This window comes from Cavia porcellus, unplaced genomic scaffold (genome assembly GCF_034190915.1).
Source record: "Cavia porcellus strain 051 isolate PalLab524CR breed Dunkin Hartley unplaced genomic scaffold, mCavPor4.1 scaffold_3, whole genome shotgun sequence".
Classification (NCBI taxonomy): Eukaryota; Metazoa; Chordata; class Mammalia; order Rodentia; family Caviidae; genus Cavia; species Cavia porcellus.
Genome location: NW_026947486.1, coordinates 14,805,350 through 14,877,438, shown reverse-complemented (window position 1 = coordinate 14,877,438; position 72,089 = coordinate 14,805,350). Strand labels below are relative to the sequence as shown.

General features: G+C 38.9%; 1 protein-coding gene across 2 annotated transcripts; it reads left to right on the top strand.

Annotated features, from left to right (window-relative positions):
* The first annotated feature begins 43,962 nt into the window (after positions 1 to 43,962).
* Ndp (norrin cystine knot growth factor NDP) lies at positions 43,963 to 69,938 on the top strand. Of its 2 annotated transcripts, none has more exons than XM_003469362.5 (3): positions 43,963 to 44,556; positions 59,360 to 59,553; positions 68,697 to 69,938. In XM_003469362.5, exons 2-3 carry the CDS (start codon positions 59,380 to 59,382, stop codon positions 68,922 to 68,924), a joined length of 402 nt encoding a protein of 133 aa, XP_003469410.1. In that variant the 5' UTR covers positions 43,963 to 44,556; positions 59,360 to 59,379; the 3' UTR covers positions 68,925 to 69,938. The 2 variants fall into 2 exon arrangements, with proteins under 2 accessions (XP_003469410.1, XP_005003516.1); XM_005003459.4 differs by having other exon boundaries at positions 43,969 to 44,556; positions 59,174 to 59,553.
* The last annotated feature ends 2,151 nt before the right edge of the window (positions 69,939 to 72,089 follow it).

Sequence of the window (72,089 nt, the reverse complement as noted above, 5' to 3'; positions counted from 1 at the left end):
TTTTGGTTATTTGGAGTCTTTTGTGGTTTTGTTTAACTGTACAGATATCTTTCTGTCTCTGAGAAAAGTGATACTGGAATTTTGATAGGTATTGCATTGAATCTACCCATCATTTTAGATGGTATGGACATTTTGACAATATTCATTCCTTCTGTGCATTAATATGGGATATATTTCTATTTTATTTTCATCAATTCCCTCATTAGTGTTTTAATTTTAAGTTTATAGGTCTTTCACTTCCTTGATTAAATTTACACCTAAATAATTCATTTGTCTATTTTTGATTGCCATAGAAATAGGGCTGAGGATTTAGCTCAGTGGCATAAGTGCCTGCCTGGCAGATGTGAAGTCATGAGTTCGATCCCTGGTACCAACCCGCCTCCCCAAAAAAAAGAAAGAAAAAAAAACTCTATATAAATAGGCTTATTTTCTTAATTTCCTGTTTAGTTTGTTACTTCAGTATAAAAACAGTACTGATTTTTCCTGTGTTGAGTGTATGTCCTACAACTTTACAGAATTTGTAAATTTTCAGTTCTAGTAGCATTTTGGCATAGTCTTTATAGTTATCTTTCTATAAAATCATGTCCTTAACAGAGACATTTTGAATCAACAAATAGTTATACTATATATATTACTCCTCTATTTTATAATTTTGTGCATTTGAAGAAGGTCTATAAAATTTATTGGATGCCTATAGTCCCTGCCACTCAGGTGGCTGAGATGGGCGGATCATTTGAGCTTGTGAGCTCAGGGACAGCTTTATTTTAAAGAGGGTAAAATTAAACAGAACAAAACAGATCATAAGAAAACAATTTAAGAAACACAGATTTCAAAGCAAGAACACCAGAGATCTTCACTGTCTATCATATTGTCTCTTGTTTTCTTCCAAATAGTTGTCCATATCTTTACACATAGTGAATTCATACCAAACAAAATAGTACTAAACTAATCAGAACAGGATGATGAAGGCATTTTAGGTCTTCAAGACCAGACAATAGGAAAGTCAAATGGCTGCCATAATGTCTCTTGTTCTCTTCGAAACACCTGTCCATATCTTTTTGTATGTTGAAGTTAAACAAAAGAAAACAGACTAATATCACTGTGGACAAAGAATAATAGTATTGCTAGATTTTATATCATGACACTATGGAATTAGCACTGGGTATCTTAGTGTCTCTTTTTCTTCAGAGTATCTGTTCATTGCATCATGCATTATATAATCTAGTCTCGTAAACTGTTTAGAAGTTCTACACATGCATGAATCTCTACATGTATACTTATCTTTTCTGTATTAGAGAGAAAAACAAATCAAAACAAGACAACAAAACAAATTCCTAGAAAAACATGAAATGAAAAAGACATATAAAACCACAATACTAGGTGATCTACAGTAGTTACTATGATGTCTCTTATTATTTTCAATAGAATTGTCTATATCATCAGGCATACTATAATTGAACATAGCACTACATAGTAATATTAATAAAAATAAAACATTGGAGACATTATAGGTCTTCAAAATCAGTTAATAATCAAACTGGAATGGGTATCCTACTGCATCTTGTCATCTTCAGAGTAATTGCCTCTATTCTTAGACTTGATACTATCAAGCACACCAGATTTGAATAAAATCAGTCAAGATAAAACAGCGATCTAACATACCAGATTCAAGTAGGATCAGTCACAGTAAGACAGTGTAAGTAATACAGAGCTTCAGTTTAAGTTAATAGGAAATTAAGGATAGTTACTGTAGTATATCCTGCTATTTTTGGGATAGCTGTGCTCTCAAATCTAGTATGAATACACAGACTGGAACAGAATAAAATCAAACTAAACAGAGCAATAAGACTAATGTGGCTTTTAAATCCTGACACACTATCAACAATGTCCTCTGCTTTCCTTTTCTAGACAATTCCTTCCCTTTTCCTTTCTCAAGGTGCTTTGTACATTTTGGGTCGCACTAACTCCTTTAGTTTTTAGATTAGGGCGCAACCCACTGTCTTCCTAAGTGATGCTGAACCTTTTTACCCCTGAGCTTGATCTTGAGCTGTATTCCTTTACCTACTAAAGCCTCAAAGTTTTCCTTCCTTCTAGCTGAGTAGTTCTCCACTGCACAAAATTGTGTCTTTCCAACCTATCTGCAGCTGCTGGACAAGCTGTTCCTGTTTCTCTCTGGTTCCCTGTCACATAGAACATTGTTTTCTCATCTTTGACTTTCGGTTCATCAACCCTCTTTCAGGTAGATTATATTTCTTATTCAGAGCATCTTGCTGGACCCTCTCTCCTGATCTGCTCTGCCTGTATTTCTTTTTGTTGGTGTATTAAGGCCATCTGTGTTAGAGATTATAGCCAGTCTTCTCTGCCTCATCTCTGCTATGCTATTTTTCTGCTGTTGGTTGTCTACTTTTCTCCTTCATTCCACTGTCTGCCCTATTCATTGAGCCCTCTCTACCACTGTTGCTGGAATCCTGGTGATTTTTTTCTCTCTCTAGAATATACTTCAGTATTTTTTGTAGGGTTGGATTGGTGGTCACAAACTCCTCCAGTTCCTCTTTGTCATGGAAACATCTTGTTTCTCCATTAAGTTTGAGAGACAGTTTATCAATCTGGGTTGGAGGTTATTTTCTTTCAGGTCTTGGAATACTTCGCTCCAAGTTCATCTTAATTGATAGTTTGTGTCAAGAAGTCTGTTGTGATTTTGATAGGTTTTCCTTTATAGATGATCTGTTTATTTTCTCTGATTGTTTTTAATGTTCTGTTCTTGTGATGAATTTCTGAGATCTTGATTATTATATGTCTAGGTATAGATCTGTTTTGGTTATTAGCTGGCTGGAGTTCTGTATGCCTTATATATTTGAATATCATTTCCTTTTCCTATGCTTGGGTAGTTTTCTTTAGTTGTTTCTGTGAATAACCTTTGTATTTCATTTGTATTTACTCCTGCTTCTTTGCTCACTTTTTTTATTCTTAAGTTATAGATCCTCTGGTCATCTTCTAGCCTTTATATTGTTACTTCCTGGTTCCTTGCTATTTTTAAGAGATCTTTCCTTTCACAAACACACATTGCAAATCTATCTTCAAGTTTTGAAAATCTAACTTTAGTTTCTGTCAAGGAATTTTGCCAGCTTTCAATGGAGTTTTTAATTTCCTGGTAATCTCTTTGGATCTGTTTCATGTATTCTAGATTTTGTTTATATTCTTCATCAAAGGTTTGTCTCCTTTTTCTGGGTTCCTCCATTCTTCCATCTGTGTCTTCTTGAGAAATGCTTAGCATTTCTTTTATTAATCTTTTTTATATCTTGCTTCACTTGAATTTGAATTTCAGTTTTAAGTTTGTCTGTGAGGTCACGAAGTTATTTCTTCATGTCCACTAATGCTATGTCCAATATTGCATGTTTGCTGCCCTCAATCTCTTCTGTATTTATTTTCCCAGGGTCAGCAGCTGGAGGCTTTTTCTTGTTTCTTTCTCTTGTCACGTTTCTGGTTTCTTTCAGACAGATGTATGGTGGAGGTCTCAGACCCTTTCCATATTGCTTATGGTTTTCTGAAGCATGCTGGCTAGGGGATTGCTGCCCTCTCCATTTTACTGTTGATCTGTGAGGTGCATGCAAGGACAATGTGGGCTGGCCCCTCTCCTCTGAGCCAGTCAACCAGTGAATGCCTTCACCATGTTAGTCTGTGCCATGCGGACATAACCCAGCCCAAGCAGATCCCATCAGTCCTCTTTGGGCCAAGGGCAGCTGACTGACACCACTGCAGTTCCGGGTTCAGGCCTGTCTTGCCCAACTCCAATATGTCATCCAGCCAGTCATCCCCTCCACCAGACCAAATTCCTAGCACTCACCATGGGTTAGTGCAGTTTTCCACATTGGTTCCACTCCCCATTGCACCGCGTCCTCCTGCCAAGAACCTTGGTCTCACCAACCCCCAATTTTGGCGCTACCGCAACTTCAGTGTGACCATAAGTCATCTGACTCCAAGGCCCAGCATAGCATGGGACTGGCTCCAGTGAGAGTGTATCTGGTTCCAGCCTTTTGTCCACATTTTTCCTTCTTTTCTTTTTCCTCAGTTTCTTCCTGGGTGGTGAGAATTCCTCTCTTTTCATCTGGTCTTCTCCATGGTGTTAAATTCTAGTGTCTGAGTTGTTTTTCTCAGAGAGGCTCTCTACCCTGCTACCTATCAATCTGCTGTCTTCCCAGGATCCCCCTAAATTTGTGATAATTTGTTACAGCAGGATTAGAAAATTAATACAACTTACTAATCCCAGTGCAGCTATAGCTAAATGTAATTGACCATACACAGAACAGAAAACTACTCAGTTAATCCACACAGTCTTGAGATTAATAAGTTGTTGTTATCCTGGGGAACCACTTTGATGAAAAATAAATATATTTATATCTAAATTATAGAACTTTTGATTACAAGTAGCAAAACTACACAAGATATTTTAGATTGAAATTAACAATATTTGGGGACTATTATAACAATCTAGAGGTATCTCAGACCCCCCAAAATGAAGATAGACTATAAGAAGGCCTAGAACCAGGTCCCAAAAAGCCATCAGAAGAATATCAGGGGCTGGGTGTAACTCAGTGGTAGAGCACTTTCTAAAGCTTTAGGTTCTGTACTCAATACCAGGCAAAACAAACAAATAAACACACAAAAATAGAAAGCATAGCAGGGATTTTTCTGCCCATCTAGGACCATGTGTTGACTTGAATCTACCGTATATTTGTCTCCCCTCCCCCTAGGATAACTTTCTCTGCTTCTTCAGGTTTTCATGATTTTGTGATCAAACAAGATAAATCCAGTCATACCTCAACCTTTCCTGTTTGTGATCTATGCATGCAGCACACTAAGCCAATATACCTGAGTCTCTATTCTAAATTCCTTGAAGGCAGAAAGTGTTCCAGTCAAGCTTCGGTGGCACCTGCCTGCAATCCCAGCTACATAGGAGCCTGAGGCAGGAAAATCATGAGTTTGAGCCAACCTGGACAATTTAGAGCAAAAAAGAAAGCAAGTTAATTATGCAGCCTTACTTCAAACATCAGAAGTCAGGAAGGCAGATCAACTAGTACAAATATGACCAGCAGAATCTATGTACTTGAGCATATGCGTGCAAGTACAGGTGTTTTGAGGTAGGCAGACAAGCTAGTGACTTTCTTACAGTCCAGCTTTTGTAGTAATACTAATCTTAGTCATGGTGTTACTTTAAAGAAGATCAGAAGAGCGGGATAGGTGGTCCCAGGCATCAAACCAAGGAATCCTGGGAGCCCAGAACCAGACATTCCTCCAGAGCCCGCCTGAGTAAGAGCATGGGCTCCTGGCACTTTCACAGCCTGCTCACTTAGGCCAGGAAAATCTAAACTATTGGGATAAATGAGGCATGGGCTTTTGAGAAACTGAGTGTGTGGTGTGGGTGGTGAAGAAATAGACATATCATTGAGTTTATCTATCCCAAGCTTTTCTGACACATGCTTCCATTTTCTACCCAGTACTCAAGACTGAACCCAGGGCCTTTGCACAGAGCATATCCCCAGCCCTTATTTACATTGAGACAGTCAATAAACTGTCCAGGTTGAGCTTGAATTTTCAATCCTCCTGGGTGAGCCTCCCAGAGTGCTGGGATTACAGAAATGTACTACTATGCCCATGCATACTTCCATTTGAGGAACTGAAAATTCTATACCTGCTCAATTGTAATTACATCTTCAAAGTGAGTTAATCATTGTGACTATAAGTACATCTATAATTAAAATATTGATAGTTTGTTTTTTAAAAAACATGTCTCCAGGAAATCTCTCTGGGAAAAACACATACTATTGCCTATGCTCTGTACCTATTTTATTCCACCTCTGATTAAGAATTACTGATTTTATAAAACACCATTAGCATACCTCAGAGAACTAAAGAAAACATTCCTTAAATTCATTTAGGACCAGAAGAGGCCTAGAATAGCAAAAGCAATTCTGGGCAACAAAGGCAAGGCAAGAGACATCACGATCCCTGACCTGACCTTATAGTACAAAGTTACTGTGATAAGATCAACATGTATTGTCAAAAAAACTGACCTGAGGATCAGTGGAACAGAATAGAAAATGCAGCTATAACTTCAAACACATTAAAGTACCTTATCTTCAACAAAGGAGCCAAAAATGCTCACTGGAAGAAAGATAGTCTGTTTAATAAATAGGGCTGGAAAGACTTACTTTCCACTTGCCAGAGAATAAAACTAGACCCATGTTTTATTATTTATTTATATATAGTTTTATTATTTATTTATTAATAAATAAGGCTGGAAAGACTTACTTTCCACTTGCCAGAGAATAAAACTAGACCCATGTCTATCATCATACACTAAACTAAAGTCAAAAAAGACCAAAAATAAAAATATTAAAAGAGATACACTAAATATACCGGAAGAGAAAGAAAACTTGAAGACACAGATGTAGGTGTAAACTTCATGAACAAAACCCAGACTACATGAGAAATATTACAAAGAATCAAAAAATGGGATCTCACCTCATTAAAAAGTTTCTGCACAACAAAAGAAATCATCCACAAAGTGAAACGACAACCCATAGAGTTGAAAAAATTATAGCCAGTTGTTCCTCAGATAAAGAACTTGGTTACTTTTCATGCTGAGACAAAATATCCAACCCCCAAAGTTAAAGGAGGAAAGGTTTACTTTGCTTTACAATTTGTAGTGCTTTCAGTCTATAGTTGGCTGGCTCCAAGGCAGGGTGGCATAGCAGAAGGGCAGCACCAAAAAGAAATAGCCCATGACAAAGCAGACAGGAGGCAGCAAGCAGCAAGCAGGAAGCCACAAGTCTGCCCTCCTTCTGTCCCTTTATGGTCCACCCAGGCTGCAAGCCTATTGATTGGTGCCACTCATACCCAGGACAGGGTTTCCATTATCCACACCCTTAATCCCAGCATCATACTCTTAATCCACAGTTACATGCCCTAATCCAGCCACCACCTGCAAGGCCCACCTGTGAGTGTCTGAGGCTTTGGGAAGACATATAGATTCAAGCCACAACAAATAGCATAACCTAAAATGTGTTCTGTGTGATGTCGTCAGGTACGAAAGAGGGCAGGTGATGAGGGTCCTTGCTCTACTGTATGACGTCTGTATCAGTCAGAGTTCTCTAGAGAAACAGAAGAAATATACATGTATGTATATCTGTTGCCACAAGGTGGATCCAGCTGATGGACTCCAGGCTCTTGTGTATGATGAGTACAGAATTGTGAAGCAAAAAGCAAGTACATTTATTGAAGACCACAGGAAGATGTGCTCAGGCCAAGTCCGTGCTGACAAAAACGTGGCATGAACAGAAAAGTAATACTGGGATGACAGGAAAGTAAAAAAGCACTGCACATAAATAAATCATGCTTTCCGAATTTAAAGGCTATGTACTCCAGGCTGGGTGCCTCCCACTGAGTCTCTTGGTGTGGCTGACAAGAATGACTGACAGGTTGCTGAATCATCTCAGGGACTTTCAACATACATGTTTGTCCCCAAATTCACTCTGATCTTAATTAGATGTATGAGATGTAATACATATTTATGAACACTTAGTAAGGTTCCAACGGAGTAAAGTTGACCAAAGGTCAGGCCAGGAGATTCAATACCCACATGCTCTCACTTAGGCTTCCAAGATTCCCTGGGAGTTTATTATTTTCTGCCTTTCTTAGGACAATGGAAGGAAGACTGGCCCTAGAGTACTGTCCAAACTCAAATGGGTGGAGTGGAGTGATTTTCTCACAGCCTCATTGTTCTCTATTCAGAGAGAGAGAGAGAAAGAGAGAGAGAGATTGTGGAGGCTGAGATGTCTCACACTCTGCCATCTATAAATTCTCAAGTTATTGACCCAGTGGTGTGAATTCTAATCTAAGAGCAAGAGAAAATGACATGAGATGACTTCGCTCCTGAAATGAAGACAGAAAATGGATGAATTCTTCCTTCTTCGGTATTTTATTCTATTCAAGACTCCAGAGTATCAGACAAAGCCCGTCATGTTGGAGAGGGCAATAGATTTTACTGGATTCATTCATTCAAGTGTCAATCTCTTCCTGAAACACCTTTAGAGTCAGATTTAGAGCCACTTAACTGTTTACCCCAAGCTTTACTCGGCACATTTGTCTTTGGCAGGTGTCATTTCAACCAGTGAATTTTTGTATTGAATGACTTTGATAAAGTCATTTATCATTTTGTATTAGTCATTTTGTATTTCCTGTTGTATTATCTCATAAAAATTAGTAAAAATGCAATCTTTGGCCACCTTAAATTTAAATGATTGGACTGGCAAGTGGTTAATTTGGGCACCCCAGGGTCCAGTCAATTTAACACATACAGTTCACCACCACAGCCACTCAGAATCTTTAATACACTATTGCAAAGCAGATATGTATGAAAGCATAAGTGGACACTGCGTCAGATCAAATTGGGTCATGAAAGTCCTTTATTGAAGATCACATTGGGGTACTGTAATTCTTTACACTGTGGTTTTGAAGAAACCCATTGATTTTATGGTGCTTTTAAAAATTGACTTGAACTTCACATCATATAAATTAAGCATTTCAGTGTGAATGAGTCAGTGAAATTTAGTATACTCATAATATTGTACAACTACTACCTCTATCTAGTTCCTAAACATTTTCAAAACCACAAATAAAACTCTGCACCATTATAAATATAGGTATACATATGTTGCTGTAGTAACATGTTTTTAACTTTTGAGAAGATACCTAGAAGAATAGTTGAGTGAAATGGAATTTCTAGTTTTATCTCCATACTAGAAGATCAATATGGAAATATCCATATTGTTTTCCATAGTGGTTGTACTAGTTTACATTCCCATCATATCTTTATCTCACTTTATCTCACCTCAGTAGCACGAGAATTTGTTACTATTTGATATCTTGCTGACAGCCATTCTTTCTGGTGTTAAATGGAATTTGGGTGTTGTTTTAATTGCATTTCTCTAATGGCCTGTGATGTTGAACTTTTTTTGTATTTTTTGGCTATTTGTACTTCTTCTAAAAAGTGTCTATGCATTTTAATTGCCTGTTTTTATTGGGTTTTTTATTTGGGCAGTGTCTAATATTTTGAGTTCTTTGTATATTCTAGATGTTAGTCCTCTGTCTCAAGAATAGCTGGCAGACTTTTCCCATTCTGTAGGCTGTGTCTTCACTCTGTTAGAGGTTTCTTTTGCTATATAGAAGCTTTTTAATTTGATATGCTGTGATATCACTTGTTGACTTTTGGCACTATTTCTTGTGCTATTGTATTCAGAAAGTCCTTAGCTATGCCTCTGTCTTCATGGGTTTTATCTTATTTTATCTTCCAACAGGTTGTTTCTCTTTTAATATTTAGAGCTTCAATTCATTTTGATTTTAGTTTAGTATATGATGTGAGAGATATAGGTCTAGACTGCACCTTATTAAAGAGTATATCTCTCTTCTAGTGTATGTTTTTGGCCCCTTTGTTAAAGATAAAATAGACAAATGTGCCTGGGGTTGTTTCTGCTTCCTCTATTCTGTTCCATTCACCCAGTGTGTCTGTTTTTGCACCATTACCATGATGTTTTATCATTATAGTTCTGTAATATAGCTTTAAATTTGGGATTATGTTTCTTTATGCTTTTTTTCTCACCAGGATTGCTTTTTCTATTCTGGGTCTCTTCTGGTTCCACATGAATTTTAGGATTTGCTTTCTCTAGATCTGCAAAGAATGCTATTGGTATTTTGAATGAGATTGCATTAAATCTGTACATCAGTTTTGGAAGCAGACATTTTGACTATATTAGCTCTGCCTATCCAAGAATAAGGATATATTTCCATTTTCTTGTGTTCTCTTTGATCTTTTTCAGAGTGCTAAAGTTTTAATTATAGAAGTCTTTCACTTTCTTGGTTAGGTTAATTCTTAAGTATTTAATTTTTCTTGATACTATTGTGAATGGTATCAAGATACTAATTTCTTTCTGAATGGGTTCATTATTAGTGTACAGAAATGCTATTGATATTTTGTGTTAATTTTGTTTCCTACTACACTGCTCAATTTTGCTATTAATTCTATTATGCTTTTGTTGGAATTTTTAGGTATTGCATATAGTGGATCATGTCATCTTATTTTCTTATATGTATCCCCCTCCCTTTTTTTTTTTGGTACCGGGGATCGAACTCGTGACCTTGTGCTTGCCAGGCAAGCACTTACACCAATGATCTAAATCCCTAGCTATGTATCCCTTTTATTTCTTTCTCTTGACTGATTTTTTTTGTCTTCTTTGAGACAGGATTTCACTGTGCAGTACAGGCTGGCCTTAAACTCACTTTATAGGCCAGCAATCCTCCTGCCTCAGCCTCCCAAGTGTTAGGATTAAAGGTGTGGGCTGGCACTCCCGGCTCTTTCTCTGGTTGATATCTTAAGAGCTATTCTGTTTAGGAGTAGTGTTAGAGGACATTCTCATTTTGTTACTGATTTTAGAGGGAAAGCTTTCAGGTTTCCCCCATTTAATGTGATGTTAGCAGTAGGCTTGTCATAAATGGCTTTTATCAGATTGAGATAAATTCCTCCTATACCTATTTTCTTCAGGATTTTTGTCATGAATGGATGTTGGATTTTGTCAGAGGGTTTTTCTGCATCCACTGAGATTATCATGTGGTTTTTGTTCTTGCTTCTGTTTATGTGATGTCTTACATTTATTGTTCTCTGTATGTTGAATCATTCTTGCATCCTTGGAGTGAAGCCTACTTGGTCATGGTGTATAATCTTTTCGATAATTTGCTGCATTCTGTTTGCCAGTATCTTGTTGAGGATTTTTTTCCTTCTGTTTTTGAGACAGAGTCTTACTGTACAATTCAGGGCTGGCCTGCACTCACTATGTAGTCCAAGTTGCCACAAACTCATGACAATTCTCTTGCCTCAGCCTCCTGAGCACTAGGATTATAGGCCTGTGCCAACACACCCGACTTTGCTGAAAAACTTTTTGCCTCTATGCCTATTAAAGAATTTGCCTACCATTTTATTTCTTGGTTGGATTCTTCACTGACTTTGAAATCAGGATAATGGTAGTTTCCAAGGATGACTTTGGAAATACTCCTTTCTTTTAGATTTCATTAAGGAGTTCAGTTAGTGTAGGTGTAATATCTTCCCTGAAGTTCTTATAGAATTTTTGCAGTGCCCAATAAGGACTTGGGATTCTTATAGCTGGTAAGTTTTCTATTATTGCCTCAAATTCATTGTCTGTCATTGGACTATTTGGGGGTATTCAAGTCCTTTTAGTTCAGTTTGGTAAAGGATATGTATCTAGGTCCCATATATTTTTTTCTGAATTCTCCAATTTGTTTGCATGTGAAATAGTTACTAATAATCTGGGTTTCAGCAGGGCTGATTGTGATTTAATGTTCTCATTTCTAATCTCATTTCTCACTGTGCATTGTGTCTTTTCTTTCCTTTTTCTGGTAAGGTTGGCCTAAGGATTTGTCTATTTTATTTATTTTAATACATGTATATTCATTTTTATAGCAGAGCAATTTATAATAGCTAAATCTTGGAAGCAGTTGTGTATGTCCATCAACAGATGAATGAATAAAGAAAATGTAGCATTTACACACACTGAAGTACTACTCTCCCATAATGAAGGATAAACTTGAGTTATTTATAGGAAAACAGATGTACCTTGAGACCAAAATATTAAGTGAAATAAATCAGAGTAAGCTTACCTATCACATAGTTTCTCTTATATGAAAAGTCCAAAATATAAATAAAAAGCAAAATAAAAGATAATAGAAAGTAGAGAGATCTTTTTAAAATGGGAAGGGGAACAAGAACTGGTGGGGATGAAGAAATTTGAAGAAAATAGAAATAGAAGTTTTGCACATGGAAAGAAAGGGACCACAAGTTGGAAGGAGATTTTAAAAAAAGAATTAAATGTTATTACATAGACCAACTCTCCATGATAAATGTAATCATTATGCATTGTGAGCATGTACAAATAAAAATTAAAAAATACCCTGTACCCATTAAGCAACCACTCTCCTGTCTACCTCCTCCAAGCCCCTGGCAACCACCAATCTGTTTTTCATTTCTACAGATTTAGTGTGGTAGCTATTAAAAGGATAAAAACTTTTATTTCTTAGAGCAGTTTTAAATTCACAGAAAATTGAGTGGAAAGAACAGAGAGTTCTCATTTACTCTGTGCCCCCACACAGTGTACAACCTCCCCCACTCTCAACATCCAGCATCAGACTGGTTCATTTGTTATAATTTGTTGGATTTTCAATGGGACATTTTTAAAGATTCCTCAAAGCTTTGTTCTCATAACTGCAACAGCTTATGTAGGCAGAGTATCCATGGCAAATTTCTGCAGAAATTCTCTGTAGTTCAACTTGCATTGCTATTGTCCTCTATCGCTTAAATGATGTCTATGTGAGCTATTTCTCTCATTCTTCTGCTTCATAATATTTTGTTTCATGATTGTGACAGTGAACTGAATAGATATTTCTTTTTACGTACTCAGAGAACCCTGTGAAGTTGGATTCTTGTGTCTCCTAGCCTGAAGTCATGACTTCCATGAAAGTAGAAGGCATTACCAATCATATATTGTATCTCCTCATCTCCCTGAAACACAAAGACCATTTCTTAAGCAGAATAATGAATGGGTTGTAGGAAGAAGAAAGACTATCTTATTTTTGTAGTCATATCAGTCAGTTTTTATAGCTGTGATAAAATACCTGAAACAAAAAGAAGAAAGGTTTATTTTGGAACACAGTTTCAGAAGTTTCAGTCCATGGTTGCTTGGCCCTATTGCTTTGGAACTGTCATATAGCAGGATGCTACGGCCAGAGCACATGGTGGAGGAAGCCTGTTCATCTCATACTGGCCAGCAAGCAAAAGAGAGACTGACTGAAAGGGGCTAGTGTTCTACTATCCCCACAGTTTCCAGTGCCTCTCAATAGTACCACAGACTGCAGACCTAGTCTTTAATATCTGGCTTTTGGAGGACACTTAAGATTCAAACATTGCACTCTTTCAATCTTTTCATGAAATGTAAGACTGCAGGTTATTGTTGTTTCATTTAATTTATTTTTTGTGTTTTTATTTGCATCTCTGTTTTGCAATCTGTCCTTAAGCTTCCCAGTTTTTGCCTCAGAGAAGAAGGGCAAGTAAAAGAGATGTTGTGTCCAAAGGGGAAAGTGTTCATGAGATTCACCCCGTTTCCTCCCTCCCTTGAATAGACTCATTGCCCAGTGGGTCACACGTATGTCCTCACCAGAGTCTGGCTGCTTTACCCTGTGAAGCATAGAGAGCCAAATGGAGTTTGACTTCAGAACCCACATCAACTCCGAGAATAAGTCTATCACACTTTTTAGATTCTGGTTTAAAATTTCAAGATTTGGGCCAGGCACAGTGTTGCATGCCTGTCATCCCAGCACTAGAGAACTAAGGCAGGAAGATTCCCCAGGAACCGTTTTATTGTTTTAATCTTAAATCACCCACTAATTTCAAAATAATTATTTGATTATTATTTAATCCTTTAATGATTTTTAAAAGCATCTACAAATTTTCTAGATGCTTTGGAGGAAAACTAAAAATGTAAAAGTCTTAGTGTGGGGATGATACTTAACCCTAAGTATTCATATCACAAACTCTTATTTGTTTACTACTACAGTTTTCCAAAACCTTTTTCCAGTGCTGGGGTTTAGCTCAGGGGCATAAGTGCCTGCCTGGCAAGTGTGAGGTCGTGAGTTCAATCCCTGGTATTAAAAAAAAGAAGTAACAAGGTCTTTTTCTATAACTGGTTATCTATAGCTACCATCTTGCTTGGTAAAAACAGCTTAACTATGTTTCATGTGATTTGGCCAACCTGAGGATTTCTTAGTTATTTAGAGCTTTCCATTTTCACATTATTTCTGGAGTTGTAGCCTGGTTCCAGAGAGCTCAGTCTGAGGAAAGTTTCAGGGACCTGCTCCCAGTGGTCCCTGTACATCACTGGGGTTTGTGCTCACTGGTACCAGCCCAGGTATTTCCATTTGCTTGGGATCTCTGCTGCTTAGTCTGCTGTGCTCAAGAGTACTCAAGTTCCGCCATTGTTCTTTTGGCTAAGCTCATGCTTGCTGTTTCTTTTGTCATGTGGGAACACATGGGGGCTTGGAGGCCCCCAGAGGTCCTGCTGCCTGGATAGCCTCAGCTCTGAAGACCTACTTTCGCTCGGCTCTCCTTACTCTGTGGAGGAAGGCATGCGGACATGGCTAACTGTAGTTTGCTCCAACTGGAAAGAGCACAGGTTCTCCTCCACATCCGCCACTCCTTCCCCTGCTTTGAGTTTTCCTCCCTATGTCCAGTCCAGGTCACTGTGATCTCCTCCTCAAGCCCATCAGACGTGGAGCCCTTTCCTTCCACATCAATCTTCCGTTCTAAGCCAGTTTGGCTTTTAAGACTGACAAAGACCATACTCTTGGAACTGAAATCCTTTTGTTCTCAAACTGCTGTCTGTGCCATAAGTTTTAAAAGCGTCTTTCAAAATCTAAAATGCCAGACTGAGTACACTGTTTCTTTTTGTTTTGCTCTAATAATTCTTTTTTTTCAATGCTGGGGATGGAACCCAGGGACTTGAGCAGGCTAGGTAAGCATTTTATTACTGAGCTACAGCCCCAGTTAGCCCTTTTAAAATTTTATTTCAAGAGAAGGACAATTTAAATTGTCCAGGCTGCCATCCTCCTACCTGAGCCTCCCAACAAGTGTGTACCACCATGGCTGGCTTCTTGAAATTTGTTTTTTCCTGGTTTGGTGCTACTTGCAAAAAAAGGCAGTGGATACATAGAAGGACAAGGGGGAGGACCTTCAGATCATATTTGAAATTGTTGATCTCTCTCCCTCTTCTCTCTGGAGAGTATAAGAATTTCTTTCTCTAATAAAAGTATAAGAATTAACTAAAATATAAGTTACAAGAGATGTGAAAACAACAGTTGATTATTGACTCAAACAGTATAAATCCCATGCAGTTGTTGATAGATCAGATCGATACGGAATGAATGACTTCAGGATTTTTCAAAGAGGAGGGGACACTGATTTGTATTTTATAAATTGGTGGAAAGAAACCTCCAGTGGATCCCACATTAAACTACAGAGATGAGGATACATGAGTTGTAACCACGGAAGGATCTCTTACGATTACAGCAGAATGGCTACAGTAATGTAGTGTTACAGAAGCTGGAGGAGGAAGGGGCATCAAGGAAGACATGATTAAATGCTCCAGGGAAGCTGCATGCACCCCTGTAACTCCAGCACTCTGAGAAGCCAAGGTAGGAGGATTGCATATTTAAGACCAACCTGGGCAACCAGCACAAAGGCCACAGGTTCAATCCCTATTACTGGGCAAAATAAGCTATAGGGAAGTAAAAGCAAATAGCAATTCAGAAAAAGTACTGTGTTAGTTAAAAAGTTCTCACAGATTTGGTGTTGGAAGGGCATCCACTACCATCTCCATATATTTCAAAATGTATCAGTTTCTCAACAGAGCTGATGTGCAGTACAGTGGAGGTAGGAAGAGTGAGTAGAGGCATGCTGCAGTCATGAAAAATGGTCAGTGGCTCTGAAAACATCCAGGGAATATGTGTACTGCTCATGATACTGGCCTCTGGAGCTCTACCCTAGCCACACTCCTAGAGGTGGGAGCCTGTTTGATTTTAACAAGGAGGTAAATGAAAAGTAAGCTATACTAATATTAGCACCCTATTATAAAACTAGCAAGATAATATGTTCAAAATCCAACTTTACTTCTTTTTTTGCAGTGCTAGGGATTCAATTTGGGGCCTCACACATGCTAGGCAAGAACTGTACCACTAAGCTACATCCCCAGCCCAAACTTCCTGTAGTCTAAGCTTATAACTAGAAGTTCATCAGCTCTGCTCAGCCATCACTTATTTATTGATATTCTAGATGTACTATCAAAGCCATGTCTATAGTAGAAGAGAACAAAAGGATTAGGACAAAATCAAGCAGAAGTATTATGTTTTTTAATTGAATAGTAGATTCATAATATTCTTAGATCTGTTGAACTTATTTGAAAAAGAAAAGAATTTTCACTAGATTTGTTGTTTGAGACATGGTCTCACTATGTGTTGAGGCTGGCCTTGAACTCACAATGATTCTTGTGCCTCAGCTCCCTGAGTACTGGAATTATGGACATACGCCATCACATCTGCCTTTTTTAAAAAGATCATTTAAAAATGAGTTTTAGTTTGACTAGAATGAATATCTTAAAAGCATTTAAGTTTGATCTTTGTATTGTTTTTAAAACAAATACAGAAATTTGCTAAAGATCATATGTTAGAAACATGTATGGCTTCAAAGAAACCAATCTATTTTAATTTACTTGCTGAATGATCAATTAGATATCTAAGAGAAACTTTAATAACATCCATTTTTTGGGAGGGAGAGTACCTGGAGTTAAAGTCAATTCCTTGTGTTTGCCAGGTAGGTGCTGAGCTGCTGAGCTATATCCCTAACGCCTTAATATCCATTTTGAAGTAACACCATCATGGACATTTGTTATTAATCGAATGAGCACTTCGGGGACTTGATGATAGGAATAAAGCATTTTTATGAATCAGATGACACTGTCAGAGCCAAGAGTTGAGTAACAGCCTCATGGAGAGAATTGAGAGATAGCAGCACCCAGAGCAAAATGAAGTGGGTGTGAGCCCTTGTGAAAGAAGAGGTACAAGTGTAATTGAATGTATGGACCCCACTGATTAATGGACAACCTCACACATCAGAGAAAGAATTCTACCACTAAGCTACTGGGATGATTCATTTTGATTGTCAATTTGATTTGGATTGAGAGACACCTAGGAAATGAGTAAAGCACTCTTCTGAGTGTGTCTGTGAGGTTGGCATGTAGCACAGCAACTGAAGGGAAGACCCATCCTGCTTCTGGGCAGCAGCATCCAAAAGGGTGGGAACTGGACTGGACCAGAAGCAGAAGGAGGAAGCTCATCAACACTGGTTCTCTCTCTGTCTACTTCCTGGCTGTTAGGAGGTGAACAGCATTCTCCCAACACACCCTCTCTGCTGTGATGCTTCAGCCTCTGCCCAGGCCTAAAAGCAGTGGTGTCAACCCACCGTGATCTGACTCCATGAGCCCAAATAAACCATCTCTCCATCAAGTTGTTTATCTCAGGTATTTTGTCACAGTGACAAAGAAACAAACACAGCTGCATTTCCAGTCCCAAAGGATGACTATTTTATTTAAAGATGCTCCCAGGTGCAAACCCTCCATTCACATACCACCGTGGGGCCACAGTCTTTCTGCCTTCTTTTCTTACACTAAGAGCTAACTTGATGGCCACCACACCTTCATATTTCATCAAGATATCACCGTGGCCAAAGTTTCAGAAGGAAGAATAAGAGCTCTTAGGAAGTGGGAAAGAGCTGGGAAAGTAGTGCAGAGAATGAATGTTACAAAGGACATCCTTACCAAAATTAAGAATAAATATTGAAAGCAAATTTTCCTATTCTCATTACCAGACTTTGTGGAATCATTCCTGTGATTGAACAGACTTTTTATAATGGAAGGGGCTTTATCAAGAAATTGAGCAGACTTGGTGGTGCAGGCCTATAATTCTAGCATTCCGGGAGGCTGACGCAAGAGGATGTCAAGTGTGAGCCCAGCCTGGGCAACTTAATGACTTAGCAAGACCCTGTTTCTGTTAAAAAAATTTAGAAAAGGATTAGGGATGTACCTCAGTACAAAGGTCCTGAGTGTTCAAATCCTACTACTGACCCCCCCCCCCCAAGAAAAGGAGGAGGAGGAGGAGGAGGAGGAGGAAGAGGAAGAAGAGGAAGAAGAAGAAGAAGAAGAAGAAGAAGAAGAAGAAGAAGAAAGAAGAAGAAGAAGAAGAAGAAGAAGAAGAAGAAGAAGAAGAAGAAGAAAGAAAGAAGAAGAAAGAAGAAGAAGAAGAAAGAAAGAAGAAGAAGAAAGAAGAAGAAGAAGAAGAAGAAGAAGAAGAAGAAGAAGAAGAAGAAGAAGAAGAAGAAGAAGAAGAAGAAGAAGAAGAAGAAGAAGAAGAAGAAGAAGAAGAAGAAGAAGAAGAAGAAGAAGAAGAAGAAGAAGAAGAAGAAGAAACTGAGTTGATAACTACTGACCCAGCCATACAGAGGGCTCATTACATTTCACTGCCCCTGCTCAGATCCAAGTGACAGAAGACTCAGAGTGGATTTTGAAGTCTGTCATCAGCAGCTCTCATAGGATGTGTTCAGCCTCTCTTGACTTTTGGTTTCAAGAACCAGCTCCCCAACCCCCTCCCTGTCCTGGGAGCAGGAAGCCCCTCCCCTTGTAATTCTTCCCCTCAAAGTGGGTTTAGGGTTTAACCTGCTTCCTCAGGGCAGCCTTTCCTGGTACCTCTGCTGGACACTGCTCAATTCGCAATTATGTATTTGTTTGTTTGCTTATTTGTTCCTTATTCCTTGCTGACAGATTTGTTAGTCTGCTCAGGCTGCCACAACAAACCTCCAGAAACTAGATGTCTTGAGCAACAAAGATGTTTGAAATTCTGAAGGTGAGAGCCCGAGATCCAGGTGTCAGGATTGGTTCCCTCAGAGGCCTCAGTCCTCAGCTTACAGCTGGCCATCTTCTCATACCTTTGCATTGTCCTCTCTATATGTGTCCAAAGTCCCCTTTCAATAAATACTTCAGTCCTACAGGATTTGAACTTGCCCTCCTGACCTCATTAGAATTTAAATGCCTCTGGAGGCATATTATCTCCAAATACAGCCATGTTCTGAAGTTATGGCGGTTAGGATTTCAATATTTTAATTTGGAATGGAGATAAAATTGTGCCCATAACAGAAGGAAGTGTGTCATTTTCTTGTCATCCATATCTGTTATGATAGTGTCTGGCACACAGTAAACCCTTAAGAAATGTTAGTTAAGTGAATGATTGACCTATTCTTCCCAGGTGTTTAGGGAGAGAATTCTTCTATGGACCTAGCAAAGACCTTTCTTTGTGGTTCTTGTGTGCTTAGAAATTTGTTTTCATTGCTTCAGGGTCCACTATATATATATACCTTTACACAGAGCTCACATTTTTGCTGTAAAAACTTAAAGCTGCCTTATCAGAATATACAAAATACAAGATGGTGAGTTTTAAAATGGAACAGGACTGAGGGTGTAGCTCAATGGTAAAGCACGTGCTTAGTGTGCAGGCAACCTTAGTGTGCAGGTTGGATACCTGTAGCCACCAAAAATATCAGTCAATCAATCAATCAGTCAATCACATGTCCATCCTTGTTTACAGAGGTGAAATTAAGTTGTCTCTAAGCTTTCTGATTTATATGATTCATACAGTCCATACGATAAAAATGACTTAATTGCTCAGGACAAGAGCAACCATAATTGATTGTTAGTGTCCAGAATGAAAAAGAATTTCTCCTCCCAAAGGAGGCACTGCAGCTGTGCTGATAACATACTTACCATATGATATACCAAGAGAGTTATAAGACTGCTTCTTTTCCTTTTCAACTTGAAAAAGATAATTGTGATGTATTTATAATTTCTGATTATAGAAGAGCACACATTTGTTAAAACCTGAAGCATATATATATATATATATAAAGAAAGCATTGTGAACATCTATATGTATTTTCTATTTTTACTATGAGTACATATATATGAATATACATATATTTTTTCCAGGAGATAGATATATATATATATATATATATATATATATATATATATATATATATCTTGGCACTGGGGATTGAATGCAGGGACTTCACACTGAGCTATATCTGTATTGCAGTTTATTTTTTGAGACAGGGTCTTGCTAAGTCGCTAAACTGCCCAGACTGGGACTCAAATTTGCAACCCTCTGCCTCAGCCTCCCAAAGTTCTGGGTTTACAGGAGTGCACCATTATGCCTGGTTTATACTTTCTGACAACAGATTCAAGATTTGTATTACTTTTCTGTTTATTTATTGATTTAGTGGTGCTGGGATAGAACCCAAAGCCTTGTGGATGCTAAGTATACACTCTACCCCTCGGCTATACTTCCAGCGCCTCCAATGTTTTAGGATTAAACTATACATTATTTTGTCTTCCCCATATTATTAAATATTCTTTTAGAAAGGCTTAATAACCTCTATGTGTTTCATTATATGAAAGGATTTATTTATTAAGCCATATATTATCATTGGATAGTTAGTTTATTACCATTACTGATCACTGTAAGAAACTATCCAGTGGACATATTTATAGGTAAATCTTTGAATACCAGTCTCTTTCTCTGTCTCTGTTTCTCTCTGTCTCTGTGTTTCTCTCTCTCTCTCTCTCTCTCTCTCTCTCTCTCTCTCTCTCTCTCTCATTTTTCAATTTTTTTTTATTTTTGAGACAAGATCTCATTATATAGCCCAGGTTGGCCTGGAACTCACATGGTCTTCCTGTCTCAGCCTCCCAGGCCCTGAAATTACAGAGAGTACTGGTTTCTTGTACACTTACCAACATTTGGTTCATGATAATCTTATTTAATTCTTTTCAGTATGTACAAGTGATGATGCACACTTCATCTTTATTTTAGTACGTGTGTTTCATTACTAAAGATGCTAAAATTTTGAGCTGGGTTATAGCTCACAAAAAGTTAAACTTTCTTAAAAACTAAACACTTGGCTGTGCAATTTTGTGAATTATCCTTCTATGCCCTTTGCAAGTTTGTTTTACTTTTTTGATTTGTGAAAACTATTATATATTTTTAGTTTTTTATTTCTTAGGCAGGAATAGTATTGGTTCACTGCTTGTGTGAGGCACTGGGTTCAATCCTCAGTATTAGAAAAAAATATATAAAAGTACTAATATGCTTGAGATTTTTAGGTATTATCCAGGAGTGGTGGCATGGTGGCACATCCTTGTAATCCCAGCATTCTGGGAGGTTAAGGCAAGAGGATTGCAATCTTGAACCCAGCCTGGGCAATGTAAAAATTTAGTAGGCCTGTTGCAAAATAATAAATAAAATGGGCTGAAGATGTAGCTTAGTGTGAAGGTCTTGGGTTCAATTTCTAGTATTGCTGAGGGGGGGGAAGAGAGAGAGAGAAGAGAAGACAGGAGAGGAGAGGAAAAGAGAGGAGAGGAGAGGACAGGAGAGGAGAGGAGAGGACAGGAGAGGAGAGGAGAGGAGAGAGAGACAGTGAGAGAGGCAGAAAGAGACAGAGGCAGAGAGAGAGGAAAGAGAGAGAGAAGGGGGCTGAGATTTTTAGGTGTTGCTTTTTATTTTATTTATATTCACTTACATTTTTATACTGTATACTAAAATAGATCAAATTTTCCCTATGATAGTCAGTTGGGTATCATGATTAGAAAAGCCTCCCCCATCCCCAGGTTGTATAAATATGAATCTATATTCTCTCCTAGAATGTTCTTGATTTTTTTCTTTTTTTGGTACCAGGGATTGAGCTCATGACCTCGCATTTGCCAAGCAGGCACTTACGCCACTGAGCTAAGCCCCCAGCCCCTTGAGTTTTTTCTTAAGATTTACATTTTTAGCACAAATGAAATATATTCTGAAACATAATGAGGTTAATGTAACTTCAGAAATATTTAGTCACATTACATAATAAATATGAGCTTTTAAATGCCACAGCTATCATACACTAAATTCTTAAATATTTCTCACTAGTAAGTCTGTTTTGGACTTCTTATTTTTGTTATCTTGGTACTTGAATGCTTTGAAACTCTTTGAATTTGGTACTAGATGCAGTTTGACGTGAAAATTTTGTGCTGGTATGCATCATTTGGTACCAGACATTCAAGCTAAAAGTTGTCAAAGTGGTTTGCCTTGTGACTTGTTACCCTTTCTAGCCAAAATAATTATTTTTGTACTTGTTTTTGGTACCAGTTATGCCTCCTGGAACCAATTAATGATTGTGTACTGAAATATCACTGTATTTTAACTTGTTTATCTAGTTCTGCATCAATACCACACTGCTCAAACTATTGAGGTTTTGTGATATATTTAACATTTGGTTTTAAGTTCTTGTTTTGTAAACATTTTCATGGTTGTTCCTGTGCAATTATTCTTTTAGATAAACTTTTATAACATTTTATCAAATTGAAAAATATTTTGTTGACATTAGATTAGATTAAAAATGTATTATATCTATAAAGCAAACTGGAAAGAGTTAACACTAGCAATAATGGGTTTTCCTCCTATTCAGTAATATGGAGTCTCTCTATTCTTTAACCCCTCTAGCCCAGTATTTTGAGTTTTCTCATTATTCTCATTTCTTAAGAATATTTGTAAATATGTTATCTTTTCACTTTGTGAATGAAATAGTATCTGTTTTTAAATAAATAACAGCTATTGATACCTGTATAATTATGTTGTTATCTGCTACTTCCTAGGAGTCAGAACATTTTCAAGGGTGATTTTCTTGAGATTTTGATGTAAATTTAAAAAATTGAAAATTGCATTAGTTTTTTTGCCACTTTAAATATTTATGTTCTATTGTTTCTTATTTTTTATATTGTCCAGAATTTACAAGAGATAAAAAAGAATAGCCATGACTTCAAGCATCCTTATTCCTGACTTCAAATGAAAAGCCTTATTATAAACAATTAGGTTGTTGGTTTGTAAAATACATTTGTGCCTTGCCAGGATTCCTGACCCACAAAAGATGACAAATGATTATTGTCACTTCAAACCACAAAAGTTTGGGGTTAATTACATGAAACATGCACCAGCAATCCATCTTTCCCCACTGACTTAAGAGACCACCGTTTATAAACTTCCAAATATATGTGAGTATATTTGTAAATGCTTTTGCATTTCATTATCTATTTAGTAGTATCTGTTGAGGAAGGCTTCTCTTTGTTTTACACAGTATATAGAGCGCAGTCATGCACTGCTGTGACAACTGATCACTGACGGAATGCATATGCAACAGTGGCCCTATTAAATAATACCACCTGGTGACACAATGGCCATTTTAGTTTGTGCACATACATTCATTCCTGTTTGCACAATGACCAAATCACTGAGTGACACATTTCTCCACATGTACCCCACTCATTAAGCACAGCATGCATGATGTTAGTACATACATAACTAAAGTTACAGTAAAATACTGAAGATCAAATCTCTGTTGCTTAGCACAACAGACCTCTTACACATTCACAGGATTTGCACAGTGGGTCAGTCACTCTTTTGGGACAGCTGTCTTCTGTGCAGACATTTCAGTGACATGGGCTGCTTCCATGTCATGATGCTGCCATGTTCATACATGGTGTACAGGATAGTGAAGGAAAAAAAAGAGCCAGAGAATCTATCCTCAGGATCTTGAATAATTTGACTTAGAAGTGACACCTTCACTGCATATGAGCCAGAGCTAGTCCCACTGACAGGATGAAGCCTGAACAGTATGGAGGAACACATGGATATTGAGTGAGCACCAAATGTTTTTGCCACTCTTTGCATTATTATTTATTTTTACAGAAATTTCATTAGTACATCAGTCCTGGTAAATTTTAGAATCTAATATATGAAATTTTAATTATTTTTGTTTTAAAAATCAGAACTTTTTATTGAGGGGGAGTAGGAAATAACCTAAAACAAGGAGGGACCTGAAAGGATCCTTATTTTGTATTATTTTATTTTTGATGCTGGGGTTGGAACCCAAGGCCTCAAATATGCTAAGCATGAGCTCTATCACAGAACAGTACCCACAGCCTTCTGAGTTCCTATTTTATACGACTGGACATTTTCATTCATTGTGCCATTCCTATTAACCTATTAACTGTTTGGCTCCTAATTGAGTATTATGAATCACAATTTAATATTTAGTTCATTTAGCGTAGGCCATAACCAATTTCTAGATCTAAAGGCCGAGGGAAGGCACTGGAATTTTAAAATTTCCTTATGATTTCTTCTCAGAGTGCTAAAGACTGTAATAGCAATTTGTAGTGGAAAAACCATATCTGAAGCATCAGTGCTCCTTCACTGAAACACTAGTCTAAGAAACCTGTTTTTAAAAGAGAATATAGACATATCGTGTGAGGTGAATGTCCAATAACTTAAGAGTTCTATAGTTTTAGGGAAGAGGCGAGTAAAATATAGCACTATTAAAGGTAAGGTGAAAGTTAGGCATGCTTGAGAAGCTGAGGCAAGGATCCTGAGCTTGAGGTCGGCCTGGCTTCATAGGGAGTTCAAGGCTGGCCTGAACTATATAGTCAGAACTTGTCTCAGAAGAAAAGAAGCCCTACTCAAAAATCCTTGAAATCATTTAAATGGAAATCTCTAACAAAGTAGGCAACTAATGGACTTTTGTCAAGTTCTTATTGATTTGGCAGAAAGTTCTCTTGGAGAAAGCTGTACTTTCATTATTCATGTCTTTGTCATCACCTGTATCTGTGTGTGCAGAGATATGCTGTGTTGGCTGTGAACACGGAGTAAATCACAGGTGTCATTCTGAGGTCACATTCTGTTTGGGTGTCCTTTCCTTCCTTCGCGTAAGCAAGCAGGCAAGCAAGCAAGCAAGCGTCTTCCTGGAATGGAAGTGAGCACTAGGACTACTCAGACTTTTAACTATTGATTGACACAACCCGGGCAAGGGTTAGTTTGTGGCCTTTTTCTGTTTCATATTTGCTCCTTATGTGATGCAGTTTTTGGGTTTTTTTGTTTTTTTTTTTTAGTTTAGTTAAGTTTATTTGTACAGGGGGCTGGGGATTTATCTCAGTGGCATAAGTACCTGCCTGCCTGCCTAAGCAGGCAGTCGTAAGTTCGATCCCCGGTACCGATAAAAAATGAAAAAGACAAAAAAAAAGTTTATTTGTACAATTTAGGTCTGCAAAATAATCACGCTCATTATAGGAAATTTGTATCTTGATATTTTTAAGGAGTTAGGGAGTGGGGAAGGGGAAGGGAAGGAAGAGAAAGAAAAAATGAGAAAAGAAGGATTAAATGAAAACAGAGCTTTGTAAATGGGAAGATGAAAGGGAGGTTTCAAAGGAGGGGAAAGGAATGGAAAAAAAAGAAGAATCAAGATATGATCTGGTTTTAGACTGGCGATGTGACCCAGTGGTAGAGCACTTTCCTGGAATGCATGTGGTCCAGAATTCAAACCCCAGTACCAAGCAGACACAGTCGCAAACGTGATCAAGATGATGCAGTTTCATGTCTTCCAAAGGCACCTACATGAGCTTCCTCCAGAATTTGTGTCTGCAGCCCACATCTCTGCCCTGAACTCTTGGTGCCATTCACCTGTCTATTTGGGTGCAAGGTAGGCATTTTCCTATCAGAAGCCTGCATTCTGCCTCTAGTCCCATGGCACACGCCTTCAGCTTTCTTTATTTCTGTCAGTGACACAATAATTAAGCCATTTGTTCAGGATAAAAATCTCTACACTCTCTTTGAGTCTCTTTTTCCCCTCAAACCAGGTTCTTAGGAAATCTACATTCAGAGTATTTCCACAATCCAACAGCATTTCATCACTACCAGCCCAATTCAACTTCTCACTAAGAGATAAACATTAATTTGTCCATGAATTAGCTCCTGCAGAGAGGGAATTGGACTCCCACTAATCTCCATAGAAACTAGCCCAGGCCAATACTTAAGGCAATCAATCCTGGTCAGCCATGAGGCTTGGACTTCAGCCCTGCAAGCATGCCCAGATGGGGGCTGGTGCTTCTCCAGTCATGAACACTGATGTGGCAAAGCCTGCTGTTGGTGCTGTGAGTCATACTGCTGGAACATGAGCTCAGATCCTCCCCTCACTTCTGCAGCACTTGAAGATGAGCTGACAAGATTGGGGCACACATGCTTCTGCTATTGCATTTTGTTATTATATCCTAGTCCTTCATCACACCAAAGGAGAGACTGGCAGGGTAGGAAGGGAGCATGGTGCCAGTGTATCATATTGCTAATTGCATCCTGGACATTTATCATATTACACAAGTCCCACATACCCAAAGTCTTGTCCCTCTTCCACATTTGATATCCTGAATGACACTTCCAAGAACGGAAGAGGCAGTGAGGAACTCACATTTCTGCAGTGAACACAGTTCTGATAGGTCTTATCCATTTGCCATCCCAACATCTGTCCTTGTTGCACAATAGATGTTCTATTATGTCCAAGTCAGAGTTCTTGGCTTTGCATCTTACATCCACTGTACTTAACCTCTAATCTTTCACATTTCAATTAAGTGGGAACACCAGTTGTTCAGAATAAAACCCTGGTAAGCATTGCCAATTGCTCTTCTTCTTCCAAACCATAAATTCAACCCATCAGCAAGTTCTGCAAGATTTCCACTTTCAAAATATAGTCAGAATTCCATCACATTTCACTACAGTAGCATTCTAACAGACCCCCTATTTCCACAAAAGGCACTGGGTAATCTTTTATAAAAAAGCATCAGCTCATATCATCCTATAGCTCAATTCCTCCCAGTGGTTTCCTATCCCATTTCATGGATGTGTAAGCTTTTGCCTTGCTCTTATTGCCTGGGCTGTATTGCACGAAGAGGAATTGTCTGAGTCACACATAAAATATATAGTTCATAAAGATAAATGACAAGGCCCAGGCATATAACTCAGTGGCATAGTGCCTAGATGACAAACACAAGGCCCCTCCCCCCAAAAGTGACAAAACTTCATTTTTAATATTTGTACTTTTTAGATTATTTTATGAAATGATACAAGCTCAAGTTTAATTATTAAATAAGCAAACTTACATGTATGCTTCATAACAATAAACACTTGTCTTCATAGGCTTCATAAGTAGCGTATGTTATCAGTAATCACCATGTTTTATTCACCAAGTTGCACAAACGCATGTAGAAAGATGCATGAGAGTTGCTATGGGGCTGACTGTGTGTGGTGGGTGCAGGAGGTAGAGTTAGCACTATATTGTGTCCTCCCTTGCACGGCCTTTTGTTGTTACCTATGCAAGTCCCCATATGAACGCCACTCAATGGAGTCATGAAAAATACTACTAAAAACCACATAATAATGTTAAAAGTTTATGAACTTATGGGACCACATTTCTAGTAACTGGCCCACTGGCTGAGGGTTGGATACACCTGCATTAGAATACACTCATACCAGCTAAGAGTAGAGGCACGTGCCTGTAAAGCCAGCCCTCTGGGAGGCTGAAGCAGAAAGATAGCAAGTGTAAGTCCAGCCTAGGCAACTTAGAAACTTACAAAGACCAATGTCTCAAAAAAGAAAAGTGAAAAAGGGTTGGGAGTGTAGCTCAGTGTGAAGTTCCTAGGTTCAATCTAAAGTACCAGAAAAAAAAGAAAGGAAAATAAAAGAGAAGAAAAGAAAGGAAGCTGGTGTGGCCACTATGGAAATCAGTATGGAGATTCATCAAAAAACTAGGATTGGATCCAGCTATTTCCCTCCATGGTATTTTCCCAGAAAATTGAAAAGGCCACGTCACAGTGATATATGTGCACCCATGTTCATAGCAGCACAATTTGTGATAGCTAAATCTTGGAAACAACCAAAATATGCATCAACCGCAGAGTGGATGAAAAAGATGTGGTATTTTTATACAGTGGAATATTACTCTACTATAAAAAAGGATGAGGCAAATTACAGGTAAATGGAGGCAACTGGAGACTATACTCATGAGTGAAATAAATCAGACCCACATTTGTAAATATCATATTGTCTCTCTAGTGTAAAAAATGATAAAAAACTGAAAAAGTGATAAGATCCAAAATGTACAATAGATATTGTAATAATGAAAGGGAAAGAAAGTTCTCAAAAGGAAAGAACACCTTGTAGGTATACACCTTGTAGGTATATACACGTATAACTGTGCATATGTTTAAGTGTGCAAGACAGATAACCATACTGCTAAGATTTTGTTAGTTCATCAAAAAGAATAGTTTGTGCTGTCATTGCTTGTCTGTTCATTTTTATGCTTTGATTTTGTAACTTGAGCAACTACTTCTAAGATAACAATGTGTAATATATTAACTAGTGTTGATTTCTTACTGTTATTTTTTGAAATTCTGTATTATTTCTATCCTTTTTTTCTGTTTTTCTTTTTAAAAATAAAAAGAAAAGAAAGGAAGGAGTAAAATACTCTAACTGAGACGCCCATAGGTTCTATGAAACTTGGCTCTTGGCTCATTTTCTTTTACTCTTACTCTTGTTTACTCTGCTCTAGCGACATTAACCTTTCTTCATCTCGAACTTTCCAAGCTTGCTCCCCTCCTGTGGATGTCTTTTCTGCCTGGACCAATCCTCTCCCAGCTCTTGCAGACCAACCTCACTTCTCCCATATCTCAGTTCAAATACCACATTTTCCTGAGTTCATTTCCTGATCACCCCATCTAAAAAGCATCCCCTTTACTCTGTGTCTGCTTATCCTTTTTTGTTTTCTTTGTTGAAATCATCACCATCAGAAAGTATAATGTATATTTGTTTGTAAGATTGTTGTCTGTCTCCATAGTAGAAGGTCATCTTCATGAGACTGGGGGCCTTGTCTGTCATATTTGCTACTCTTGGCTACTCTGTCCCTAAGAACTAAAACAGAGCTTGACATTGCTCAAGAAAAAAATGAGTAAGACAATGTGAAAGGCTTGAAAAGCCATTTCTCAAGTATCTGGGAAAATCAAGCTCTGTTTCTTCAAATATAATTATTCTGTGTTGTGTGCACTTAATGATTACCTAATAATTACAGATTGAATAAATTCATGCATAAAATGAAGCTGCCTTTATTCATAGTATGGAAAAATTATGAAATATCTCTAAGACAGCTATTTTTTTCCTTGACTTAAATGCCAAATATTTTTAAGGTTAGTCTTTAATTGAAAAAAGTCATATATATGGCCCAGGAAACTCTTCAATATGTGAAGCATTCTTTTGGGAAAAATAAAGAAGTGTTAAGTGTAATGAGTGGTATCTTTTTTTTTTTTTTTTGGCTAGGAGAAGATCAAGAAATAATATTTCTTTGAACACTGAGTCAATGACTATTCATCATTCCAAAAGTGTACATTAATTATAAGTTGTCTGTACAAACTCTAAAAATAATTTTTGCTATGTGAGATTAACTTTAAGCAAGATTGAAAATGACTCTTTCCAAATTTGTTGAGCTACCAGAGAAAGTAGTGATTCTGAGACATAAAAGTTAATTAAAAATGTATTTAAATGAATGCCACATTTTATACTAAAGGGAGAATTTCTTAATACTGTAAAATTCAAGACTTTGAGAAAATAGGATTTGACAGGAGAATCTATTATTTTATAGCAAAAATATAAGAAATTGAAGTTTGAATATGATGGGAACATTCCCATTTCATTCTGTGGAAAGTTGATTGCTTCATAGTCTGCCAAGAGTTTAATTTTCTTCATGATATGGGAGTCAAAGACCTTGAGTGTGTTATAACCAAGAGCAGCTCACCATTTCCTTAGATATTCTCCTGAAGAGCCTTGTTGAACAACACAGCAAAAATGTTCGAAATCCAAAAGAGTGGCAGTTCAATGTCTCAGAAAACCTACACACAGGACCTCTTAAATTGGATTTCTTTATCCATAAAACAGATGAAGTAATTGAGGCTGTCAGAAGTTAATAACATTCTCAAAACTACACACTCAGTAAAAGCTTCTAGGCTGAGGCCATTGTGATGAAGTTGAGTTTATGATACAAATCCTGGAGTTCTCTGAGAGGACTAGATCCTCAGTCTGTTTAGTTACCTCAGAGAGAGCGCTGATGGACTATTTAAATGGAATTTTAACAGGAGTAAATGGAAATACTTGTCTTTGGAGTTCAGAAAGTAGGCTAAGAACAGAAATTGATATGGAACTAACATTTGAACCATGAACTAGATAAATCACTCAGACATATTAATGGAGAAGAGATTTGAGATTTGAAGAAATGGACCCTATAATATAATGAAGACTAAGAGAAGAAAAAATTTTCAGGAAGGGTTGTTCATTTGTGTCAGATATTGAGGAACCCTTTGAGATGAAGAATAGGCTCTTTAAAATACAATGGACTTTGGGGTTCTGAGTGTGGAGCACCCCTCCAGTCTGAGTACCAAGTGATGATTTTAATAATCTGATTTCCCACCTAGATAAGCCAGGGCTAATCTTGTAACCACTGTGAAGTAAGATGACATACTTTGTTGGAAAATTTGTTTCCTCTTTGAAAGCACGTCCTTTTTCTCAACTGTTCTTTGCATTGCCTTGTATCTTTTTATTTTAATTTTGTGCACAAAATAATTTTTTATTATCTTTATGGAGTAATTCACAGAGAGAATTTATTTTAAAAGAGAAGGGATAGATAAAAATCTTAATTTTTCTACTACCCCAATAATGTCGCTTTTAAAGTGACTTTTACAAAGGTCAAAAGGTGCTTAAGTTTTAGAGCTGAGAGTCTTTTATTCCTCTAGGCATCTTTTATAAACCAAAGATTGCTGCTGATTTAGCCTTTGATGATACGTACAGTATGTTGTAAGAAAAGATGTCCTCTCAGTGCCTTGAAGGAGCTCATAAAATGGTGAAAAGATGCCAAAAGAGATTATTCATTGAAGTTAGTGTATACCTAATGGCTCATTAGTTTGAATGTACCCTATGAAATCATTTATTGTATGCATTGACTATGTACATTTATTGTGGCTGAAGGCTGTTGTTTAGAACGCTTGGGGAGATTTTTGTTTTGTTTTCTGTTCCTGAAGTTGTCTCCTAGTTCAAGTAACATTTGGGAGAAGGGAAACATGCCATGAGTTTTGTTGTTACTGTTTGTAAATTGACTATTTTCAAAGACCAGTTTAATATTCACAACAAAATTAAGAAAGTAAAGGGAGTTTTCATGGGCTTGCTGTCTCCACAAATACAACCTCCTTACCATGGGCATTCAGCACCATAGTGATGAATTTGTTACAAGTGATAAACCTACACTGGCACATCATTATCACCTGAAGTACACGGGCTTAGATTAGGGTTTACTCTTAATGTCTACATTTTATAAGTTTAAACAAATATGTGAAGAAATATATCCACCATTATAGTATGATAGAGTAATTTTACTGCCTAAAAGTCCTCTGTTCTCTGCATATTCATCATCCCTTCTTCCACCTAACTTTTGGCAAACACTGATCTTTTCATTATCCATGCTGTTGTCTTTTCCAGAATGTCACAAACTTGCAAACATGGTTTTCAGCCACTTAAATTTCCTCTGTCTTCAAAAGATTTATAACTGTTAACCCAGAACCAGAGATAAGACTTAAGAATATTCTTGACAAAACAAATGAAACCACCAACAGAGCTAAAAACACAGGAAATGAAAACTCCAAGTAAGGTCAATGGTCAAAGTGGCAACAAAAAATAACAGGAAAAGAAAAACAAAGTATTCACCAACAGGTAATGAAGGCATTGATAGCAAATAACCATACATCTCAGTAACATCTCTCAATGTTAATGGCATCAACTCTCCAATTAAGACACAGATTGGGAGACTGGGTTAAGAAATAGAATCCAACAATCTGTTGCAGTCAAGAAACTCATTTAATTGAAAAAGATATTCATAGACTAAAAAATTAAAGGATGGAAAATAATATTCATGCACTAGGGGACCCCAAACATAAGCAGTAGTAATTCTAATATCAGACATGGTAAACTTCAAGTTAAAACTGATTGGAAAGGGACAAAGAAGGTCACTACGTATTATTTAAGGAAACAATCCAATAAGAAGAGATAACTTTGGTAAATACATATGCACTGAATACTGAAGTACCTAACTTAATGAAACAAAAACTCTTGAATTTAAAATAGCAAATAAACACTAACACAGTCATAGTAGGGGATTTTTAACAGCCCACTTTTGCAAAGAGATACATCATCTATACACAAAACAATAAGGAAATATCAGAGCTGAACCACATCCTTGAATATATGGACTTAATGGATGTATACAGAGTATTCTGCCCCTGTACAACAGAGTATACATTATTTTCAGCAGCATGTGGTATTCTTTTCCAAAATAGATCATGTATTAGTCTACAAAGCCTGCTTTAGGATATATAAAATAGTTGAAAATAGCCCACGCATACTATCAGACCACTGTGCAACGAAAATAAAAATTAACAGTAGAAGAAATTTTGGAAAAGGCAAAAGCTCCTGGAAAATTAACAACATACTCCTAAATAACCAATGGGTCACAGAAAAAAACTAAAAAATTTCTGAAAGTTATTGTTTTTAATTGGTAGATCCCTTAATAAATAACTGTACAATTTGACAAAAACTCTGGTGCAGTATGTAAACAGTTTTAAGAGGAAACTTCATTACAATCAAAGCTCACAGTAGAAAAACAGATCAAGCTCAAACAAATAACCCTATGAGAACTCTTAAGATACTTGAGAAACAACCATCCAGCTGCAAACAGAAATTAAGGAGAAAAATTATAAAGATGAGAGCAGAAATCAATGAACTTGAGACTAAAAATCAGTACAAAAAAATCAACAAATCACAGAGCTGATTCTTTGAAAGAATAAATAAAAATAGGTAAGCCCTTAGCCAGACTTACTAAAAGAAACAGAGAAAAGACTCATACCAGTGCAATTAGAAATTAAAAAGGTAAAATCTCAACAGACACTGTTGAAATCCAGAAGATTGTTAGTAACTACTTTGAAAAACTGTATTCCAACAAGTTAGCAAATTTTGAAGAAATGGACAGATTTCTAGACTCATACAAATTACCAAAACTAACCCAAGAGGATACAAATATGCTTAACAACCCAGTAACAAAGCAATGACATTGTCACAGTAATAAGGGATCTACCAACTAAAAACAAAGCCCAGGACCTGATGGATTCACTGCTGAATTTTACAAAACTTTTGAGGATATCACCAACACTCCTCAAGCTCTTCAAAGAAGTTGAAAGAGATGGAGTGCTCCCAAATTCATTATGGAAGCCAATATCAATCATCCTGATTCTGAAAGCAGAAAAATACCCAACTAAAAAAGAAAACTGTAGACCAATATCCTTTATGAATATAGATGCAAGAATCCTCAACAAGATATAAGCAAATAGAATGCAACACATCGTGAAAAAGATCATACTTCCATACATATAATCTTTTCCTTTCTATTTTCCATTCCTTTATCCTTACATATGTACATGTATGCTAGATATATAACTGTACTACTAATCTTTCTTAGTTCATCAAAAAGAGCAGTTTGTGCTGTCATTTTTGATTGATCACTTTTGTATCTAGATTTTGTAACCTGAATAACTAGTTCTGAGATAACAATGTGCAATATATTAACAGGTATTAATTCCTTTTCTTTTCTTTTTTGAAATTCTGCATCATTTCAACCCTTTTTTTCTGTTTTGCTTTTTAAAATAAAATTTTTAAAATCATATTTCATGTCAAATGGGTTTCATTGCAGAGATGCAAGGATGGTTCAGTGTACATAGGTCAATATATGTAATACACCACATAAACAGAAGCAAGCCTATGAACTGGAAGCAGCCATGTGGGGCCAGGAAGAGAAACAAGAAGTTAACGTGCCCTTCCTGTGATCTAGCTGTTGAATGGGCTGGGAGACAAGGACCCTCCCTGCCTCCTGCAAGCAACTGGCTGATTTGGACAATCGCAGGCTTAGTTGATAGCAACTGAGGTACAAAAACAACTTAATGCTTGTATTGTTTGACTGACTTTGCAGACCTAAAGTTGGTAGTCTGACATCTATTTAGAGGATAACAATATTCAGTACAGTAACTATGGATAATTTCTTTTTGTCTTGTTTTTGAAATGCAACATTGTTCTCACTGTTTTTGTTTTGATCCATTTTATTGTTTTGTTTTCTTCAGTGTTATGTTTAGATTGATTTTATTTTGTTCTGTTTTGTTTGATTTTATTATATCTGATGGTATGGGCAGCAATTTTGAAGATAACAAGAGGCATTATGGTAACCATTGTTGATTTCCTGTTATCCTGTTTTGAAGTCTTGTATGACTTTCACTGTTTTATTGTGATTTGTTCTATTCCGTTTTATTCTGTTTGGTTTTATTCTCTTTAAAGTAAAATTAAAAAATTAAAAATTAAACAGAAGCAAGTTAAAAATGCCACATGATCATATCAATAGAAGCAGAAAAGCCTTCTGACAAAATCAGACATATCACTTCATAATAAAAAAATACTCTGAAGAAAACTGTTATAGACGGGCCATATCTGAATTTCATAAAAGCTAGTTATGACAAAACAACAACCAGTATTATACTAAATGGGGAAAAACTAAAATCATTCCCCTTAAAATCAGAAACAAGAAAAGGATATCCACTATCCCCATTTCTATTCAACGTAATAATTGAAACACTGATCAGATCATTCAAGAGAGAGAAAAAGAATTTGTGTAGGAATGAAAAAGCTCAAATTATCACTATTTGCAGACATAATATTCTATATAGAAGACCCCAAAAATTCTACCAAAAACTCTTACAACTGATAACCGACTTCAGCAATATAGCAGGACATAAGCTAAACACACAAAATCATTAGCATTTGTGTATACCAATAACAAACTCAATGAGAAGGAAATTATGGAAACAATACTATTCACAGTAGCTTCAAGAAAAATGAAGTACCTAGGAATTAATTTTACCATGGAAGTGAAAGACCTCTAGAAGAAAACTACAGCACTCTGAAGAAGGATTCTGAAGACAACATCAGAAAATGGAAAGATGTCCCCTGCTCCTGGAAAGGCAAGACCACTACTGTCAAAATGGCAATAATCCCAAAATTGTTATACAAATTCAGTACAGTCCCAGTCAAGACACCAATAGCACACTTTACAAAACTAGAGGAAACAATATGAAAATTCATATGGAACCAGAAGATACCCAGAAGAGCAAAAGCAATTTTAGTCAACTAGAACAAAGCAGGAGGCCTTACACACTTGACTTGAAGCTATACTACAAAGCAATAGTGATTAAAAATGGCATGGTACCAAAACAAAACAGATCATTGGAACAAAATAGAAGACACAGAAACATTCCCATACATGTTCAGCTATTTGATCTTTGACAAAGGGGCCAAAAGCATACATTAGAGGAAAAATAGCCTATTCAACAACTGGTGTGGGAAAAACTGTTTGCAGAAGATTGAGTCTGGACCCATAATTCTCATCATATACTAAATTAAAATCAAAATGGTGAAAAATCTAAATGTTAAAGCAGAAGCATTAAATCTTCTGGAAGATAAAATAGGCAAAACACTTGGAGGCATATGTGTAAGAAAAGACTTTCTAAACAGAATCTCATTTGTACAAGAAATAACAGCATGAATCAACAGAAATGGTTATATCAGACTAAAAAGCTTCTGTATTGCAAAAGAATCAGTACAGTGAAGAGATAATCTACAGAGCGGAAAATAATTTTTACCAGCTACTCCTCAGATGGAGAAATATTATCTAGAATATATAAAGAATTCAAAAAAATTAAACCGTCTAAAACTAAATACCCATTCAAGAAATGGGTGAGAGAAATGAAGGAAGTCTTCACAGAGAAGCACAAATGGACTATAAATATATGAAAAAATTGTCAACATCTCCAGTCATTGGAGAATGCAAATTAAAACAATGCTAAGATTCCTTCTTAGTCCAGAAAGCATGGTAATCATTAGGAAATCACACAATAATAAATGATAGCAAGACTGTGGTGAAAAAGGAACCCTTTTACAGTGTTGGTGAGAATGTAAGCTAGTACAACTATTATGGAAAGTAGCATGGAGTTTTGTCAAAGAACTGAAATTAGAAATTCCATATGATCCAGATATCCACCTTGTAGGAATGTTCACCAAAGAGTTTAAGACATCATAATATAGTGATACATGTATACAAATATTCATAGCAGCACCATTCATAATAGCTAAATCCCAGAAGCAACCTGTATATCCATCAGCAGATGATTGGATAAAGAAAATGTGGTAACTATATATATTGGAGTACTATTGGCTAATAAGAATGACTAGTTTGAGACATTGTTGGAAAATGGATGCACCTGGAAAATGCATTGTTGAGTAAAATAAACCAGGTACATAAGCTTAAATACCATATGGTAGCTCTCATTTAAACAAGACAAACTGCAACAAAAAATATGATAAAAGGTGGATAGAAGAGGACAAGGGGATAGATCTCTTGCCATAGGGAAGGGGTCCAAGGGAAGAAGGGCAAGGGATGAAGAGGAGGGGAAGGAGAAATAAGTAGAATAAAGTTATGCCATTTACAGGAACCTAATAACCTCAGTGAATGTAAATATATGCTATAACATGAGCCAAGATTAATAATATCAAGAATGAAAATCAAGATAGGGGAATTAAAGGAGAAAGAAGGGAGGGAGGGTGAGGGAAAAAATGATTAAAAAAATGATTACAGTCATTCCCCTGGGTGACTGTAAACTTCATTTACTGCAAACAAGTACTTAAAAAAAAGTTTCCACCGTCTTTTCATGGCTATTCCCCATCTTCCCCCCAACCCCTGCTTTTCATGGCTAGATCGTAGTCTTGCTGAACTGTCAAGGGCGGTCATTTTCTCCAGTCTCTGGTGACAATTTTAACCTCGGGGATTATAATTCCTTTAAGAAAGGCAAGTGCTTTTTTTTTTTTCTAACCAAATGAAAAGTTAAGTAAACAAAGTTCCTAGATTAATTGGTTATTGTAAGGCAAGTGAAAGGAGAATAAGCAAAAATAACCAAAAGCAATATATGAAATATGGGTGAAATTAATTAAAAGAGAATCTGTCAAGCACAGTGTTAGTAATGAACCATATACCATTTATCCATAGAAGAAATTGTCCAATGACCAAGGAGATCAGTCCCTGAAAGTTGACAATCAGATGAATTTGAATTACCCTCAAGTCATCAGCAATGAAATAATGGACTTGTCTGTTTAGGCAGAGCTTCCCATAGTCAATGTCAATTCAGAGTGGATATTTACAGAATGGAGTCACAGTGAATTGTGTCTCAAATAGCCATCTGAAGGCACTGGTGTATATAGTTCCAGAAGGTTTATTAGCTCAGCTTCCGGATAGCAATTCTGGAGGTCAATTTTGGATATGATTTTGGAAAATTCTCAAGCACCAACTCTGTCGTTTGCAAAATCATCCCACAGTTGATAATGTAATTATCTGCTGGGCATCTGTCAAGGTGGCTATCAGCTAGTCACTTGGCTCAGTTATAGCTTGTGTTATAAAATAAAGCTCAAAGTGGAGTTAGTGCTCTCAAGGCACAGTCATATTAATTCTAATTAAAACACCAATTTATTTATATTTCTAAGAATCAGAACACTGTAAAAACACTTCACAACAATATCTCATTTCCTTTCCTTTCCTTTTATTTTATTTTATTTTATTTTACTTTGCTTTATTTTTTTGTCTTTTTGAGACAGGGTCTCGCTATGCAGTTCAGGCTGGCTTTAGCTCACTTTGTAGCCCAGGCTGGTGTTGAAGTTACAACTATCCTCCTGTCTCAGCTCTCCTTCCAAGTACTGGGGTTACAGGTGTGAGCCACGACACTGAGCTTCTATCTATTTTTAATGCTTAATAATACTCCATTATCTGGATATACCATATTTTATTTACCCATTTAACCACTAAAAGACATCATGGTTGCTTCCAAATTTTGGCAGTTATGAACTATAAACATCTGTGTGCAGATTTTGTGTGACCTAAATTTTAACTCAGTTGGGTAAATACCACAAAGCATGACTGCCGGACTGTGTGCTAAGACTATGTTTAGTTTTGTGAAAAACTGCCAAACTGTCTTCCAAAGTGCCTGTACCATTTTCCCTTTCTATCAGCAATGAATGAAGTTCTTGTTGCCTCACATCTTCTTTCATCTTTTGGTGGTGTGAGTGGTTTGGATATTGGCACTTTTAATAGGCATGTAGTAGACTCTAATTGTTTTAATTTGCTATTTGCTATTCCTCAATGGCACTATAATGTAGAGTATCTTTTCATATGTTTATTTGCCATCTGTTGTATCCTTCAGTGAAGTATCTAAGTATTTGTTTACTTTTTAATCAGAGTGTTCATGTTCTTACTATTGAGATCAAAGATTCTCTGTGCATATTTTGTCTAACAGTCCTTTATCAGATATGTCTTTTGTGAATATTTTCTCCTAGCTGATGACTTTTCAATTCTCTCTGCATTGTCTTTATTTTTTAATTTTACGGAAAAAGGTAAATCAGAATTTCATAACAAAATAATAGGAGAATAAAAATAGTTAATACAGTGCATATTGTCATTTTCGAAGTACTCAGAGTACAAGATATGGGCATAAAAATTCTCCAATCGATATTAGCATGAACCTTCCTTTTCAGTGTCAGTGTTGTCTTTCATGCAGTCAAAGTTGTTAATTTGAATAAAGTCTGGCTCATTGATTATATCTTTTATGAATCATGCTTTTGGCATTATAAGGGAACTTTAAAAAAATACCAAGTACCCAGTTACTACCCTAAGAAATTCTGTTTTAATTGGCCTGGGTAAGACCAGAGCATCAGAATTTTTACAGCTTTCCTTCTAATTCTAAGTTGAGCACAGGTCTAAACCAGTAGAATCTTTTCTTTATGTCAGACCACAGTTTTCTGTTGACAGTCTCCTCTCTTTGCTCTCCTCCTACCTCTTCAGTGTCTTCATGTGAGTCCTACTCAATGTAAGTAAGTTTCCAGTGCTTCATCTCTCTCTCTCTCTCTCTCTCTCTCTCTCTCTCTCTCTCTCTCTCTTTCTGTGTGTGTGTGTGTGTGTTATTGGGGACTGAGCCCATTCCTATGCACTGAGCTACATTTCTCAACCTCTTTTCATTGTTTCACTTTGAGACAGGGTCCCACTAAGTTGCTAACTTGCCCAGACTGGGATCAAACTTGTGATCTTTCTGCCTCACTTTCCCAGAATGCTAGGAGTACAGGTGGGCACCATCATTCCCAGTGCTATCGGTTCTTTAGCTAGGTTCTTTCTCTAGGGCATCTCAATCAACCACATAGCTTTAAGCACCCTTTACAGGTTGACAGGTTCCAAACGTGTTGCTCACACCATGATATTGCCCCCTGAAAACCACACCTGTATAGCAAATCATCTTTTCTACATTTCAACTTGGATGTCTTAGAAAAAAGTCACACTGAACCTATTCCAAACTGGTTCTACATCCATGGATTCTACCAACCATGGATAGAAGATGTTTAAAAAATCAATAATTGGAATTTGTACAGAACATGTACAGTATTTTTCTTTTTCTTCTTAGGAGTATCAAGAATTGATCCCAAGGCCTTTGAACTGAGCTATATCCCCATCCCTTTTTACTTTTATTTTGAGACAAGGTCTCATGAAGTTGATAAGCCACCCAAGCTTGGTGCTAACTTGTAATCCTCCTGCTTTCTCTCACTATGGCAGATGCTACCAGTTGTCTACCCAACTTCTCTGTATCTTCTTTCCTGTTTGGTCAACTCGGTACCCAATCACAAGGCCTAGATTGTGTTTGGGCCAGGTCAGTGAAGTAGATTACATCTCCCATTTGCAGGGATTGTTGTTGCTCTGGGCACATGGCCAGGTTCTGGTCAGTAGGTCATAAAACGAAGGCTCTGAAGTTTCTGGAAAGTTTTTTCTTGTGATGGAGAAAGCCAACAAAGAGCAAATTCTGTTTTTTCTCTTGACTCCTGAATTTCAGTGTGATTTCCTAGAGTTCCACCAACCAACTTGTGTTATGAGTTATTGTACCAGAGGAGAACAGATGCTGCTTGGATTTTTATGATATCACAGAGCCCCTGTACTACACCTAGAACTGCTTGCTTCTGGACTGAGTTCTAGGAATGTCAATATGTGGATATTTTGGTTTTGTTTGTGTGTTTGTGGTACTGGGGATTGAGCTCAGAGCTTCACATCTGATAGGTAAGTTCATTACCACTGAGTCGCATCTCCAGCCTAAAAGATATCCTTATGTTTTAAGCCTTTAATATTCAAGGTATTTGTAATTTGCATTTAATATGTCCTGAATGACATACTGTTCCATTATGACTATCAAAACTTTGTCTTATCCAATGCTGAACATGCTGGGATGGAATAGCATCAGGCAGTTAAGAGGTACTCTGAGAATTATTTTTCTTGATTTCAAAGTTTATTTCAAGTTATCTAGCACAGTTTTGTGACCTTGACTTTGAAACAGTCATCCTTTTTGAAAAATAGTTCTTTTCATCAAAAGCATATTTGCTCCATGTGTGCACGATGAATGAAAGCACATGCCCACGCCTCTGCCAGCTACTTGTGTTTGCTCCTTTGCCTCAGTTATCTTCTTCTATTTGTATAACCTCACCTTTCGCTCAGACTGTCTTTCCTTTCTAGCCCATTTTAAGTCCCTCTGGCCTCTGCTTCCTAGCCAAGCTCCACACCCTCCTGGTTCAGCAGAATATAGTTTAAGCCCCCGCAAAATGCCTGACTGTGTGTTAGTCTACAAAGTGACTTTCGTCCTCTGTTCCCACTGTGTGCTTCACAACTCAGACCCAATGGCATTCTTTTGGACGTATCATTTCCTCTTTTTCTTTTCTTGTGGTCCTGATCATGTTCTCCCTTGCACAGGCTGGGGATTTAGCTCATTGGCATAAGCAACTGCCTGGCAAGTGAGAGGTCATGAGTTCCATCCCCAGTACAAAATTAAAAATAAATAATCGTGTTCTCCGTTGCAATGTTTTCATAAATGAATATTTCTCTCTTGCATACCACATCACAGACACCTGAAGAACTGAATCCAGATCCTACTTGTGTTTGTTCCTGCCCCTCCAATAGCAGGTGCTGCTCAGGGAATTTCTGTTGAATGGAAGCAGCATGGCAAAGCATTACTTTTGGAGATAGGAAAGTCAGAGTTCCTAGCTGTCATTTGCTTGCTGTGTCAACATATGCAAGTGCCCAAACTCTCACAGCCCCTGATTTTCCACCTATAAGAGGGAGGCAATGATATCTAACTTATGAGGTTGTTGTGTATCTCTTCAAAACAGGTGGTGAATATAGAATATTCAGCACAGAGCCCAGCAGAGAATAACCACTCTTTAGGTAGTTGTTATTCTTATTAAAAGGTATTTTTGAATGAGTGAATATTATCATATTTGTGAAGACAATACAGATTAATATTCTCATATATAATTATAAACTTTGCCTAGTAAACTACGCCTGTAGGTTGGGATTACACACAGTCACATGCACACACACACACACACACACACACACACACACTCACACAACACAGAACACCATACATCTTGTTATAAATCTTTGTAAGACCTTTCCATTTTTACTATGTGATAGCAGACTATAGGATACTGATAATGAATCTAAAATCATGTATTTGCCTTGAAAAGGAACTAGGAAGAAGTAGAGGTTGCAGTGCTATCTCTGTGTTAGTTTGCCTACCTTTGGAAAGTGTTGCACTCAGGTGTGGACTATTGGTTGCCAACTTCAAAAACTGTCTCTAGCCAATTAAAGAAGAAAGGAATTTATTGGCAAGATCTTGGCAGGGGTGGGGACTGGTGCAGTTCACAAAATCACTAGGAAAGCTGCAGATTTGGGATCATAAAATAGTGGGGAGCTCTCTTGCAGTCCAAAAGGCTAGGCTGTTAAGGTGATACTTTGTCTTCGGGACAACTACTGTCCTGTTGTTGGGCTCTGCGGCCCAGACACTGGCCCACTGCAGCCACTAGGCTCTTGGTTCCAGTGCAACCACGGGGAATAACCTCTGAGTGTCTGAATACCTTGGTCACTGCTCCCAGATGGCTGTCTTGTGAGCCAGCCTTGGTCAGGCCTGGCTCCTTTAGTTACCCTGAGGAAAGGAGAGGAAACACCTGCTCCTCCAAGTTCCACATGAGAAGCCAGGTCCTGTCTTCTCACCTGCTAGGACTTATTCACCTTCCAGGGGTGTTTGGATGCTGGGTGACTTGCAAATTTCCACTAGGGCACCCAAAGGGCAAATGCAACCTGACAGCAGGACCAGAAATAAAAGGCTCAGATGCAGTGGCTTGGAAGATTTGCCATCCAGCTGATAGTCAATCTCCTTTTGCAAACTTTTCTTGCCCTGAGTGCAGATGAAATAACTTCAGGGATATTTTCATTCCCTTTTGCACAAATGGGCATTTAAAGGAAACCTTTCTTTCTGGGAAGCATTAATGATGGCCAGAAAAGTAACCACATGGTACAGTGACATTTCTAAAAAGCACCATGATGCGCTGCAAAGAGTTGCAGTTGCCAGACACCCATTGACAGGCTTAGAAACAGGTCCCCTGGAGTCCAAGGGGCGGAGGCAAAGCTTTCCTCTTGAAAGGGGCAGCAGATGGTACTTTTCGCCACCCCCGACAGAGTAATGGTGGGAGGAAGCCATGGGGCTCCATCTGGGAGAGAGCCTGTCTTCTGAGGCCAAGCACTCAATATGTTTGCAATCTTTACACTTTCTGCGGTGCTCTTCCAGAAGGGCAGATTGTAGAGAGCTGGAAAATTCTGCCCAGGAAGAACCACACCTTTTCATGTTGCTTTGAGACAGATACTGTAACCCTGAGAACCCAAGGAGAAAGATAGTAGGTGGAGCAGTGACCATATGCTGAGAAAACTGTAAATTATTTCTCAGGAGGAATGAAAAGGTGGATTAGTATCAAGCTCTGAAATTTAGAAATGTTGGTGGCCAATGACTTTATTCTCCCTCCCATGACCCACCAAATGGAGCCAGAAAATGTATTCATGACTGTTTCCATCACTCTTACTCAGTGACAAGACATTTCCCCTTTCAGATTATTTCCATTTTTGAGGCCAAATTTCCATTTGCTTTTTGATCTTCTGCTTTTAAGACATTTAGCTAATATCACTGACAGCCAAGGGCCAGGTTTTCTTTCAAGGTTTTAAACTTGTCATTTAGCCTTTATCCTAAGATCCTGTGTTTGACTGGTTCAAGGTAGACAGGGTTTTCTAGGTAGAGCAAAAGACAAGGGGCTTTTATTAAGAGGTAGAAGAAGAACACAGCATTTTAATGCACCTCTTTGTAGCAGAGTGTGGTAGCATATGCTGTAATCCCAGCATTCTGGAAGCTTGATGCAGGGGCATCACAAATTGAGGCCCAGTGTGAAGGCCTTGGGTTCAGTCCATCATACTGCAAAACACAAACCAACAAGCAAAACAAAACAAAAAGAACCCCATGACATGTAAGCATCACTGATTCTTTAGAGCAAAAGTCCTTCAGAAAGAGAATAATGTGATTATTAATGCGTAATAAATGGTTTGATACAACAGAACATGACAGTTTTGACATCAACAGTTATCTGAAGCATCCAAGAGAAATATCTTACATTTTGTGATGTATTTACTCTTCTGTAAAATATTATAGGTTTTAGAAAATTCTTGGTTTAATTCATCAATATTAATAAAAAATTATTCTGAGGCTGAATCTGACATTTAAAAAAATGATAAGTGGTTCTTTGCATTTTCCACAAAACTTGCTGATGGTTTTCTGTTTCAATTTTAAGCCTTTAAAGCAAGATTTATGAAATATTTCCCTTTGTGGTCCCACAACTCATAGAACAGCATTATTCAGCTGCAATTAACCCACACACCTAGTTACCTTTGTCACTTTCCTACTAATTGTGATGTGATGGGTTGGCCTTACCTGCTTGTCACACCCTCGCTTGTCTCAAGGAGTCAGGGACCACACGTTTCTCATTGTTTCTAAACCTGATCTAAAGTTTTATTTTAAATGATGTTGATGAAAGCACTTATTAAAGTGCCATTGTGAATTTAATCATGTATATGCTTTCTAAAAATCATTTAATGGTTGAATAACTCAGAAAAAAAGAACTCTCACCACCCACACACATGATAAAATAGGGCAGCGTTTTGCACTTGCTGGAACACGATCTCTCCAGTAAGATTTCTCATGTCCATCTTTTCCCTCTCTTAGCATTTCAACTTCATCCCTGTCAGCTGTGGAATCGTGGAACAGAATGCTAGCCTGTCTCTGTATTTCCAAAACTATGTGTTTCTATTGCTAACTGCACATCTTTATGACAGCCACATGCTTGCAAAGAATTAAATTCGGAATATTCATTCAATTATTTTCAGAGTAATAAAAAAAAGGAAAGGAAAGAAAAAAGGAAAAAGGCAAGAAAAGAAAACTTCCTTGTCTCGCTCTTCTACGCTGTTCTCATCCTGAGATGCTCGGTGGAAGGGAGCCGAGCAGTGGGCAGCGGCAGAGTCCCCGATAACCAGCGCCTCACATTTCCGTGGCATTTCCATTTGCTAGTGCGCTGCTGCGGCCGCACGCCTGATTGATATATGCCTGCAATGGCACTTTTCCATTTGACACACACTCTCTCTCTCCCTCTCTCTCCCTCTCCCCCTCTCTCTCTCTCTCCCTCTCTCTCTCTCTCTCTGTGTCGCTTAAACAACAGTCCTAACTTTTGTGTGTTGCAAATATAAAAGGCAAGCCATGTGACAGAGGGACAGAAGAACAAAAGCATTTGGAAGTAACAGGACCTCTTTCTAGCTCTCAGAAAAGTCTGAGAAGAAACGAGCCCTGCGTTCCCCCCAAGGTAAGCAGGAAAACAAGCGCTGACGGCTTGCCTAGGACATTACTTCTTTCCAAAGCGAGTCTTTCATCCTCCTCTCAGACAAAGAGACAACCTTTAAATACCACTTACATTTGCATTACTTTAATTTGCATTAATTTGTAGCATGCTTGCCTTGTGTTTTTTAAATGAAAGGGTCTTTGAAGTCTGTGACAGAGCAGGGAGCCTTCCTGAGAAGCTTGAAAATACCTTTTGGTTTGATTTAGAATTCTTTTCAAACTCTCTGTGTAGTTAGATGTAACTTTGTAATGGTTCTTACATTTGACCCTGTGAAAGGGGACAGAGAAGCAGCAACTTGCCGACATGGATCTGTGGAGTGCAGTATCTTCCTCACTGCCCTCATACCACTTACAATGGGGGCACTATTAACTCAGGCGAGCTGTGAGGTTCAACGCGCACTGTTTACTTTTATTACTACTTATGTATGCGGCTGAGCTCTTGCCAGGACTGTGCCGGAATGCTCAGAGTGACTTCAAACAATAGGCAACATTTATTTCTAGCTTTCAGTGTCACACTTTGTAGGAATCTTGCTCCTTTGCATTCTTCTCCCAACTCGTGTGGGGCTTCGCTTTTATAGATGCATTGGGGAGCATCGGGGACAGATGAGGATGGTTTGCCGTATGATTTTGATTGGGCACAAAGTCTGAGGAAATGCACGCCGTTTGCCTTGGCCTTATTGCAAGACGTTATTTTTAGTAGTCAGTTTGTCCCGACAGCACCACCAATGCTACAATGTCCAAAGAGTGAGTGGGAAAGGATGCTCCCACCAGCACAGGGGTTAGGACCTAGAAGAATGACTCCTGCAAACACCTGAGGAATATTTGGAGGGTTCTTTCAAACTCCAGAATACAAGTTCTCCCTTTACATGAACAATTGAGCTGTAGGAGGCCTGAACATAACGCTTTCTTGGGGGACTGGAAGTTTGATTGTGTGCAGAATGTTAATGACTCAGAACTCCCAGTAACTGAGGTTCATTGTAATGGCCAAACCCAGATTAGCCTCCAGGAAAGAGGCAGTGTCCCAGGTCACTGAGATTCAGGTGCATGAAAGGAAGTTATTTGGCAAGATGGGAATCCTGAATCCTTTTTTTCTGACTGTCATTGTTAACAGCTATGGCTACTGCAAACCCTGTCTCTTTGCATTTCTAATATCAGTTATTTTAAGTACAAGTTGCTGGCATAAGCAAATCGCTTCAATGTGTAACACTAAATATCAGGTGCATTTAGTGGCTACAGAAGTGTCAACAACCCAGCGTTGATGGTGGGTGTCAAAGAATCGGGGACTACGGGCTTCTCAGTGGAGCAGTTTGATAATGCAAGTATCTGTTCATTTTCTTCTCACTAGTCTTGCTTCTGAAAGTGAACTTTAGGATCCTATTGATCAGTTTTCATTGTGGATCAGGGGCATGATTTATGGGAAACTTTTCTGATTTTGTTTGATAACTAGGTTAACAAGCATTGTTGAAAACAAAGCTGACTTTTGAATGAATTAATTTATAACTGTGGAATATCACTATTTAAGAAAGCCTGTAAAAAAGATAGTATGGATTCTATTGTGATAAAACTTCACAGTAATTTTTCTTAAAACTGCTGCACTTAGTGAAGCAGTTAGCCGACTCAAAACAATTTTCTTGAACCATTATTCAGGTCATTATATGCTAGTGTTTGAACACAACATGCAGTGTATTGCATCATTTATTTTAAAATACATTTGGTTCAGGTAATGGGAGAACTGACCAAGGCCTTCTTATGAGATTGTGTATCAGGCCTCTGACACCCACAGATGGAAAGGTGCCGGTGGAGTTTTCAATCTTAATTTGAATTCCAGTGACACTGTCAAGGGGCAAATAAATCACTTTTCAATACATTTAACAATTTCCAACTCATTTATTTTCCTGGGCCCTTGAAAAATGTGGCAAATTTCTCAGAATTATAGCCTCCAACGGTGACCAGTGATTTTTACTCTATTTTAAGAACTCATAATTTAAGCACTATTACTATTACTGGTGAACTATCATTCTTTTAATAATATTGGTTAGGCACTGGCAATATGCCTGGGACTATGCTAGTCCTGGTGGATACAAAGGTGAGTGAAGCATTGTCCTACCCCTTTATTCTCTGACAGTAAACTCAGTCCAGTTAGATTTTGGTACCAAAATGGGCTCTGCCAATAGGTAATCTGGGTAAAAACAGACAATTTAAAATAGCTGTTGGCATCTGGATTTACTTGCAATGGTTTTCACTTATCAATGGGTTTGCTTTCCACTTATGATCAAGGAGTTCCTCTTAGGACTTGATCAACATACCCTGGGTAGATCTCACTTGCCTAGTGAATATCGTTTGATCCTACCAGCCTGAGTAGGCAGGAGAAGCCTGGAAAAAGAGCAATTTGTCTTTTCTCTGTTCTCTTGAGGGCCCTTCTGAAAGGACCACATGCTGTCTGTATTGGGGGCGGGGTGTGAGCCACCTACTCAGCAGCTGACATCAGGGCCACTGGATGACTCATTGAATTAGAAACACGCAAGAGGAAGACATAGTCACTATGTCCCACCCCTGATTTGTCCCACTCTCAGGATCACTGGAATCAATGACCTCTGGGCTTGGCCTGCATTCAGGGGGCCCCTGGGAACTGCTTGCAGGAAGTTGCTCCCCAAATCCAGATCTCTGAGTCTCACACAGTGTTACTTTCAAATAACTCAGTCTGGTGTTTTATCAGATGGTTAGGTTACTGGGAAAAACCCTGAAGGCAGCATCACCAGGGACCTTGATTTGGTCCTTATCAGCAGATAATCCTTCTGTGGTTGGATTAAAATGCCTATGTCTCCCTGGGGTGCCTGACTCAGCTTCTTGGCTGTGGGCCTTCAAGCCCATCCTTACCTCTTTCCATGATAATCAGAGCATGCTACTTGGTCTTGGCAGTCTGGCAAGAATAGAGGGGATGGGGAAGCAGGTGGAAAAACTGAGAAGCACTAACACTGAGCAGGGAAACAGGGGCTGGGGAAAGTGGGTGAACTCCAAGGCCCGAATTGCTGTGGCCAGTCCTGGCTGTGATCAGCTGTCATTTCCTCTTCGTGTATGACACTGTAGAGCATATTAAAATTTCTCTGGGATGGTATGTTTGGAATTCCTCTGATGCCCCACCTCACCAACTTACCCGGACAATAAAAGCAAGGTTGTAAGCCTTTGAACAGCTGGCGGGCTATATATTTCCCCTCTTTCCTTTGCATAATCTAATTCAGAAAAGAATCCAGCTAGACTGGCAGTGCCATGTCTGGGTACTTCTTTCCTGCAAGTCCATTCTTCACTGCCTTCTCCCCCTGGCCCTGGAATCTTCCTGGGTGGCATGTGGCTTTTCTTTTCTTTTGCTCACTACAGCTCCCAGCCCGCCCCCTTTTCCATTCGCTTGAGCTCCTTCCATTGTGAGCTTGCTCTTTGCTCCCTCTGTTTTCCAGACAGCCTGGGTCCTGTTCCATCGGGGTGAACAGCCTATGAGGTCTCCTCATCTCCATAGTATTCCCAGGATGTCATTCTTGGCACTAGCTCTGCTGAGTTGATAGGATATGGGGGCTTTTTTTGTGGCCCTGAGCCTGAACCCACTTGCAGAGAGGAGCAGCCACGTGGCTCCCCAAGAGCGGGCCAGAGTGACCCGGGCTGGCAGGGACAAGCATACCATCACAGTGACCCGGACATCTTCGCAAAGGCCTGGGGGTGGGAGCGCTATGGGAACGCCTGGATGCACTTAGGCCCACATTAAGAGAAATGTGGTTATTCTCTGTTTCAGGGGGAAAGACAAGTGACTTGGAACAAAGCTCCCGGATCCTTGGGCCCTGCCCTACCCTGTTTCCTTATCCTTCCTGTGTCTCTGTCTTCTGCCCCCAAATCAGAAGGAAGGAGAAACAGGACTTTGAATTTGGCCAGCCCATGCCTGTGTTTGGAAACCTGTTTGGTGAAAGGGTGAGGGGAGACATAGATTCTAGGCTCAGCTCAGTGAAAATGCATGGGGCTTTGGAAATGGAGACCCCTCCCCCCAGCAGAACAATCATTTGGCTGATGAGTTGCAAATGGAAGGCACTGGACTTCTCAATTAGGAATTTTCATTTAAGACCCTCCCTGTGCAGCATCCTTAAAAGATGCTACTGATGTCTCTGAGATCAGGAGGTATTAAAGAGCAATCTGCAAGGCAGCTTCCTATTCCTTTTCTTTTCCTGGGGGCTTTGGTTGTTTTTTTTTCCAAATTAGCTAAAGTTCATTAAAAGACCTAAAAGGAAAAATTAAAATGAGTCTTTTCCTGTTAGCTTGACAAGAGGGGAGAGAGAGAGAGAGAGAGAGAGAGAGAGAGAGAGAGAGAGAGAGAGAGAGAGAGAGAGAGAGAGAGGAAGAGAGAGAGAGAGAGAGAGAGGGAGGAAGAGAGAGAGAGAGAGAGAGAGAGAGAGAGAGAGAGAGAGAGAAAGAGAGAGAGAGAAGCAATTCTTCTCTACTGCTACTTTTGAGTTTTAATATGAATTATTCCATACAAGTCCCTAGGCTAGAGGATCTATTTAAAGATGCCTGGCAGCAGGAAGGGAGAGAGTAAAAATACAACCACTCTTTTGTCCATCAAAGGTTTTCTTTGGGAGGACATTAAGAGCATTCCTGTTTTCCTGTCTGCCTTTGCCAATGGCAGCATTCCAGTGGGTAGTACCCACTCCTTACCCATCAGATCAGCAACCATGAGCTTCTATATTGGTTCCAGGAGAAAACAAAGGGTGGGGAATCCCTCTGGAAGCCCCCATGTGCTTGCAGTGAGGCAGGGGAGGCTGGGATTGAAATAATGCTGGCTCTACTGTGCAGGTTGCACACCTATGCATCTGAATTTTTTTGTGGAAGATGGCACCGATGGGGTTATTTCTGATGCAAGCTTCCTTCACATCTACAAACTTCCTTCTTTTGATTCTGGCAATAGTTTGTGTGGTGTCATTGAAGCTGACTGTCCTTTTAGTCTGACAGTCTCAGAGCCTGACATTGGGCAGATATTGCTAAGAATCACACTCCCTTGAACCAAACACTATAAGATAGGCCTTATAATTTAGAACAATTACTTTTTTGTTAGAAAGAGTGCTGACTCATAAGAGTCAAAGAGTAGGTAACTTCAGTTGGCAATATGTCCCCAGTGCTTATAATCAGGAATTTTTCCAACTGGGGCTCATTTCACTGACTTGTCAAAAATCTGTCCATGACCACTGACTGATAGCTCGGTGTAAGGTTTGTAGTAGAAATCCCTTTCTTTTTTTTCTCTGCAAAACTAAGAATGATCCTCACAATTTGTTGCCTTTCAAGGCCTGGCCCTACCCCAACTTTTTCTTTTAAACTGTGATTCAACCAATTGCAGTATCTTTTAAAAATGGTAAGGCAACAGGTTAAGAAATTCTAGAAAGTTGATGAGCTGTCATAAAATGCTCAGGGGTCACCTTTCTTCGGTGTCATGAACTGATAATAGCCCTAAAGGTGGAGTGCCCTTTCACCCTTTCATCCCTAGGGAATAAAAGAAGAAGACAGTAGGTCACAAGAGATGCAACAAAAGAGAAGGAGGAAGAATTATTTCTGGTGTCCCAAATCTGCAACTATCCTTTCAATTTTTTCAAATAGCACAGTGTCAGAAAGGGATACTTCCCTTCATTTTGCTCTTTCTCCCCCAGGAAGGGATTTGAAGTTGTCTTCTTTACCTGAAAGGGAGGTCAGCTCTTTGAGAAAAAAGGCTCTCACATGGCTCCAAGTAAAATGCAGGTACACACATTCTCAAAATGGATGTGAAGAATCAAAGAAATTCAGTCCTCAAAATCCAATGTTTTTTTCAAATTCAAGGGAGTATTTTAGGACTTAATATGTTTCTGTGTTTCTGTGATCCCCACCTTGTCCTAAATTATAGAAAATTACTCCTTTTCAGCATTCAAATTTTTTCTCCTGAGGTTTGTAATCCAAAGACAGAAGAGTTGGCAATCTGAAGACATAGCTGCAGTATGCATGCTTTAAGCAAAGCAAAATGAAGAGAACCAACAGCCCAACAAGTTGAGAGTTGTTAGCAATGTAGGGAAGCATTTTTATGTAATTTTCTATGTTAACTTTGGCCCTTCCACATAGGCCTGTGCCTAGGAGTGTTCCGGATTGCAGCAAGGTCAAATTCAGTATTCAAATCCCACCGTGGGGCAGAAAAGGCAAATTGAATGGGGAGTGGAAAGACTGAGTTGCTCCTATTGTTCATGCCCCATTCCTAACTAAGGGCCCTACAGCTGTTAGGTGAGATCACTACCCACCATTCCAGAACGTGGTTGTGGGTGAGGAGATTCAAATGCAGCTTTGGAAACACTCTGCTGGACACTTTGAAGAAAAGCCAACATGCTCATTTGGCTCCAGGGCAAAAGGGAGCCTGTACCCTGAGCTAACATTGGTCACTTCTCTTCTCCTAAGGCCAGGCCACAGCCAGCAGTCCCATGGCAGAGCAAGTGTGGAGTTATTTTAGCTCAAGGGTCCCCAGAACACCTGGCCATCCTTTCCATAGGGAGGGCATATCTTCACGTGACTGGGCAACACTGAGTCCCTTGGATGGGTATCTCCTGCTTTGTTTCCAAAGGGTCTTGGGCAAGGTGAGCAGTAGACTGTGTCTCATTCCTTGCAAGACGTCCCCTCCTCACCTTCCCTGGGATGAAGTGGCTAAAATGAAAGGAACCTTCCCTTTTTGAAATTTGCTGCTTAAATAAAATGGAAAAACAGTTGCAGATTTTGAATATCAAAACATAAGCCTTCCTCCTCTTTTGTTACTTTTTCACTGGCTTCCACTCCCCTGATTTTTATTCCTGAAGGATGAAAGAATGAAAGAGGACTGCATGTTTAGAGCTACTGGTGATTTGTGGCACTGCAGAAAGGCTACCCCTAAGCATTTTCTGACAGCTCATCACCATATCAGTCACAGCTTATAGTCCAGTGGCTAGATTTACAGACAATCCAAAGCCCCAGAGGAAAAGACTTCAACAGAAAAATGCTTCCCAACACTTGGGTAATCAGACCTGGTCATTTTCAATTTATGAAGGGCTTAGATTCTAAGAGTCAATTAGTTATGTCAATTGCCAAGAACTCAGTCTTTCCATAGAAACTATGGGAGCTCACAGACATCCAGTATAGGATCCAACACCCAAATCCAAAGGTCAGTTCTTTTAGATTCTAATTCCAGTCAAGGGCTTCAGGAATATTCCTCCTCCAATACAGAGGATTTGTAGATATTTTACTAAGCATAATAACTTGTTCTTGGCCACTGGGACATTATTAATTCTACTTCTGCAGAGAATGTAGCTCTTCTGATTAGTCTCCTATTTGAAACCAGAGCATCACAGATGTCCTACTGAAGCTCAGTTTAGGAATAAGAGTGATTCATAAGAATGGTACAGGGGAGTTGAATTCATCCCTGTCTGAATCATTATCAAGTAAAAGAAATCTCATTCTAGGATGACTGATGACTATTCAACCTTCTCCTCTCCCCCTTTATGCTTTGGAGGAGACTAGAAAGAAATGCCACAAGTATTAAAACAGCTTTAAGAGAACTAGAAACTGGTTAAATAAGTTTCCTAAGGACTTCTTATTATTAATAGGATATTACTGACTTATGAACTACATTTACTATATTGCAAACACTGAATCAATTAGTTATTAAAAGCTACTTTTATCTCAACTCACACTACAGTCTTATCAAGGGGAAAATTTTTATAGCCCAGTTTTCAGTATTGGCTCAAGTTCAATAAAAGTGCTCTAAACTCTACCCATCATTAACTCCTTGGGTAAGAAGAGAAGTCTTGCTGTAGGATTGTTTTGGTGACTATGAAGCCCCAGAGCAGGTGCCATATGCTGAGAAGCTTTGGTTGAGTTAGAGATTGCTGGAACTGGATAGAGCTGCAGAAGCATCCATTCATTTCGTAGGCCAGGAAATGAGTTCTGGAGCAGACAAGTGACTTGATGAAGCTCACTTGACCAGTAGTGAAAGGGCAGGACTCAGAGCCTGAGTCCCATCACATCAGTCTTGCTTTTACTTGATCAGACCAACAGTAGGGTGTTCCATAGGTTTCAGAACGCAGTAGAATAATTATCCAGTATTTCTGACAAATGAGTGCAAAATACCGGGACAGGGATACTAACATGATAGGCTGGCAATGGGTCTGCGGGAGGGAACCGTGAAGGCACAGGTCAGTGGGAGTCTGGATAACAGTGACAGGTTCCACTGGATTTGCTCCCAATATCTAAAATTCAAGATTTTAAGTTTGAATTAGACTGAAGGTCAAGTCCTCCCGGTGCAATCCCTTCCCAGACCATAAAACTATTCCAGCCGAGGACACACATGCAGGTGCAGTCACTTGACAGTTGGCTCATTACTCCCACATTATTTCTACACCAAGTCTTTGAGCACAATCCTACTCCAGAATTGTGACTGATTACCTCTGGGTATAGTCCTCTTTCTCTTTTGCTTTTTATATCTCTTTTTCCTCCTACATCATTCCTGTTCCTGGGCTTGCCACAGGTGGCTAGTCATACAGGTTGGGAGAACTCAGAGTCCTATCACAGACTGGAGGACTATTGTTTTGTTTTGTTTTATGAGGTGCTGGGGATTGAACTCAGAGTCTTCACATTGAGCTATGACTTCAGACTTTTTTCCCTTTGAAGTGAGATTTTGCTAAGTCACTAAATTGCTCAAGCTGGGCTCAAATGTGAGCTACCTGCCTTGGTCTTCTAGAGTGTTGGGAACACAAGCATGCACTACCACTACCACTCTAGCTAACACTGTTGTTTAATTGCAAGGGTGCTGTCTTTTCTCTTAAGGTAGCATCATGGGGTTAGCCATTGCTTCCCACTGTAGAATGGATATTATGGGATGAAACGGGCAAGAGCACTCTCTCCCCACTGACCCTGTGGCTACCCATCCTTAGAGGTACCTGAGCTTGGAAGGCTGGGGGCCTGGCAGCTTTCCCAGTTGGTTTTGCTGCCTCTGGTCAGCCTTGGCTGCTACTCATGTGTCGTCAGATAGGAGTAATATGAAAAACCATTCACTAAGCACACAAGATGCTTTAGAAAATTCAACACACCTTTTACAACTTATAAATTAAGTGCCTTGGGGAAGAAGCATTTGATTTATTCTCTAAGGCATCTAGTTCACTAGATCCCATTGGAATTCCGTGAGTTCCTGGGAAGGAGCTACTAAGCACATCACACTCTGAATTAGACATAGACTTTCTTGCGTTTCCAATCCTTTCATAAAGTATTATCTAGTGGCAAGCATTCTTCCACATCTGATGTTTTAGATGAGGGGTAATTCCTTTGAGAGAGGCTCTACATTTCTGCCTTCTTTACCTTATTCACACCTCATATCATGATGTTAAAAGTTACAGTAAATATTAAATAATTCTGTCTGATATGCTAACTCTATTTCAAAGTCATTATATTTTATGTGCTTCACTTGATCTTACAAATGACACAATGCAAGTCGGATATAAGTTCTATGTGAAGGGAGTTTAGCAATGTGTCTAAAAAAATTACCCAGGAAAATAACTGGCCAAGATTTTGCTTGTGGATACAGTGAACTAGAACAGGGATGCTGGGATAAGGCCTGTGTTTTCCCTGACTCTCATATCATTTTTAAAAATCTTATTTTTTGGTGCTGTGAAGTGAACTCAGGGGGTTGGCATGTTCTCTACCACTGAGATACACCCCAGCTGCCCCTGCCCTTATTTATTTTGTGCTAGAGTAAAAGGAAACACATAGTAGGAATTCAGTGAGTATGTATTTAATACATACTCATTGAAAGAAATCGCAGGAAGGGGGGCTGGGGATTTAGCTCAGCGGCATATAGCTCAGCCGCATAAGCGCCTGCCTTGCAAGCAGGCAGTTGTGAGTTCGATCCCCGGTACTGATAAAAAAAAAAAAAAAGAGGAAAAAGACCAAAAAAAAAAAAAAAAAATCGCAGGAATACCTACATTTTTAACACTGAAAACAGCCTAGGAAGAAATTTGGGTCCTGAAGCCTCACCGTCCTTTGCCTGGCATGCAGGGCAAGAATAAGACCATTCTTGGCACATGCTGCTTGTCTTAGCCTGTCGCTGGAATCACTTGTGTGAAACCAGTGCTTAACTCTCTGCCAGGCAGAAGGTCAGCCCAAGAGTGAGCTGATCTATGGGCACAATACCATCTCTCACCCAGGAGGCTGCTATGTTATTTTACTGAGGATGACAGGTGGGAAATCTGGGGACCAGTTGTTCTTTTCCACTGGTATCGTTTGGAGAGTAGCTCCAAAGTCGGGCACGCCAGCCTACGTGCCTCTCCTGCAGGCAGAGGCTCTGCATTGGAGCTATTAGAATGCAGATTCTGTACATCGGCCAAGTCCATGGCTCAGAGACTGCAGCTGGAGCTCAGAACAGCCACAGAACTATGGCGTTCAGCAAGAAAGTTGTTCTCATTCAACCCATTACTCGCTGGGCCAAGGTTTTGGTCTTGATAGGAAGCACTTCTTTTTGTTACACATGGCTTTTAAAAATTCAGTTAGTTTTAGGAAAATAATAGAAGTTCTCACAAGGCAGCAATACCCCTAGGCTGTCAGAGAGTAAGGATTCCAGTGGTGAGAATTTCTTGAATTCCTGTTTTTTCCCCTTTGTGAACCCATACCACATTCTCTCACCTGTGCGCACCCTGGCCAGCACAATGTCAAGACAAGTCTAGCTCACGTTCTTCTTTTACTTAGCTTTATGTTTATTTCTTCTTCAACACAGTAGTATTGGTTCATTCAACTTGAATATCTAAGGCAAAAAATATCCCTTTTTTATGTTGAGAGAGTCTTTTTTAACCTTTGTCCTGGGGTTTGAACTCAGAGCCTCAAGCATGCAAATACTCTACCAGTAAACTGTATCTCATGCCTATTTTATTTTATATCATACTTTGAGACAGGTTCTCTCTAAGTTGTTTGCTTGGTCTTGAACTCCTGCCTTGGCTTCCCACAGTGTTGGTAGTATAGGTGTGCACCACCATTTCAGGCTAAATTGTGTTTTGATAGTTCTGTGAGCTCCGTGCTATATTCATATTGTTTGGATCTTTATTTCAGCGTTTAATGTAAGAACTGAAAAAAAATATCATATTTTGGGAGTGTATTGAAATTAAAAATCTATTTTTTTAGATCTAGGGGTGAAGCAGCTTTTCCTCTGCCACGTTTTTATTCTTTATTACTACTTCTGGGGTGAGTTTGTCGTATGTAAAGATAAAAGCAGTTAATAAATGTACTTTGTACATGACATTAAATACCTCATCAGTATAAACTTCATAATATTTACTTGCAAATGTTTTATTCATTTTTTGGGGAAAAAATTTAACTGTGCTTACAATTCAGGATGTTTCTACTAGGTGCCAATAGTGTATAGAACTGAATGGTCTACCTAGAAGAGTATTTTAGAGACTAGGCCATTTTCCCAGTTTATGAGAAATACAAATATATTGTTATTAAAATACTCAAAATGAAATAAACAAGACATTAGTTACCAGTTTTAAACTAAGCTTTTGAAAGAAAAAGCATTAGGCCAATGTAATGGTGCATGCCTATAATCCTGCTCCAGAGGTAAGAGGAACCAGGATCAGAAGTTCCAGCCCAGCTTAGACAACTTAGTGACTTAGGGAGGCCCTGTCTAAAAAAAAATTTCCACTAAGCTGGAGAATGCAGCTTAGTGCAAAAGCCCTGAGTTCAGTCGGCAGGGAGGGAACAGAAAATAAATTTTATCAGTTTCTGAGTATCTTTCCAGAGTTTCTTTTTGCAAATCCATGTATATGCTTATTCCTGTCTGTTTTAACACAAATCTATATGTAGAACTTCTGGATCTTTCTTTATATAGTTATCCAGTATTCTTTTGCATGACTATTGTATAATATAATGCTCATTCCAATATTATAGTATTAATAATATATAATTTATGCTCATTCCAATATTATAGTATTACAACCATGTGCTTGTACAGTTTCACATGTAATATAATCCACAGGAACAGGGCTTCTAGATCTAAGTGATACATTCATATTTCAAAAAGATATTGCCAAATTGGCCTCCACAGAATTTGTGCTGACTTATTATTCTGTACTATTTCCAAAATGGGCCTCTTTTCCCCCACAGTCTTGTCAACTAAGCTCATGATTAGACCTTGTAAGTCTGATTGATTGAACAGAATATCTTCAAGTACTTAATTTTCATTTCTCTTAAATGAAGGATGGTGTCCCTCTTCTATATTTAAGGGCCCTTTATATTTCCTTTTCTGTGAAGAAAATGGACATTTTAGCAAATACAACCATCCAGACAGTGTGTAGAGGTTTGTCTCTGATGTTGTTGCTTGCTTTTACCATCATGCCATACATGTTTTTCTTTCCTTTACACACTTAAAGGTGCTTGTCAATGACCATGGCTTTGAAGAGAAGTTGCTAGCAGTGGAGAGGGAGAGCCAAGCCTGGAATGTCTGCTCTCCCTTCATCCTTTTGCCAGTGACTCCTGGGGGAAATATCTGTAGACTGAAGTGGTGAAAAGAGAAATCAAATCAATTCTCTTTCTGAGACTAATTAAAGCTTCAAAGAGACAGATAACCACTGGGGATAATTTAGTCATATTGGAACTCAGGAAATGCTTAGTGATATTGCATGCCGCAGAACACAGACCCTAAGAAAATGCTGGCTTTTTGAGCTGAGATCTTGATGAATTTCAGGGGTCATGAGTATAAGAAAACATGCTATATAAGTATCTTTTGTTGTAAAGAAAACAAAAAAATTGCTTGTATTAACTGTATTAATTGTGCATATTAATGGGGTTCAGTGTGCTATTTCCATACATGCACTAAGCACATACTGATCAGATCCAATCACCTTTCAAAAAATGCTTTTTGGAATCCTTTATTGATGTTGAACTTTGCATACAGGTTTGATTCATTTTAATGTGATACTGTACAAAAAGGGAAGTGGCAAGAGGTTGCATGAAAATAGGGTCTGTTCAGTGTCAGGACTACCTTCTTCATAGGAAGATGGTGGCAGTTGAATCCATAGCTACTAAGTTGTGGCATTTTAGCAGAATGGGGACAGCACATGCTATCTTTGTCAAATGCCTGATCCTCTAGATGAGGACATGGGTTGGAAGAATTTAAATGAGTTGTGTAAATTTACTCCAACCGATGAAGAGCAATGCCATGACTTGAGTCCAGGTGGGTCTCCTTCTTACTGGTCCTTGTTCTTCTTGCAAGTTACAGGACTTCCAGAACATATACATTCTACCTTGGTCATAGCCAGGGATGTGCTATTCTGAAGCAGTCCTTTATCACAAAATTTTGCCCTTAGAATCCTCTGCCCTATGCTTGTAAGACAACCAGTTGCGGCTAAGCAGGCCCAAGGCCCTCTATTAGAACAAAACCAATTGGCTTATATCAACTTGAACTTCTAATCTTGATCATATCAGCATTTTGCCAGTTTATTCAGGCTGTTCATGAGTAGGAAGTTAAAAAAATTGTACTGTGAACAAAATAATCAAACTTTGATCTGAAATACCTTTGAAAGTTTTTCTGAGGCTTTAATTATCCCATTCCTTTGGTTTGGGATATAATGTCAGCCCCCCCCCACCAATTTCCCTAAATACTTGAAAATATTTTTGATACTGTTTTCCGGTGTAATAAAAAGCATCGGTGTGGGCCATGCCTAGGAGGGTTCATGAGGTGAATTGAGGAGATCTCTGGACCTCAGTGCTTTCACCAGGAGGTATGCTTAAAAGAACAAAGCAAATGTCAGGAAAACTAGTCTAGCATAATCCTACTTTAATGGCAAATCTCTGCTCCAATGGCCACCTTCTTTTTCAAATTACACCATGGACTCAGGCTACAAAGGCTCTGCAGAAATGTGTGACTTTTTTGGGAAATACACATGTGTGCCTTAATGATGCTGGAGGCCAGTGCAAATAATGTGTATTTCAGATGCAGTTTGCCACAAATGCTGGGTGGCATAGAGTTTAAAACAAAAACAGGATGAACCCAGAGCACAGAAGTGGAAAATTAGGTGGGTGGGTGAGTATGGACTTGGAAATGGAAAATGTGCTCCCTTGGGATGTGGCCTGTGTTCATTAGCACTGACCTGCCACCTCTCTAGCCCTGTAAGCTGATGTTGACACCAAAGCCTCCTGAGAAACTGAATAGACCCTCCTGTTCCTACCAACCAAGGCTAACAATGAGACCAGGCAATTTAGTGACACTGTGGCCAGAAACACATGTTTAATCTTTACCATAGGTTCAAACTATTTTGGCCTTAGTAATATGGACTCCAGCAATTAGAATCCACATGTATGTTCATTAAATCCTTGTGTCTACTTCCAAATTCATGGTTATGAATATGTAAGTATAAGCATCGAAGGGTAGGAAGTGGAATAGATGACAGTTTATGCTAATTACACTGTAGAAACCAATATTCCCCACTCAAAATGAAATGGAAAAATTCTACTTAATACCTCCTGGGTTCCATTAGTGTTTCTGGGTAAATATTTCTGGGGAAAAATAATTTCTGTTTTCATTCCAGCTGTGCAACAGATCCCATGGCGATGGATTGCCAGTGCAAAGAGTAAGACAAAACTCCAGCATACAAAGGACAATGACAACCACAAAGCTTCAGCCAGATCCTGCCCTTGCCTTGAAAGGAACTGGATCCTAGGAGGTGAAGGCATTTCTAACTTTTGTCCTCTGCCTCCCTCTGCTGTTATTCCAGAGAAGTGTTTCCTTACAACAATGAGAAATCATGTACTAGCTGCATCCTTTTCCATGCTCTCCCTGCTGGCGGTAATGGGAGACACAGACAGCAAAACAGACAGCTCGTTCATGATGGACTCAGACCCTCGACGCTGCATGAGGCACCACTATGTTGATTCTATCAGTCACCCACTGTACAAGTGTAGCTCAAAGGTAAGAACAAGGTCTTTGTGAGAGTAGCATCTGCCCCTTCCCCTTCAAACAGAAGAGAAGCCATATTTCTTTGTCAGTAGAGAATTACGTTCACACAGTGCAATGACTGGCCTTTGGAGCTTGTGGGAGAATCCTGCTCTTAAGGTCTCCCAAAGTGCTTTGTACTTTTGTCAGTCTAATTGAGTATGCTACATCCTCATCCAGTGGGAGAGGTGTCTTTTGTCTTTGGCTATGAAATACAAGAGCAGCTGTGTTCTTTTACCAGAAAGAAAACTGAAGTCTGCAAGTTATTGTTACTCCTACCTCTCCCAGCAATAAAGCGAAGGGGGATGCTTAGCACTTTGAAGGTTGAGGTAGGAGGACCACCAGTTCACAGCCAGTCTGGGCCCCATAGGGGATCCAAGGCCAGTTTGGACTATATAGCAGGACCCTGTCTCAAAAAAAAAAAAAAAAAAAAAAAAAGAAAAGAAAAAAGAAAAGAAAAGAAAAGAAAAAAAGCAGGGAATATGAGTGAATAATGGGACAGGCTCCCTTTTTAAAGAGTTTCCTGGTGAAATACTTGGGTAACTGGCCTTGTGCTCTGAGCCTTTTTCCATAGGCCATGTTTATGTTAAAATGAGTTCAAAAGCCAAGATGGCAATTTGATCATGTATCATTTTTATGTTGGTTGTCCAAGTTGCTCTTGTTTGGAAGGGTTGCATGCTTCTTACAGAGGCCACCTGTGCCTCAGTGTTAAGACAAGGTGTGTTACAGGCCTGAAAGGCCACCAAGACTGGCCAGACCCAGGGACCACCCGGAAGGCAGGCACATTATAGGGTAGAACAGACTCCAAATGAGAGTTCTCGTGACTGTCACTGCCCCCTGAACAGTCATATGAATGAAATTTGTCCCCCTTTGGTAAATACGAATTTGTTTAGTTCAACCTCAGAGGTTTTCACTTTTAGTTCTGAGACTAAAACCACTTAAACATTCTCATATGGCAAGTATTTTTAAAATTACCAGTATAATTAAGAATTTTTTATAATATCAACAACTAGAATTAAGACCGTAAAAGTCAATCTCTCCACCCTCCACTTAAAAACATTACGACTTCACTGTGCTTTTAAATTTTCCATAACTTCTGTGATTATAGCCCAAAGAAGATGACTTGTTTTAGTTTAGCAGATTAAGAGCTGAGTTAAATCACTTTAACCATTATATTAATAAGACCCATGCCTGCTGGAAAAAAAATAGAGATTTTTCCACTTAAGAAAAACGTCCATGGTCTTATTTGTGCTTTCAAAACTTAAAAAGTGGCAAGTAGATGAATATGAATTTTTGTGAGGCTAAATAAAAATCCCTTCTTAGGGAAAAGAAAACTAGGGATTGGGAGTGTAGCTCAGTAGTAGAGCACCTACCTAGCATGTACAAGGCCTGAGGTTCCATCTCCAGTACTGGAAACCAAACCAAACAAACAAGCACACATCTCACAAAGCAAAACTAAAACAAATTAAGAAGAAATATGAGAAATATTTTACAATCATGATTGTTCATAAATTGTAGGCCCGAGTGAGGTTGATGGTAACAATTATCAGCTTCTCCCCTCCTCCTTTTCCTGAAGCAGAAAGCACTAATACTTAATGTTTCTTATTGGATGATTTCTCCCTTTCTTGATGTGTCTTCTATAATTACCCCTCTTTAAAGAAAAAAAGGAATTAAAGTTATTTCAAAGGAAGTGCAACCATGATGACAAGAAGGTTCATAGAAAATAGGAGCATAAGCCTGCGGTGGTGTTGCACACCTATAATCCCAGAACTCCAGGAGGCTGAGGCAGGAGGATCATGAATTCATGCCCAGCCTGTGGAACTTAGTGATCAAGCGAGACCCTGTTTCAAAATAAAAAAAGGAAAAGGGCTGCGAATATAGCTCAGTGCAAAGGTCCTTGGTTCAATCTGTAGTAGCACACACACACACACACACACACACACACAAACACACACATACTAGGTGTATGTATAGAACCTGAAAAATGCCTGGGCATGTGACTCAGTGGTAATGCATTTGCTTAGCATGTGTGAGACCCTGGATTTGGTCCCCAGCACTATAACGGCAACAAAAAGAAAGAAAAAGAAAAAAACAAAGAAGAAAGGAGCTTGAAAACAATCTGGAACTACTGAGTAAAATGATTTAGCAACTAGCACACTGACCTAAGGAAGGTCAAAGAAGAGGCATCATTAACTCAAACCTACTGCACTCAGGCACAAGTCTTAGAAACAGATTTTAGCCTACTGTTCACCTTTGCTTCTCTCAGACTGCCACAGTCAATAACAGTGCAAAACTGTGATAATAAGAGAAATATTTGTAATTTCATGGGAACAATCTGTTTTCAAACATCCCAAACTGTCCCAAATATAGAAATAGTTTTATTTTACATGGTACTTGTAATTATAAACCTTCCTTTCCTGGCCATAAAATATGCCTGGCAGAATCTCAACTACCCAGACCTTTTCTGGATTAGATTTTCTCTATGTATCCACGAAGAAAACTGTTTCCATTTGGAAATAGTCTATCATTTTTAACTTTTACAGACTCAGGCTGATCTTTCTAGTGGATCTTATTTAATGAAATCGGTTGTTGTTAGAGGCTTGGGATAAAACATTGAGCTTATGTCTAGAAAGAAGAGACTAAGGTAGGATTTTTCTCTCTGCAAAAATTTCCCCTCAACTTCATGGTCAAAGCCATTGTTTCCTAAACACAGGTTTACTGTTTGCCTATAAGTTAATGCTTTCTGACTTACATTTATTCACTGTCTGGCCTTGTGAAGGCAGATGAAAGGTAGCATGTAATCAGGCTCAGGGAAGGAAGGACACCTACTTGGTCAACTAATATATGTCAAACACCCTGTAGTATCCATGCTAATCACTGCTAACAAAGCTGTGACTGCAGGCAGTGGCATTTCTATCTTAATAGTAACGAAAGCTGAAACCTGAAAGAAGGCTTAGGTACAGTACCTTGTTCAAAGCCATACAGCCAATAGCCACAGGCAATGATGATGTCTGTCTTGGAGCATTCATCTTGAAGCTAGTTTCCTCTTTGCATCAGAGGAATACAAGTGGAATGTAGGTACCGCTGTCTTGAACTCCAGGCCCAAATTTGGGTCTGTCAATCATAATGATTTATGCAGTACATGGCAATTTTCCCAGGGAAAAATATATGATAATGAAAGTTTTTCTGGAAGCACTCAATGGGACTCCCTGTTCATCATCACCCTGAGCTTGCAGTTGCCTGTCTCAGGATCCTGTCACCAATCTCATAGCAATGCAGGAATGGACTGACTCACCAGACCAGGAAGGACAGTATATCTACAGTCTAGGATTCAGTGACTCTATTAAGTGGTGACCCCTTCTGAGTAAGGAAGTTTCTGATAAAAACAGACTCATTTAGTGTTCCTAAGACACTATGTTTTCCTGAAATTCTGAGTAAAGGTTACAGAGTGTGGAAATGGGCTGCCTAGATATATTTAAGGAAACAGAAGCATTCCAGGTTTTGAAGCCACAGACGCCTGGTTTCCCAAATGTGGGACTTTGGGAAAGCCAAGCCATTCTTCGGTGCTTCTGTTTCTTTCCGTATAAAATGGAGCTGCTCTTGGAGGGCAAGAGTATGTGATAACTTTTGTAAAGCAGCCAGCCTAGAACAGACATTTATAATAAATGATATGACCCTGATGATGAAGTTATAAACTAGACAGGTGCTTCGACTCACTTTCTATTTCAGTCACCATGGAGGCCTCAATAACTATTGGGATCTCCTACAGTCTTAAGGGATTAGGAAAAGGAACCTCATTGGAGCTCTCGTTGGACACAGGGTGAGAGAGAAGAGCAAAGTAAATACAAGCCACTGTGATGAGTGCTAAGAGGGAGGACTAAAGAGAAAGGAGTGACTCCCCTTCGGCTCACTTTCCTTGCAGGGCTGAGCTCTGGTCCCAGGCCAGGCAGGGATTTCCAGGAACGCAGGTTGGGAAAGTGAGCTGGCGGGACCAGACTGGGAAGCCTGAGCAGGGTGAGAAATAGGAGATGACCGCCCCAGGTCAGGGCCTGGAACCAAGGCACAGTTGCTCTGAGAGTGAGAGGTGCCCAAAGGATAGTAACAAAGGAGAAGGAAGAGGCTTTAGGGGACAAGGCCTGTGAAAACTCCCAGATGAAAATTGGGGGAAGCTGTTAGAGCTCCGGGGTTATTATTGAGAAGTCTATAGGACATGGTAGCAGGAATTGGGGGTATCAGGAATATTGAGCTTATAACACAGTTGATACTGGAGAGATATGACTTGGTTTTTAAAATCAGAATGAATTTATACTGAATGCCTACTATGTGTAGATATTGTGGAAGATGTTGGAAATATAAAAATGGAAAGAAAACAAAATGGAAGCACGGAAGAAGGAAGGAAAGGAAAAGACAAAGTTTTGGCCTTTATAGTGTTTGCAAGTTGGTGCAGAGGGAAGAGAGGGAAGTTTTCTCGGTGTAAAGGCTTTTTCATGCCCATCTGATTTGTGGGCCTGAGTGATTGCACCAGACTCCGGTTGGAGTGAGCTGAGTTCTCATCCAAATTTCCAAATCTCCCACCTTTCTGCAGGCTGCTTTGTTCTCCTGATTGCTATTTTGTTGGTGTCTTTTACCTGGCACAGACCCAATGCAGAGTCACCAGGGTCCATGAAGATGAGTGGAACAGTCATTTACTCAAGTTGCTGGTGAGGGAAGGAAGGAGAGAAAGATGGATGAATTTTTGTCATGAGGAAAAAGGGGATGCCATGGAAATAGGGGTGCAGTGTACACTGCTGAGAATATAGAAGAAATGTTTCCCTTTCTTTGGGGTAAAGTAGCCAAAATGTTAGTCTAACATGGGCTAGGGTGTGGTGTCTATTCTGAAGCTAAAGGAGACACCTACTTAGCCAGGGATCTTGGCAGATTCAGTTCTGCTTAAGCTTGGAGATGGTGATGGTGTACCCCACCAAGCCTATAGGGAAAAGAGGAACCTTGAACACCTTTGGAGAAGACATGCTCTGGACTCTGAGAGGCAGATCAGTGTAGATTAGAGAAGGGTACAAGTTAGCTTATGCTGCAGAGATTTGGTTTCAAATAGACCTTGGTTTGATTCTATACTTGGATTTTTGTAGATGTGGGATGTTGGGCAAGTCACAAACCGTCTAAAGTCTCAGCTTCCTCATTGGCATAGTAGTACTGGTCATCAGAGTACCTTTCTTGTAGGGTTGTTGTGAAGATTAAATGAGATACTCATGTCTTAAGTATTTAATAAATGTTCTTAGCCAGGTGTGGTGGTGTACACCTTGAATCTCAGTATACTCTAGGAAGCTGAGGTACAAAAATTGGAAATTTGAGCCCAGCCTGGGCTCAAACATAGTGACCTAAAGAGACTCTGTGTAAAAAAAGAAGAAGGAGGGAGAGAAGAAAAAGGCCAGGGATGTAGCTAGTGCAAAGGCCCAGTGTTCAATCCTTAGTATCTCAAAAAGTACTTGTTATATCATTGCTTACAATGTTTGAGCTAGAGCAGAACCTGCAAACTTTAATGACTTCACAGACTTGCTACTTAAGGTGTGGGTATCAGCTCAACAGTATAAATATCAAGTGGAACCTTAGGAAAAATGCAGAATCACAGATCCACCCCAGAACTACTTAGTCAAAACTTGCATTTTAACAATTCATGTGCACATTCCATTCTGAGAAGCTCTAGTCTGGAAGAGGTCAGAAGATGTTCATGAAATGCTATAATACAAAAGAGGCATACTCAAGGGTAAAAGACTATCAAGAGTGAACTCAGAAAGTAGATGGTCATCTTTCCATTCCTAAGTGATATCCATTAGTAGATCTAGTCTTCTAAATTCCTACCTTAGTCCTCAACACACACAAAACAGAGATACGTTTCCTTTTGATTTACAACCTAGAGCTGAGGTCTAAACATTAAGCTATTACAGAGAGGGAATTTGTGTGTGCGTTGAGAGCATGGAAGGATACAATAACTGGTTTATAGTTTCTTCTTTGAGGATAGAGCATTTGAATTTGGCCACACAGGACAGATAGGTGGCATTTCATTAGGCAGAACTGAATGGAAAAGATATTCATGGGAGACAGAAGACAGGAACAAAGGCAAGAGGCAGGAGAATTGAGGGGCAACTCCATGAACTACTAAGTGGTTCATCACTTAGGAGTGGAAAGATAACCACCTATTTTGTGGGTTCACTCTTGACTTTGAGTAGTCGACTGTAGCAGGGGGTGGATGATGAGAAACACTAAGTGATACTGATAGCAGGGTACGGAAGGCCTGAACTCCTGCTCAGAATTTTAGGATTTATTCTGAAGGCTAAGAATAGCTACTGAAGGTGTTTATTATGCATGTCTGTGCATTCTTCTTGTGTGGAGAGTTAGCTCCCAAAGCAGAGGGACCAGGCCTGTTGGAGGTGGGCCCCAGACCTTTAGTGCTAGGGTGCTTGTCTTTCACAGTGGGCTAGAGGTAGAGCTTGACAAACAGTTTTTAGTGAGATCATAGTCAGGTTAACTCATCTGCAAATAGCACTACATTGTTGATTTAGTCATGTTAGGGACAGCACTAATGGCCTGGCCAATGAGGTATACATTTGGCATGCCTGTATGTATATCATTTGGATATGGTGCTCTCTGGTCCTTATGAATTAAGTCTGTTGGTATAGGTTCATTATACCCACTCAGACAAAAGTTCTCTGAACACTCCTTTTTGGGAGGTGACTTTGAGTAACTGCTTAATCTAATGAATAGTTGATCTAGATTAGAGACCAACAAATTTATCCCTGCTCCAAGGAGAGATGTCAAGCAGCTCTTACCAGGTACTGGCAACTTTGGGAAGAAATTGGGAAAGGTCCTGGATCTCTTGCTCCCTTTCAAGAACTGAGGATTAAATATTAGGTTGGACACGCATGTACTCTACTACTGATTTATGGCATAATATTCCCAAACCTGTTTCTGATCATGTTTATCAATCACAAACCTATTTGTGTATCAATCACAAACCTTAATAAAATCAAGAGTTTACAGCTGAAATTTTTTCTCTACCTCTATGATCTCTCAGAGAAAAATAAATCAACTGATTTAGTCCAACTTATTCTTCTCCTTGCCCACCTTGGATTTCATTTTCTTTTGTTTTCATTTAATCTTCTAGTATCGTATATTCTCTTGGTGATTGCTAGTAGATTATTGGATTTCACTGCTAGCATCTTCTCAGAAAATGATGTTACTAACTTATAATTTCCAGAAGTTATCTTTTCTCACTTTTGGAAAGATGAGCTGGCCATTATCTACTTTTAATCATAAGGGTGTTTAATTCTGCCCTATAGGATGATGTCATAGATAATAGCTGGTGAGTCTTTAATATTAACTGCTGATTCCCAAAATATCATAAGGTCAAAGAGTTTCATGCATGTATCTCTGTCTATTGATATCTACCTATCTGTCTATCTACGTCTCTTGATCGTTCATTGAAACAGTTCCACTTTTTATGACCTTGCTGTTGGTTCTGGAGTTACAAGGCAATGTTTTCTTCTGTCACTGAATATGAAATGCACTAGGCAAGAGCATCCCATATAAACATGGACCACTGGCCTCCCTGCCCTACTCATATAGGGTTATATGACTTCATCAATCAAACCATCCCACCCCACTCCACCCACAACTTCTCCTTAGGATACCAGGATTAATGTATGGGATCAAAAAATGATTTTTTCCATATCCTTAAGCTGTGTGCACAGTGTTTAGTGTGTGCTTATGTGCATTTTCCTGGAGATAACTTTGATAGTATTCATCAGTTTCTTAAAAGAGTCTGTTTACTAAAGCCATATTAAGAACTAATATAAAGAACTTACAGCTTATTACTTCAGCCTAGACCTTTGGAATGGAAATGCTGAAAATGGATACATCCTTCCAGTCCTACGTGATTGTGAAGATGTAGATGTGATTTCACAAATCTCAGACTTCCTCAGTGTGTAAACCCAGGAGTGTGAATCCACGACCCCAAATGTGCCCTTTCTCTAGTCTCTTGTTGCAAGTTGCAGCTCCTAAAATATTTCTTCATATGTATTACTTAGCTTTCTCTTCGTATTTTTCAGAACTCACATTCTTACTCTGCCATAAAAAGTTAAGTTCAGTAATTTGTAGGAAAATGTATGCTCCTCACAATCATAGTGTTAAGTGGAATAAATCAGAATACAAACTTAAACATCACATGGTTTCTCTTAGATGAGAAACTCAAAGCATAAATAAAGAACAAAATAAAAGATAGATAATAGGAAATAGGGAGATAAATCTTCCTCAAATGGAAAAGCGACCAAGTGATGGAGGAAGCAGGGCGAGAGAGGAGGGGAAGGGGATGGAAAAACGAATTAAGATGTGTTATGTAGATGAGCCAACTCCACAAAGATTTACAAACATTATGTACTGTGGACATGTACTAATAAAAATAAAAATTGAAGTACTTCCTCAAATCAAATCAGGGCAAACATATCCATCTCCTCAAAAAAAATCATATTCCTTTTGGTTAGACATCTTCTTCACAAATCAATTTTTATCTTCTGTCATTCTTTATTTCTTGATCTCAGTTTAAAATGACTTTCTGCTTTTGCTGCTGGTCAAATTGCAAATATATTGGGTTGATGGTAGAATGCCATTTATTAGAGAGAACTTACATTCTTCTTGGTTTTTAATGTGTACTTTGTAATGAGTCTTGTCCAGTGGTTCTAAATCCTTAGTGCAATTCTAAGTCACATATGGAGTTTTGAAAATCTGGAAATCCTAGGTCTTCCCCCAAGGACCATAATCCTAGTGTTCTAAATGGGGCCTGGTGTTTTTTGTTTTTATGTTTGTTTTTGTTTTTTCCTCTGTGATGTTGAGGATTGAACCTAGGACCTTGCACATGCAAAGTAAGCACTGTACCATTGAAGTGCACCCCTAGTCCCCCTTAACATTTTTTTTAAGTTTACCAGTTGATTCTAATGTGCAGAACGGCTTGAGAGCCACTTGTCTGACCTAACAGACATTGTCAAGGAACTTTAGGGCCTTTTAAAGGATGCTGTGGTACCCGGCTGTTGGCACCTCCACAAAGTAACCGTCTTTTCTTCTTTCCCCAGATGGTACTCTTGGCCAGATGTGAGGGGCACTGCAGCCAGGCGTCACGCTCTGAGCCCTTGGTGTCCTTCAGCACTGTTCTCAAGCAACCTTTCCGTTCCTCCTGTCATTGCTGTCGACCCCAGACCTCCAAGCTGAAGGCACTGCGCCTGCGCTGCTCAGGAGGCATGCGACTCACCGCCACCTACCGGTACATACTCTCTTGTCACTGTGAGGAGTGCAGCTCCTGAGGCCTGCTACTGAGTGGCATCTGGATGAAAGGACCACAGAGTTCAGTTCAACCAACCTGAGAAAGGACTGGCAAGAAGAGAGTTAAGGTGGAAAACGCAAAATTTCCGCAAGATTCTAAATATTTTAGTAATAAAGACTTTGTGCTTCTTGACAGAGAAAGCTACCCTGGAAACTTGTTTTCAATTCCTATTTCCTTTCCCTGGTACAATTTTTTTGGGGTTCTTTTTCAGATTTAAGCATTTCTCCCGCTGGCTCTGAATGCTGTCTGAGTTTCCAATCATTCTGCATTGGTGGGAAAAAGCGGGTCCCCGTGCATAAGTGTGTCTGGCTATCACTGTTTGGTGCATATTACAGAAGAATTTGCTCTGTGAGGGAGGGGAGCCCAACTCTTCTTGGAGTTTTGTGCACTGCTTCTCCTGCTTTTCATCTTGTCATTTTGGTCTAGGTTTGTCATCGGCACTAAAAAGGTTACCAATTTCAAATTCTGAACACCAAATGTGGATATGTTTAGTAAAGTTTACTCACAAATGACTAACTGACATTAAAATAACTAATGAATGGATTCTTTTATGTGATACTGGAACTATTGACATCTATAATTATTATTCAAAAATAGCTTTGAGAAGTAAAGGTGGCATAAAGATTTTGTGGCCTGAAGGCTCTTGCAGATAAATTATAGTAAACTTTGGTAAGGGAGCAGACTTTTAAAGACTTGCACAGATACGGATCCTGCACTGACTTTGGAAAAGGCATATATGTACTAGTGGCATGGAGAATGCACCATACTCATGCATGCAAATTAGACAACCAAGTATGAATCTATTTGTGGGTGTGCTATAGTTTTAGCCGCATCGTGGGGATCATTCTCTAACATCCACCTGTCCATGTGAGGCTTGTTGCCATAATGGTAGCCTGGCTCATTTTTTGAACATTTGGTTAAAATATATTTCGGTCCTTGAGGTTCAAATTTTAAGTTACTCCCATGTTTTGAAATAAAAAGAGTATCTTCGATATTTTGGCTGTGTAGTTTTTTCTCTTCAACATCCTACTGTGATGTGGACTATAAGATCTGCTTATACTCACTGATGGTGAAACTTTGAGAAATTGAATGCCCAAACTGCAACCCAAAATGCACCTACTAATTGCAATGTGCCAACTCTGCAATTAAACCTGAATATTGAGGTTTTAGTTTAGAGAAAACAATTCATACATTAAAAGAAAAAAATAGTAATAGAGCTTTCAATGATACAAACAACCTGCTATGGCTCCAGTGCCATAGGTTTGCCACCACTAGTAGTACTTGCAAAGCTTTTATGATATGGAAGGGAGACAAAATAGTAACTGGGCATAGTGGCACACACCTATAATCCCAGCACTCCAGGAGGCTGAAGCAGGAGGATTACAAGTTTGAGCCCAGCCTGAGCAATTTAGAACCTTAGCAATCCCCTGTCTCAGAAAGTTTTTTAAAAGGGCTGGGGATGTAGTTAGGTGTGAAGGCTCTGGATTCTTCAGACCTCAGAACTGCTTCCCACTCCCAGAAAAAGCACCAGATAGGCTTCCAGAATGCATGGTGGGAATATTTTTAAAAATCACTGTACTAAGGTAGGGGGTGCTGAAATTTGGCTATTAGTCTCTAAATTTATCCTATGGAATGAACACAAAATCTGATGCACTTTGGCTACTTAAATGCTATGGAGCAAAATTAGAGAAGTCACCCTTTTTGAAATCTTTCTACTTTATTCAGAAGAGAACAACTATTCCCAAGTGAAGTCTAAGATACTAGAAGGAGGACAGAGCATTTACAAATGCTGGTTTCTGTTCGATAAATGGTCCAGTGTTCTAGATCCAGAAATACTACTATGAGCATTACAAGGAGATTCCTGTCACTAGCTTAGTGCTATGGCCAGTGGAGGCATCTCAATACTAACTCAAACTTGGCAACTCAGTTTCCAGGGCAACCTTGACACTGGGCTGTCCTGGTTAACCAGAGGTGACAGTGCTCCCCACTGTTAGCACAGCCAGCCTATGAATTATTTTTCCTGTAGAGATGATGATTTTGTGCACTGCTTTCACAGGATGTTAGAAAGCCAGCTGGGTTAAAATTTGTATTTGTGGCTTTGAAACAGAATGAAACTAATGTTATTAAACTTTGACCTTAATTTTAACCTTCAAGATGATAGAGCCACGGCGCAGTCCATTAAATTGGAGGGTCACCCCATTCTTAAGGCAAATGTAAAATAGCAAATTAGACCACTACATAATATAATAGAACTAAATTTAATACTGAAATTTAAATGGTCATAATCTCTAACTGATAATGAAAGTATTAACTGCTGGCCACGTTTATGGCTGTTCTTTCATCTTGCTCATCAAACAGTGGTAATAATACTACTAGCCTTCAAAAGTCCTTTCTTGGCTTTGAAATCACATTTTGCTTTGAGAGTATATAATATGTACCTCCAAACTCCAGCCTTTATTTCCATCCTACTAGTTTGGGACTGGAGTGGGGAGTTATATGACTCATACCTTCCAAATTCTCTGAAAGCCATAGAAAATGTTCCCTTCAAATCCCATTACATGGTCTATTGTCAAAACTTCCCACATGGAAATGAACAGAATATGGCTGGAATTAGAGGACACAGGACAGTGGTACTGGGAAGGCTATTAGAAAATATCCAACTTCTTTTTTCCCTAAATTTATGAACAAATGGAGGCCAACAGAAATCCAGGAACTCACTCAAAGTCACGTACTTGGTCTAGGGTATGGAACTAGAGCCCAGGTTTCTCTATAGCTATGAGTGTTTCCTGTCCCTTTCTCTTATCAGCCAAAAGAAACTCACTTATTTTAGGACTGTGGATACTTTGTAGGGTAAATGGGCTATAAAAGAGTGTAGCTAGACAGGTCAAAGTTTAATGGTGGCATATCTAAACTGACAAAGAGGAAAAAGAGTTACATTTTCCCTAAAGGCCCTGAAATAGCCCTGGGAACTGACAAAATTCAGACACTATTGTATACTGTTTCTATGGACTATATATTACATCTTTAAAAAATTAAACATATTTAGCCTTATTTTAGTGTTTATCCCTAAGGATTGAGAGAGAACCAAATGAAAACATTGATCAGTTACAAACACTATTCCTGGAATGCCTAAGGAATGTTCACT

Coding starts and splice junctions, on each gene's coding strand:
- Ndp (XM_003469362.5), top strand. CDS start 59,380: ATGAGAAATCATGTACTAGCTGCATCCTTTTCCATGCTCTCCCTGCTG. Junction 59,554..68,696: donor TGTACAAGTGTAGCTCAAAG/GTAAGAACAAGG, acceptor TTCTTTCCCCAG/ATGGTACTCTTGGCCAGATG.